At 41.7% G+C, this 72,089-nt stretch overlaps 1 protein-coding gene across 2 annotated transcripts; it reads right to left on the bottom strand.

Moving 5' to 3' along the window:
• Positions 1-38,546: 38,546 nt before the first annotated feature.
• On the bottom strand, positions 38,547-46,102 carry DMRT2 (doublesex and mab-3 related transcription factor 2). 2 transcript variants are annotated; one of them, XM_009188866.4, is made up of 5 exons: positions 45,203-46,102; positions 43,839-44,407; positions 42,165-42,267; positions 40,270-40,350; positions 38,547-39,871 (listed from the first exon to the last, which is right to left on the bottom strand). In XM_009188866.4, the coding sequence occupies exons 2-4, from the start codon at positions 44,361-44,363 to the stop codon at positions 40,295-40,297; spliced, it is 684 nt and encodes a 227-aa protein (XP_009187130.1). In that variant the 5' UTR covers positions 44,364-44,407; positions 45,203-46,102; the 3' UTR covers positions 38,547-39,871; positions 40,270-40,294. The 2 variants fall into 2 exon arrangements, with proteins under 2 accessions (XP_009187130.1, XP_009187128.1); XM_009188864.4 differs by lacking the exon at positions 40,270-40,350.
• Positions 46,103-72,089: the final 25,987 nt, after the last annotated feature.

The raw sequence follows: 72,089 nt of genomic DNA, 5'->3' as shown, positions 1-72,089 counted from the left end.
ATACAGGAGCACCCAGATTCATAAAGCAAGTCCTTAGAGACTTACAAAGAGACTGAGACTCCAACACAATAATAATGGGAGGCTTTAACACCCTGCTGTCAACATTAGACAGATCAAAGAGACAGAAAATTAACAAGGATATCCAGGAATTGAACTCAGCTCTGCACCAAGCAGACCTAATAGATATCTGCAGAACTCTCCACCCTAAATCAACAGAATATACATTCTTCTCAGCACCACATCACACTTATTCAAAAATTGAACACATAGTTGGAAGTAAAGCACTCCACAGCAAATGTAAAAGAACAGAAATTATAACAAACTGTCTCTCAGACCACAGTGCAATCAAACTAGAACTCAGGATTAAGAAACTCACTGAAAACTGCTCAACTACATGGAAACTGAACAACCTGCTCCTGAATGACTACTGGGTACATAATGAAATGAAGACAGAAATAAAAATATTCTTTGAAACCAATGATAACAAAGACACAACATACCAGGATCTGTGGGACACATTTAAAGCAGTGCATAGAGGGAGATTTATAGTACTAAATGACCACAAGAGAAAGCTGGAAAGATCTAAAATTGACATCCTAACATCACAATTAAAAGAACTAGAGAAGCAAGAGCAAACATGTTCAAAAGCTAGTAGAAGGCAAGAAATAACTAAGATCAGAGCAGAACTGAAGAAGATAGAGACACAAAAAAACCTTAAAAAAAATCAATGAATCCAGGAGGTGGTTTCTTGAAAACATCAACAAAATTGATAGACCACTTGCAAGACTAATAAAGAAGAAAAGAGAGAAGAACCAAATAGATGCAATAAAAAATGATACAGGGGATATCACCACTGATCCCACAGAAATACAAACTACCATCAGAGAATACTATAAACACATCTAGCAAATAAACTAGAAAATCTAGAAGAAATGGATAAATTCCTGGACACATACACCCTCCCAAGACTAAACGAGGAAGAAGTTGAATCCCTGAATAGACCAATAACAGGCTCGGAAATTGAGGCAATAATTAATAGCCTACTAACCAAAAAAAGTCCAGGACCAGATTCACAACTGAATTCCTACCAGAGGTACAAGGAGAGCTTGCTCGCTCCTTCTGAAACTATTCCAATCAATAGAAAAAAGAGGGAATCCTCCTCAATCTCATTTATGAGCCAGTATCACTCTGATACCAAAGCCTGGCAGAGACACACAGCAGAATTTTAGACCAATATCCCTGATGAACATTGGATGCAAAAATCCTCAATAAAATACTGGCAAACCAAATCCAGCAGCACATCAAAAAGCTTATCCACCATGATCAAGTGGGCTTCATCCCTGGAACGCAAGGCTGGTTCAACATACACAAATCAATAAATGTAATCCAGCATATAAACAGAACCAAAGACAAAAACCACATGATCATCTCAATAGATGCAGAAAAGGCCTTTAACAAAATTCAACAGCCCTTCATGCTAAGAACTCTCAATAAATCCAGTAATGATGGGACGTATCTCAAAATAGTAAGAGCTATTTATGACAAACCCACAGCCAATATCATCCTGAATGGGCAAAACCTGGAAGCATTCCCTTTGAAAACTGGCACAAAACAGGGATGTCCTCTCTCACCACTCCTGTTCAACATAGTGTTGGAAGTTCTGGCCACGGCAATCAGGCAGGAGAAAGAAATAAAGTGTATTCAATCAGGAAATGAGGAAGTCAAATTGTCCCTGTTTGCAGATGACATGATTGTATATTTAGAAAACCCCATCATCTCAGCCCAAAATCTCCTTAAGCTGATAAACAACTTCAGCAAAGTCTCAGGATACAAAATCAATTCGCAAAAATCACAAGCATTCCTATACACCAATAACAGACAAACAGAGAGCCAAATCACGAATGAACTCCCATTCACAATTGCTTCAAAGAGAACAAAATACCTAGGAATACAACTTACAAGGGATGTGAAGGACCTGTTCAAGGAGAACTACAAACAACTGCTAAATGAAATAAAAGAGGACACAAACAAATGGAAGAACATTCCATGCTCGTGGATAGGAAGAATCAATATCGTGAAAATGGCCATACTGCCCAAGGTAATTTATAGATTCAATGCCATCCCCATCAAGCTACCAATGACTTTCTTCACAGACTTGGGAAAAACTACTTTAAAGTTCATATAGAACCAAAAAAGAGCCCACATTGCCAAGGCAATCCTAAGCCAAAAGAACAAAACTAGAGGCATCATACTACCTGACTTCAAACTATACAAGGCTACAGTAACCAAAACAGCATGGTACTGGTACCAAAACAGAGATATAGACCAATGGAACAGAACAGAGCACTCAGAAATAATACCACACATCTACAACCATCTGATCTTTGACAAACCTAACAAAAACAAGAAATGGGGAAAGGATTCCCTATTTAATAAATGGTGCTGGGAAAATTGGCTAGCCACATATAGAAAGCTGAAACTGGATCCCTTCCTTACACCTTATACAAAAATTAGTTCAAGATGGATTAAAGACTTAAATGTTAGACCTAAAACCACAAAAACCCTAGAAGAAAACCTAAGCAATACCATTCAGGACATAGGCATGGGCAAGGACTTCATGTCTAAAACACCAAAAGCAATGGCGACAAAAGCCAAAATTGGCAAATGGGATCTAATTAAACTAAAGAGCTTCTGCACAGCAAAAGAAACTACCATCAGAGTGAACAGGCAACCTACAAGATGGGAGAAAATTTTTGCAATCTACTTATCTGACAAAGGGCTAACATCCAGAATCTACAAAGAGCTCAAACACATTTACGAGAAAAACAAACGAAAAGTGGGCAAAGGATGTGAACAGACACTTCTCAAAAGAAGACATTTATGCAGCCAACAGACACAGAAAAAATGCTCATCATCACTGGCCATCAGAAAAATGCAAATCAAAACCACAATGAGATACCATCTCACACCAGTTAGAATGGCGATCATTAAAAAGTCAGGAAACAACAGGTGCTGGAGAGGATGTGGAGAAATAGGAACACTTTTACACTGTTAGTGGAACTGTAAACTAGTTAAACCATTGTGTAAGACAGTGTGGCAATTCCTCAAGGATCTAGAACTAGAAATACCATTTGACCCAGCCATCCCATTACTGGCATACACCATGGAATACTATGCAGCCATAAAAAAGGATGAGTTCATGTCCTTTGTAGGGACATGGATGAAGCTGGAAACCATCATTCTCAGCAAACTATCGCAAGCACAAAAAACCAAACACTGCATGTTCTCACTCATAGGTAGGAACTGAACAATGGGAACACTTGGACACAGGAAAGGGAATATGACACACCAGAGCCTGTTGTCGGGTGGAGGAAGGGTGGAGGGATAGCATTGGGAGATATACCTAATGTAAATGATGAGTTAATGAGTGCAGCACACCAACATGGCACATGTGTACATATGTAACAAACCTGCACGTTGTGCACATATACCCTAGAACTTAAAGTATACTAAAAAAAAAAAAAAAAAAGAAAATCATCAGGAAGAGAAAATACATTTACAGTACTGTACTGTGTTTACCAATACTCTATGTTATCTGTTTACAAGATCTGACACAGCAGGAAACCACAACTGCAGACCTCAATCTATAGTACACATCAAGCAGTTCAGCATTTTCTTATAAAGTCATGACTTTTCTCTGCTTCTTGGGAGCATTTCAGGCATCACCAGTAGCACTTTGCATGGGTCCCATGGCGTTGTTCAAGGTTTACAGTATTGTCATTATAAAATGAAAATAAAGCTCTTAGGCCCTCAGGCAGAATGAAATGGACTACCTGTGGCAAGAGACCCCAGAAAACGTTTTAAGCTATATTCTACAGCTATGGCAAGACAAGAGGTCAGTCATGCCTCAACGTTCACTTATCTCATTAACCACCTCAAGACTTTCCCACAATTAAAGAAAAACTGGTTCCTAAAAAACTATATCTGGAAGATATAAAAAACTATATCTGGAAGACTTCTCCTGCAACCTCGACAGACTATCTGACATTGTGGTCCACCTCCCTCCTGCCTGTATCAAAGTTTCACCCTTACACCTGGCCAGCCTTGCAAAGTGTTCCATCCTAATAACTGTCCACCAACCACAGACAGATTCTGACCAGTTTACAGAAACTGCACACTAAGTGCCTTTATGCCCTGTGTTTCACCTTTTGGTGTATAGAGCCTAATTTTACTGTATTTGAATGTTAAGTCTCCACCTTAAAGTGAACATGGGCTGTATGCAATATATGTGTTTCACTATGCATATGTTAGACTCCCTCATAAATATTAACAAGATGCTCCTATAACCTACTGAATATATGTATAGCTAATCTTATTAGGCATAAATCTCAGCATCTCTCCCTTTTGTCTCTGAAGTGCCTGCTTTTGGTTTTGGCCAGAGACTCCTCTTTCCCATCTGCAGGTTGTAACCCTTTATAAGAAATAAAGTTGGCTGGGTGCGGTGGCTCACGCCTGTAATCCCAGCACTTTGGGAGGCCGAGGTGGGAGGAGCATGAGGTCAGGAGTTCAAGACCATCCTGGCCAATACAGTGAAACCTTGTCTCTACTAAAAATACAAACATTAGCTGAGCTTGATAGTGTGTGCCTGTAGTCCCAGTTACTCAGGAGGCTGAGGCAGGAGAATCGCTTAAACCCAGGAGGTGGAGGTTGCAGTGAGCCAAGATCGTGCCACTATACTCCAGCCTGGCAACAGAGCGAGACTCCGTCTAATAATAAATAAATAAATAAATAAGTTCTCCTTTCTCTAAATTTATAGATCTTATGGTTTTAAGTTGGCACAATGAAAGTTACACAAGAACCAAGAAAGATCACTTTTTACTGCTATATGAAATTTACTGGAGAGGCAAAATGCTCACACGGAGATGATTAGCATCACATGGTACTTTAAGCAGATACTTGCAATATTTGAGCAACAGGAGGTGGCTACGAAATTGTTATAATAGTACAGTATGTACTACAGTTAATTTTATGCAGCTATGATTTAATACTGCATCTTTATGTTTGTTTACATTTCTCTAGACTATAAATGGTACCATATATGGTCTGTGTTTGTATGTGTGAGTTTTGATAAATTTTAACTTTTTATAATAGATTTGTATATATTTTATGGTAGTGCATGATAAAACAGACCGATATCTACGTATATTTTATGCATTCATGGTATACTTTTTTCTTAATTTTTTCAATATTTCTAGTCTATAGGGATTCATTTGCAAGTTTTTTCAAATTGTCACAAATCTCCAAAAAATTGTCTAATGTATTTACTGGAAAACAAATCCACATGTAAGTGGATCTGTGTAGTTCAAACCTGTGTTGTTCAAGGGTAAACTGGATAATTTGAAAAAGTTAAACTGGTAAATTTTATTTTATATATATTTTACCACAATTTTTCAAATGTATTTTAAACAACAAAGAAAAGAAACCCAACCCAACTTGTAACATTCCTACTCACTTCTGATAGGCAAGATATTAGAGATAATACAATCAGGGTGACTTCCTTGCTACCACTCAAACATATCCCAAAAGTAATCCTGAACTCCATACAGAATTTTGGAACACAGTTGGAAATTAAACTAAAGAGTAAATGTTTTTCAATCTCCACCAGTTCAGGGTATTATAGAGGGGTGATTTCTTGAGGAATATTATTATAAACATATCATGTTGGGGAATTGAGATGTTAAAGTTTTAGCAAAATTGAAATTGTTAGGTTTGGCATATTCTATTTTGAGTAAGGAAACAAACGAAACCCTGTATTCCCCAATGAATGGCTCCTCTTTTTATAATTCTGTTACTAAACCTACAAGCAAAAGGCAGTTAAGTCAACAAGTAGGAAGTCTTTGCTCCTGATGAGTCAGTCTTAGGAACCAATATGCCCTTCGGGAATGCTATTAATTCATTCTCCTAGGGAAATACAGATGTTGTGGGTCAAATGTTGGTTGCCAAAACTCATCAGAAGTTTTTGTTGTTTTTTCTTTTTCTTTTTTTTTTTTTTTTTTTTTTTTTTTTTTTGATACAGGGTCTCACTCTGTCACCCAGGCTCCAGTGCAGTGGCACGATCATAGCTTACTGCAGCCTCGACCTCCTGAGCTCAAGCAATCCTCCTGCCTCAGCCTCCCAAGTAGCTGAGACCACAGGTGTGTGTCTCCACACCTGGCTCATTTTTGTATTTTTTGTAGATATGAGGTCCCACTATGTTGCCCAGGCTCATCAGTATTTTTGACAAATGACCACATGTACTAAATTTTTCTCCAATATTTTTCAATTCGGAAATAATTACATTCTTACTAAGAATATGTAAAAATCACACAGAGAACTTTCATATACCTTTAGTCAGTTGCACTAATTTTTGTCATATTGCCATATTTTCTTTTTATTCTGCCAATATTCACTTTATCATCGGTTTCTTTTATTAACCATCTGTGAACACTCCTTTTCTCAATACTTTAGTATGTGTTTCTTAAGAGCAAGGGTATTCTTTTACAATGCTACACTAGTTATACAATTCAGGAAATCCAAAATAGATAATAATAGTTTTATCTAATCTACCACCCATAATCCAGTTTTGTCAATCATACCAATAAAGTCTTTTAGAACATTTTTCTCTCCTGTACAGGATACTATCAAGAATCACATATCGGATTTTATATGTTACATCTTTTCAATCTCTTTAAATCTGGAACAGTTAGTTCCTCAGGCTTTCAGCAGGGGTCAACTATTCTATAGAATGTTCCTCAGTTTGAGGTTGGCTGATGTTTCCTTGTGATTAAATTCAAATTGCATATAGTACACATATTACTACAATATACTACAGAACACCACATGAGGTGGTGTTGTGTCCTCAAAATATCACATCTGGAGGCACACAAGTCCGTCACTGGTGATATTAATTTTTACTACTAGGTAAAAGTGTTGTCTACTTTCTCCACTATACATTTACTACATTCCTCCCTTGCATCTAATAGGTAATCTATGAGTAGACATTTTAAGATCACGAAAATATCATGATCTGCATCAAAATTTACACCCTAGATATAGTATCCACTGATGATTCAAGCCTAAATTAATCTTTGCTATGATTATTGCAAAACAGTGATTTTTTCCAACCATACCACTCCCTCCATATTTATAGGTTACTATTCTACCTCAAGTAAAAGCTTCCTTTCTCCCCTATTTTTATTTATTTATCTATTATTTATTATCAGTATAAACTTGTGAATTATTTTTTTCAATGGATTTCCGTTAATTACTGTTCTTATTTCTTTTGATGCTCAAATATTTCTAAATTTGGCCAGCTAGAACCCCTTCAAGCTGATTCCTATAACCTTTTGACAGGTCCTCATTACTTTTTATGAGGACTTTTCTACTTTCTGGCATAATAACATGTTCCAAGCTTATCTTTTACTTTCTCTGTTCTAGTTGGAATCACTCATTTCTCAAAGGAGCTCTGGTTCATTTTCTTTTTTCACAAATTTGTATATATTGAGATAGAACTATTTCAGTGTTTTTGATGACTGACTAGTTTCATTTTCATACCTCTTTTGTATCATCATTAGAAATCTTTTAAGGAACATACTACAGCATGTGGAAAAGATCTGAGCTTTGGAACGAGACCTGAGTTTGAACACTGGCATTAGCACTTGCTAGCTGCAAGAACCTGGGCAAGTTACCCAACTTCATTAAGCCTTCGTTTCTTCCTCTTTAAAGCAGGCAAAATAATGACCACCTCACAGTGTTGTTATGAGATTTAAGCTTTAAATGGCCTCAGAGCCTGACACATAGAAAGTACTCAGTAAATTTAAGTTACTTTTTCCTCTTTTAGTTACAGCACTTTAAAATCTTAATGTGATTACTTCTCTCCCTACCCCTTCCATTGCTTCCTATGAAACCCTGGAATTGTTCACTGAAATTTGCCCATAATGTCTAATTCTCACTTCAGCCCATCAGGATTTCTTGGCGTAGGACACATGCTTAATAATCCCCCTTCCTTGCCTCTTCCGTTTGTTATTTAGAATGAGAAGCAATATGGTGTGGAAGACAAAAATCACTTGATTATATAAAAATATGCAGACAAAGCATTTGATGAAGTTCAAAGACCCCAGAGAGTTATGAATCTTAGGTTATTTCCTTGGCTTTAAATAGGCTACATATCATAAACCTACACTAAGCATCACATGTAACAGAGAAATGTATTCCCAATAATATTGGATACAAGACAAGAATTCCTGTTATCATTTCTCCACTTAACATAGTACAAAAAGAACTAACCAATGCTGTAGGCAACAAAAAGACATTAGATGTGTAAGGATTAGATGGGGAAAGTAAACTTATTATTTTCAGACAAAAGTATTATCCACACAGAAGATTCAACAGAATTAACAAACTATTAGAATTAATAAGAGTTTGGCAAGGTTGTTATATTATAGGATAAAATTTACAAAACACAATAATATTCCTCTGTACTAGCAATGATGACCTCAACAATAAGACACCATTTGCAATAGTGACAGATTATAAACAGTCTAGAAATCAACAAAAAAATCTTTGATTTTTATAGAATAAAACTAAAGAAAATTCTGAATAAATGGGAAGACATCAACTCTTTGAAATGTAAAAGATGACATGTCAAAGTAAAGGTGTCAGTGCTCCCCAAATTAATCTGTACATTCAAAGCAATTCCATCAAATTTGCAAAAGGATTTTTTGAGGAACTCCACAAATTCACTCTAAAATTTGTGTGGAAAAGTAAAATTTCAAAAATAGCTAAAATAGATAAGCAAGGAGAGGAATACTCACTTCATCGGACATTGAGACATGATGGAGCCATAACAATAGCATGGTGCTGAATCTGAACCATTGGAGAAGAACAGAGGTCTTAGAAGTAGTACTACATGTACATGGGAACTTCATAAAGATAAAGGTGGAACCACAAAACCTGCAGAAAGGATGGATCGTTTGTAAATTGCGACCAGAAAGTAAATTACTATGATAAGGCAAAATAATGTTAGACCTTATAACTTACATGAAACAATGAAAAAGTGTGCTTTGAATGGATTAAAGACATAAGTGTAAGAGGTAAAATTATTTTTAAAAAAATAAAATAGAGAAGAGGCCAGGCGCAGGGATCACACCTGTAATCTCAACACTTTGAGAGGCTGAGGCAGAACCGCCTGAGCCCAGGAGATGGAGACCAGCCTGGGCAACACAGGGAGACCCAGTCTCGACAAATAATTCAAAAGTTAGCCGGGCATAGTGGCGCTTGCCTATAGTTCCAGTTACTTGGGAGGCTGAAGTGGGAGGATCACTTGAGCCCAGGAATTCAAGGCTGCAGCAAGCCTTAATTGCACCACTGCGCTTCAGTCTGGGTGACAGAACAAGACCTTGTCTCAAAAAAGAAAAAAAGAAAAGGAAAAGAAAGAAGGAATATAAAGAAAATATAAAAGAAATTTTAAAGAAAATGTAGAACAGTATGTTTTTTATATAAGAGTGAGGTAAAGACTTCTGGAACAAGAGCCTAAAATCTCAAACTCAAAAGATTTTTTTTTAATTGATGTATTTGATTCTATCAAAATAAAGAACACCATAAACAAAGGAACAAGTGAATGAGTCTGGGGGAAAATATTTATGACATACAAAACCACCAAGACCTTAACACCTATAATATACAAACAACTCCAGAAAATCAACAGGAAACAGGATGTGAAACCCAATTTTTAAAGGAGCAAAGTATTAAATAGTCAATTCTCAGAAAGGGGAGTGCAAGTAACTAAAATATATTCAGAAATGCTCTAACTCTTTATTAAACAAAGAAATTTAAATGAAAATAAGATTATTAAAATTAAAAAAAAATTAAAAATTAGATAATTCCAGAGATGGCAAGATGTAACAAGACAGGAAATCTACTGTACTGTTAAGAAAACTGTAAACTGATATAGTCATTCTAGAAAGCAATGTATCCTGTTTGGCCCCCAAATCCCCTCCTGGGTCTATATGTTAGAGAAATTATTGCACAACTTCATAAGGAGGACTGTATGAGGTTGTGATGTGGTTTGTGGTAGTGGATCTAAAGACAAACTTGGTGACCCACAGTAGGAGAATAGTAAAATACAGTGGATGCAATAGTGACTGCTAAGGACTGGGCTTAAGGAGGAATGAGGAGTTAGTGTTAGATAGTCAGAGGTACAGCTTGGGAAGATGAAAAAGTTCTGGAGATGTATAGTGGTGATGAGTGTAGAACAATGGGAATGGATCTAATGCCACAGAACTGTACACATAAAAATGAAGTAAATTTTTAAATTTTTATCATGTAGATTTTACAATTTTAAAAGGTTTTTAAAAGAGAGTGAATGCATATTATGTAATACCTTAACGGAGTTAAAAACGAGGGAACTATAGTTATAGCAACATCAATCTCAAAAACAGGATTGAATGATAAATTAAAAACAGAAACATGTTCCAAACAGCACTCAATATTTTCCTATGATCTTAAAGATCATAGTAAAGATCAGCTTTAAAGATTCATTATCAACACATTAGTTTGGAAACATTGCAGGGAGGAGACTAGGAATGGAGATTAGGGGGAAAATACTAGAATAAGAAGGGTGTTACATAGGCCAGTGATAAATGACAATAAGGTATTATGAACTGAGAAGTTTATACCTTCAGTTAAAAAGAAATGATATCATATACATGAAAACCTTTGAAAGGATATAAAGTTTTACAGTTTATAGTTCGTTATTTCCTTTATTTGAGGAAGCATGAAATGAACCAAAATAGATTTCATTTCTAAATTTTTGGATCTTCAGTGCATTCTAAGAAATAGTGATTTATACATTGGCTACGCATCACACATTGGAAGTTCATCTGTATTTTATGAGCTTTTATATATCTCCAGTGATCCCTCATTACTACAATTTTTTTCTTTCCTCCTTTTTATACCTGTTCCAGGCACAGCCAGATTAAGGGTGAGTCAGACAGGAGTCGCCTGGGGTGCTAGTATTTAAGAGGTGCTAAAAATATCACTGGAATTATAGCAAGATGGAAAAAATTATTTTCCTAGCACTCTTGTGACAGAGAGTACTTTGCGAGGTTAACAAGAATCCAGTTATAAATTGTGTGGGGTGGGGCTGCGTGTGGCCCCTCTTCCAGGAAAATACATGAATAATAATAAGGGTTGTTTAAACTCAGGGTCACAAGGCCACAATGTAGAGTAGTGCACAACTCCAGATGTCATTTACATATGACCTGCAAACTGTTCATGGTGACCCTGTTTAAAGTGCCTCCTTAGGAGGGTGATTAAACCATTTGAGTGAACAAATATCCTACTCAATCAGAGTGCAGGGCTTTTGCTTTCCACCCTGGATAATCATGTTTGGTATTGGAGTTGCATTGATTGGGAAAAGTGAGGAGATGCTGAGCGCCACTGCCAGTGGTCTTTCTTCCCCATCCTTCTTCTACACAGCCTGGATAAACATGGGATGCATATTTTAAAACTATCAAGGCACTAAGTTATTAGGTTACCCGGGGAGCCACCTATTTATGTCTGGCTCTGCTTCAAAAAGAAAAAGGACAGAATCACAGAAGTTGCTCTATTTGAGAACGCTGAAGCCCAACTCTCACTCCCATCCTGGGGCAGGCCTTTGGAGTCTAACTGTGCCCTTCTGCTGGCCATCCTACTTTAAGTGGCAGAAAGAGGTGGAAGCGGTGCGTGGCAGTCAAGGGGTACTCTATGGATTCCACTTGCAAAGGAACAAAGCTAGCATGGCTGTGGGTAAAACCCAGGTTGTTCCTATTTTTGATAAGAGGGACAAGTGTCTTTATTTGATCCTAAGTCTTAGGAAAAGGAGATAAGCCACTACTAATTTCCAGAGGCATTTTGGGATATCAAGAGAAGTGTTTGTTTATTTGTTTGTTTGTTTGTTTGTTTTTCTGAGCATATCTCTGTGGGATGTTAGGCAACTCATAATTCTTTAACCTTTGTTAACTCATTTAACACCGCTTCATCTGAGGAGTAAAATAAGCATTTTAAAAGCTTTTTCAGATTACCAGATAATGATTAGGCTTCCAACAGTATTCTCATACATCAGTTAGCAATTTTCCTTAAAGTATTCCAAAACTTTTTGGCTCAGTTCACATATTAAATTGTTCAATAACTTGTGTCGTGCATCAAGCACTTCACAATGTCATGCTCATCGACTCCTCAGAAAGACTTGGAAGCTGAAACAGTTCTTAGTGAAAAACTATCTCTTCTGGTGACATCCTAGCATCCCTGAGTTTCATTTGCCAATGAAACAAATCTTCATTGAGAGCCAGGCACTGTAGCAGGTGATGACGATGCCCTCGTGGGCCCCATTCCGGTGACACTGGGTTCTGGTAGTGTGGTTTTGAAGAAGGAACGCTGGATTAAGACTGGACATCCAGGCCGGATGCAGTGACTCACGCCTGTAATCCCAGCACTTTGGGAGGCTGAGGCAGGCAGATCACGAGGTCAGGAGTTCAAGACCAGCCTGATCAATATGGTGAAACCCCGTCTCTACTAAAAATACAAAAATTAGCCGGGCGTGGTGGCGTGCACCTGTATTCCAGCTACTCAGGAGGCTGAGGCAGGAGAATCGCTTGAACCCGGGAGGTGGAGGTTTTAGTGAGCCGAGATCACACCACTGCACTCCAGACTGGGCGAAAGAGCGAGACTCCATCTCAAAAACAAAAAAAAAAAGACTGGACATCCAGACATTCCAGGCTACTTTGCCCATCATCTCCTGTTCCCCAACCCATGCCTATCTCAAAATGAGGATGTCAGACCAGATGGCCTCAAAGGTCCTTTCCATTGTTTGAATTTGAATTTATTTATTTATTTATTTAGAGACAGGGTCTCACTCTGTCATCCAGGCTGGAGTGCAATGGTGTGATCATAGCTCACTGCAGCCTCGAACTCTTGGGCTCAAGCAATCCTTTTGACTCAGTCTCATGAAGAGCAGGGACTACAGGCACACGCCAACACGCTCAGCAATTTTTTTTTGGTGGGGGAGGGGGTTAGAGACAAGGGTCTTGCTATGTTGCCCAGGCTGGTCTTCAACACCTGGGTTCAAGCAATCCTCCAGCCTCAGCCTCCCAGACTGGGATTACAGGCGTCAGCCACCATGCCCAGCCTGAATATGAAATTTTGAATGACACTTTAATAAATACTTTGCCACCTTTCTTGTATGTAATGAGTTCTGTTTTTTAAAGTAGACACCTACATCGAAGCATTGAGCTAAGCATTTTACACACATTTTTCTTATTCATGCTCCTCATAGTCCTCTAAAGTCGGCACTTAAGAGTCCCAGTTTTTAGAGCAGAAACTTCTCAAGTACCTTCCCTAAGGCCACATAACTAGCAAGAGGCGGAATGGAACACAACTCAGGTCTTCTGGGACACAACTCCAGACCTTACACTGTCTTTGCCTTTTTTAACAGTCTCAGGTTTGTCCCTGTGGCAGGTCTCAGTGGTACAGCTTTGCGCAGTTCAGCCACTTACTTTCCTCTGTGAAATGAACAGCCTCCTCAGGACGATGCCTTTGTACCATTCTCCATGCAACTGAGCCCGCCAGCCTGGAGGCAGCTCTTTCCCAAGGTGGGCGGAATGCAGGATGACTGACAGCAGCCCCGCGCATGCTCCTGGAGTCTCTCCCCACCGAGCGCCCAGAGGCGTTCCCACAATTTACATGCTCCATTTAAAATATAGATGCTGAAGCACCAGAATTATACATCTGCTCCCTTGACTTTTTAACCGAAGAGTGCTAGTTTATTGCCGAGCTTAAGGATAAAAGAACAAGAAATGAAAGTTGGGTTGCATTTTTTTTTTAAGTTTCCTTCCCCGCTAAGTACAATCAGATGTTGGATTCTCAGCCCGATGCTGAGTGGATGCTCATTTCGCTTTGACTCTCAGTTTATCAGCTCTTTTTTGAGATAACACTTTTCATCACACACACAAACAAAAAAAAAAAAAAAAGAAGGGCCCTTCCCTATACGAATATTTTTAGTTAAATGCATCAAACAGCCCCAATTTTGTGGTGCCAAGAAAAAAAGAAAAAGAAAAAAAACAAAACAAAAAAAAAAACAGGAATGATACTGAAACTGATATGAGGCTTTGTAGGGAAACAACTGTCCTTTCATCTCTGGATACATAGTTTATCTTTGACCCTGGAATACTTGCTGGAATTCTTGGCGAAGGGCACCTATTTAGAAATCGTCTAAGACCTGAAGAGCTCCATCATGAACCAGAGATCAAACGCCTTTTATGTTCTTTTCTGGTCTAGGATTAAAACTTCAGATCTATTATATTTTAATGCACAAATAAAGAATCAATCAGGGGAATCTGCAGCTTCAGCAAACACTTCCATCCAAAAGAACAAGTTATTTGTGATATAAAACTCAGCGAGTGTCTCTGTTGAGTATCGCAAAGATGGTGAGATGGAATGAGTTTCTTTGAAGAGCAGTAAGGGAAATGAGTGAGTCAGTGGCTTAACATGCCACTTCATTGGAAGCAGAAAATGCCAAAGTGCTCATATTCATCCCTGGCTCTAAGAAATGTGTGTTCCTTTTGGGATACATGGCACCAGAAATTTCTCTGCATCTTTCCCACAACTTTCTTTTCCGGCCAAGAGAATTTTTTTTTCCTGGGTCTGAGGTTTATATACAGTCTCCAGGTGTATCACAGAGTTCCTCCAGGTTTCTGCACCTAGAAGATCAGCACAGAAGCATATCAGATCAGGTGTGCAGGGTTTTTAAGAAATGCAAAAAATGCCTGGGCACCCAGAGATAATTAGAACCAGCACACTGTGGTAGGCACCAAATAAGAGTCTAACTGGCTTTTTTTTTTTCCCCTTGGTCTCCAGTAACCTTATCTACGCCTTGTGCCTGCATCTTACTGACCAAGGTTAACTGGTCCAAGGATGACCCTCTACCCAAGCCTGACCAGTCAGAGTTTTTTCCCAAGATGTTTAACCACACATTTCTTACTTTTGGGTAGGGGATGCGGGGAGCAGAGGGCAGCAGCAGTGACCTGTTACTCCTGAAAAATATGACTTTAATTTGGCCCAATGGGAAGGTAACAACCCTCCTTTCAATTAAAAAAAAATCAGGTAGTTTTGAGGTATAATTTATATACAATAAAACTCACTAATTTTAAGTGTACAATTCAACATATAATTTTAATATGATCTTTAGAAAACCATTTTAGTGGGATATTATTGACCTACAAAAGGCTGTACGTATTTAATATGTACAAATTGTTAAGTTTGTGGATAAGTGTATATCCATGAAACTATCTATGCCATGAATTTATCCATCACCTCCAAGATTTTCCTCCTGCTTTCTTATTAATTATTATATTTTTGTGATAAAAACACAAGAAAATATTATCCTCTCAGCAAGTTTTTATTGTATATTTTAAATATACAATACAATATTATTAACTATAGGCATTATGCTGTACCATAGATCTCTAGGACTTATTCATCTTATATAAATGAAACTTTGTACCCCTTGACTAATACCTCTCCATTTCCCCCTCCCTGCAGCCCCCGGCAAATGTATACAGTTTTATAGCCCCTATCACAATCATAATATACAATTTCATCACCCCCAAAATTTCTTTGTGTTCCTTTGTAGCCAATCAGCTCCCCTACCCCACCTTGGCCCCTAGCAACCACTGCTATGTTTTCTGTCATTATAGTTTTACCCACAGGCTGGGTAAGTGTCAGGTAGCATCTAATAGCCTGCCTTATTATTTCAGAAAGACACTATTTTTTTTCAGTTTAGCTAATCAAGAAACTCATTCCATCTCACCATCTTTGCGATACTCAATAGAGACACTCGCTAATCAAGAACCTCTGTTGAACCTGTCTACATCTCTAATCCTAAAGAAGCCAATGATCAAATAAACATGTAATATTGATTCCCAGTATGAAACATGAGGACACCAGCAATTAGGGATAGATCCATTTATTGGGGAATGTATTGATTATCCAGCAAAATAATGCCAACACTCTACACTTCCATCAATAGTAGACAATTTAAATAAACCATAGAACTTGCAAATACAAGAAAAAGAATGTACTCTACATAATAATATGAATCTTCTCAAACATATATTGTTAAATGAAAAAACAGTATGTAGGCAGGAGAATCATTTGCTACAATGTTTATGAAAAAGGACGAAGAAGAATATCTATATGTATTTTATGTATATACTTAAAATTCCTCTGGAAGAATACACTGATAATCCTGGGGAGGTGAACTGGGTGGCCAAGGGAGATGCGTAGGAAGGCGAATTTTCATTATGTACAATTTCATAGGCTTTGCAGTGTGAACCATGGAAATATATTACACGTTCCAAAAAAATTAAATAAACAAAACAACATACTGATTACCTACACTGTACCAAGTCTTACCCTAGAACTTAGGTGGAGGATGTCTGTTTAAATAGTCTATTATTCTATCATCTCTGTTCTCTCAATTTCTCTACTACTTATTGTCTGCAGCATTTATTTGGCTGTTAATCATATTTTGCCTCACATCTTATCTCTAGTTGTACAGAAGTGTTTAAGAAATTTTATGGTTAATATTCTATATTTTATGTCTTATCTATAACTTATTGGTTCCTAGAAATAGATATTATTATTTAAATTTTATCTTTTGATTTGGTTCAAAATTGCATCTATATTTTTAAAAGAAATGTTAGTTTTAAATTTCAGAAATAATATGCTAATATTTTATAATAAAATGATATATTACAGTCAATGTTAAAATTCCCATTTACTGCTTTGCTCATTTTCCTCCTGACTGAGATGAGGTAACTACTATCAGGTTAGGGAGACCTATTTATGTGCTTTTACATCCATATCTATATGTACCCTAGCAAATACATAGCATTATGTGGGTGTAGTTTTTTTCTTTTTATCTATATATCCTAATGTATGTCTTGGTCTACATTATTTTTACTCAATGATATCTTTTCATATTTGCACATATAATGTCAAAGTTGATTTTTTAAAAGTTCACACAGTATCTCATAGTTCAGGTAAACTATATTTTATTTATCTATTTATTATTTATGGATATGTGAATTCTTTCTCAATTATTTTGCTTTTGTGAATAATGCCGCAAAAGGCATCTTATGCATGCCTCCTGTGTCCATGTATACATTTCTCTCTATATTCCATACTGTCTAAGCTAATGTCATCTACATGGTAGATCTCAATATATATTTATTGATTTCCTAACATATCTCTGATATATTAATCGAATCTTAAGTACAAAACAAGGAATCAATAATTGTGTTGCATAATGATATATTTTCATTTCAGTATCATTTGTATTTTATGAGGTGTGTGGCATAATAATCTGTTACATACCAATTTTTCTGTTACGTACATACAATCTTTCTTCCATGAAAACAAGTGGAATTTAGGATGAAGGTAGACTGCATGTTGAATACAAACCTTAATATTAACTGGTGGAACAAGTTCTATTTGAATTTATTCTCAATAAATTCTATCACTGCTTTGAAAAACTCCTCGTGGAGTTTCATCAGAACACTTTCAACCAGACTCCTAATTAGGTCTCCTCATTTTCTCAGAGTGTGGTCTGCATGCATCTATGTCAGAATCATCAAAGTTACTTGTTCAAAATGCAGATACCTGAGCCCTGTCCAGACCTACTGAATCAGAATCTCAGGGAGCAATAGCCTAAACATTATTATAAACACAAACACCAGGTGATTTTTATATACCTAAAAGTCTAAACATTTCTAATCTAAGGAGTCCAGGGGGACTAACAGGTGGAATGGGGATTACATTTTCCAACTTCACCTGCTTTTCTACTGATTTTTGGCTGTGAATTGTGGTTCTTGACTTATTTAAATCCATATGAACACAGGATGGAAAACCACCCCTCTTTTCTATTCCAGCCCAAGCACTACTTATACAGGCTGATGTATGTCTCTTTTAAAGACCTGGGAATAATTATGGGGTGGAGCATTAAGCATAGTATATAGAACAAGAAGCAACTTAACTTTAAGCATTCAACATCTTACATTGATTTGCTGTATCCAACGGTTGTAGATTAGATCACTCTTTACTAGATATTCACTTCCTCCTCCTTCCCCATTCTCACCTCCATTGGAGGACTGTCCCCAACCCACAACTTTGGACTTGGCTGTGAATTGCTTTGGTACGATGTTGTTATAATATGCAAGTATCTCCTAATATCATGAAGTGAAAAAGAAATCAGTTTGGAAAACAGGAAACTTAGGTTTAACTCTAACTCTATTCTTAATCAGTTCTGTGACCTTGAGAGTGTGGTTTGAACCATGTGACATATCTAAGGTTCATTCCAGTTCTGACATTGCATTAGCCCATATGTAATGCGTATTCTTCCATAGAGAAGAATTTTTCGTTGGAGTAGGAATGGCATCATCATTGCAACATGAGGACTAACCTGGATATAGTATGCAGTACAACACAGGGAGTCTTTGTGTTGCTACCAGGTTATCCGGGCTCTTGAATTCTTTCATAAAGAGTCCAAGTCTCCTCTTCATCTTGAGAAGAGTTTGCTTCCTGAGCTGCAATGCTGATGTAAGTCTTTCCTCAGCTCAGGGGAAGACTCAAGGTCAATATTTGGGACCTCTTTTCTCATGTTGATGGCATCGTCTCCACATCCCAGGGTGTTCTGGCTCTCAGCCTCCTTTCCTCACCTTCCCTCAGTGTTCTGTCTCAGTACCTTCCTTCACTGCAATCTATGGTATAAGTGACTGAGAGGCCTACCAGAATCATCTGGGGGTCTTTTTAGAAACATGGTATCCCAGGCCTCTGTTCCACTGCATCAGAATCTTCAGGGTGAATCCCAGGGATATAAGTTTTCAAGAGTTTCTTAAGCAATTGTGAGGATTGGCAAGGTTTAAGGACTGACTTCACTCCCAGAGCAAGAATCCCAGCCCAGCATGCACCCATGCCAATTCACTTTGGCCTGTCCATTCTCCTTTTGTATAGAGTCAAAGTCAGAAAGATCTTCGTAAGACTGAGGTTCCTTGGAACTTCTGCCCATCCCTGTAAATTCTATTCTGTGACACTATAGAGAGAAAGGGTAATTCTGCTTCCAGAGAAAGTCTTCAGATAATGAGAAGACTGTTGTTACGTTCTTGCTCTCTTGCAACAAGACTTCCAGGTCCTTGCCATAGATGTACTTTTTCTCTGCATATGCTCGTTTGGCCAGTGTTCCCCTTTAATGTATTGTGTCCAGTACAAAACGCTGTCTTGAAAAATACAGAATGTGGTACAGAGTCTATAGGGATACTTACTTTGTACCAAAACTGGAAGTAGAAGTTCAGAAATTAGTTAGGGAAAAAGGAAAAGTTGAGGATGAGTTTGACCTTCCCAATGCTTTTCCAAATTATACAGGCCTGGCTGGGTGACTCCGCCTGTGCCAAGATACGCCCTAAGATAACTATTCCCCTTCTTGGGGATGTGCACAGCTCTTGTCTGTGCTCATTACAACAAATGAAAAGAAGCATTGAGCCAACTTTATAGAGGTTCTTCACGCTGCCTTCAGACTACCTAGAGGGAAGCACAGGTGAATGTGTTTCCCTGACTTGTGAATGTTCTCTGTAATTCACAAGTCAAAAGAGACAGGGACCCTGCCAAAATATACCCTTTTCTAAACAGATGCAGGAGGAAAACAGCAAGATCCTTGGACTGTGAAAGGCAAAGGGGAAGAGACTCCTTCAACCTCAACCACAGAAAGGCTCTCCTTCTGCCCTGGTCTGGGCCATGATGGCACCTGATGGCCTAAGGCCGCTTCATGCTTGTTCTCATTCCCAAATACTCTCCTGGAGAAAGGCCATCAATCACTGTCACACTTATAAAGTTGTCTGACAATGTCTCCAGTTCAAGAGGTAAGATATGAGTGCCTCCATCACAACCAGCCCTCCTTATAAATATAGATGAGAAACACAGTGATATTTTCCCCAGATCAGAACTGTCACACAGTGAAGACAGTTCAAGTGACTTTGTCCTCCAAGGCCAGATAAGGGAATGCTTTCCTGGAGAAAGTAGGAAGGTTTCACAACAAGCTGAGAATTCGCAATGAAACTGGGTGGCATGTTCCATAGTTTAAAAGGAGGAAGTGGGATGCCGTCTAAATTGGCTGGCAAATTTGGTCCTTACAGAAATAAAGCCAGTTAGCAATGTTACACTGGAAACACCTTCATGACTGGGCCTGCATCACAAAGCTGTATGTTCTCACCACACTTGCAGGCAGCTTTGACCCACAACCCCTAATGACCAATCTTCCAGCTACCCGTACCCCTCCCAACACAACACAATATGCCTTTCCATCAAGACAGACAACAGTGTCATTTGTTTTATTGGAAATATTTTACTTGACACCTGCCTATTTTTCAGCACTCCTCATCCTTTTTCCCCACTTTCCCAATCCTGTTCCCTCCTAGAGGAAGACAAGAAGTAAAATACAGTATATAAAGGCATGGGATTTGGAGTCAGGGAGAACAAGAAACCCTGGGCAAATTACTTAACTACTCAAGCCTCATTCTCCTCATTTGTATCTAACCCTTGTTATGACTCCTAAATGAAATACAGCACATTATAAGCACTAAATAAATATTAGCTAACTCACTGGCCCAATATGTTTACACATTTGTGCATGTGCACACACCTATACTCATACACAGCATAGTAACATGGAAAGCTCATTGAAATGCAAGTGACATGAAACTTTGAGTAACGCATATGCCCTCTATGGGCCACACTGTTCCCATGTTCACAATAAAAGCTTGAACTAGGTCATTTCTAAGAACCCGTCCAAGAGGAAGAGTCCAACAATCTGAGTTAGCATTAAAGCCGCTCTATACGAACTGGTATGGAATGCTTTCTAAAATAAGGCATTAAATGAAAAAAAGCAAGATACAGAATGGTGCACATAGTATGCTCCCATTCATGCCGAAAGAAAAGACTAAATACGTTTACATGTTTGTAGATTATTTTTGGAGGCATATAGAAGGGATTGGCAACAGTGGTGCCTCTGCAGAAGGAATTCGAAGGACAGGAAGAGGGAGACTTACTTTGTACTCTATACACTTTGTAGTTCTTATACCATGTATATTCTTCAGGTATTTTTTTAAAAAACAATTTAAAATCTAGAAAAAAGGCCCACACTGTTCAGGCGCAGTGGCTCACATCTGTAATCCCAGCACTTTGGGAGGCCAAGGCGGGCGGATCACGAGGTCAGGAGTTCGAGACCAGCCTGACCAACATGGTGAAACCCTGTCTCTACTAAAATTACAAAAATTAGCTGGGCATGGTGGTGCATGCCTGCAATCCCAGCTACTCGGGAGGCTGAGGCAGGAGAATCGCTTGAATCTGGGAGGCGGAGTTTACAGTGAGCCAAGATCGTGCCACTGCACTCCAGCCTGGGTGACAGAGCAAGGCTCTGTCTCAAAAAAAGAAAGAAAAAAAAAAGCCCACACCACATTACAAGTGGATACAAAATAGCTAATTTTTATTATAGTGTATTCCCACCTATATGTAGCTTTTATAATAATTTTATATATATATAAAGGCATTAGGCCGGGTGTGGTGGCTCACACCTGTAATCTCAGCACTTTGGGAGGCCGAGGCAGGCAGATCACTTGAGGCCAGAAGTTCAAGACCAGCCTGGCCAACATGGCGAAACCCCATCTCTACAAAAAATACAAAAATTGGCTGGACGTGGTGGTGCATGCCTGTAGTCTCAGCTACTAGGGAGGCTAAGGCAGAAGAATCACTTGAACCCAGGAGGCGGAGGTTGCAATGAGCCGAGATCACACCACTACACTCTAGCCTGGGCAACCAGCAAGATTCTGTTTCCAAAACAAAAAGAATTAGGAATAGTATTTATTTAAAATTAGGAATAGTGTTTATTTAAGCAAGTAGGGAAAAGAGAAAATGGCAGGTGAAAGGCAGATGAGAGCTGACTTAGTTACTAGGAGCCACGCTTGTTTCCTTTGCAGGCTTTTTCTCATCAGAGTAAGCTTCCTAAAACATACCCTCCAGTTCAACCCTCAGATGTCCCCCTGGACAATTTTTCTTTATTGTATGCAAAGTGACTTTTTTAAAGTCTTTTCCAATAGGATTAATGCTACAGGTGGATCATAAGCTGAATAGATTGGCCAGAGCAACCACAACTCAGTTCTGCTGCGTCTTCCTGCCACGTGAGAAGTATGTGTCCCATTAGGATTCAAAGTCAGGCGTTTCAACAGCCGAGTCTTTAATGCCCATTCACCTACTTCAGTTGTTTTACAAATAGAAAAAAATCTCTAAGCAAAAGGGCAGAGAGAGGAAGCACTGGGTCGGAACTCAGATCTCTCACCTCTCCCATCTTGTGCCCTTCGTCCTACACCAAGATACTGCTGTAAAAATGAACCATTTTTCATCTCTTAGAGACAGTGTAGGACACTGATGAAAAGTATGAACTCTGAAATCCCAATTACCTAGGATTCTTCTCTACTCAATCACTTCCCAGATATACAATACTGGGCAAGTTGCTTCATATCTCTAAGACTGTGTCCTTATATGTAAAACAAGGATAACAGGCATACCTACTTCACAAGTTAAATTGTATGTGGAGTAAATGAAATAAGGCATACAAAGTTCAGACCAAAAAAATAAAGAGCACAATGAATATTAACTATTATTCTTAATCATCTCTGACTTACGATTGAAAATGGATTTCGCAAAAATCTTAAACATATGGATGTTTCTTCTTCAGTAGTCTCTGAACTCTTAGAATGCAAAGACCATGTCTTATTCATCTTTGAAACTAGTTTGGGAGAGGAATTTATTATATTCCGAGAGCCTGATACATCCAGGCTTCCAGTGAGAGGTTGCATATGGGAGCTTGCCATGGCTTCTAACACATGACTCGCCACAAAGACCAACTGTAGGCACCTTACCTGTAAGGCAAAACAAAAGCAGCAGCAGGAATTAACTGAACTCCTCAGATCCCACTCTTAGATTTGCATGAAGGACTTACAGGACAAGGGGACAGTAGGTGGTAGAGACAGAAGCCAAAAGATACACAGAAAATAGGAAAGAGAAGCTATAAGGGGAAGGAAAATAGGGAGGAGTCATCAGGAACCATAGGAAAAGCAAACACAGTCAGCAGATTCCCCGTCAGTGTGGAGGAGTCCTTCTTTATCAGAAGGAATTACATTCAGCTGTTTGTAACTGAGACCTAGTGATGATGGTGTGAAAGGAAAATATATCTCGGGAACCCAAAATCACTAAACCAAAGGGAAAAGTCAAGCTGGGAATTGTGTCATGCAAACCTGCTTCCCATTTTGTTCCTAAATAAGATAGCTACAATTTAAATAATAATAATGATAATAAATCTACGTACTTCCCTCACAATTTTCCCACTGGGAAATTCCTTGTGGACCCCAAGATGTTTATCCTAAAACAGTTCTGTAGAATTTCACCCCCACAACGTAAATTGATAGCTATCTTCACAGGTACGGGACTGCATATCTGATTGCTTCTTCTGCCCTATGTTTATTTTATCTTATGTAAAAATGTAGATTCATTCAGCTAGATGACTGCATAAGTAACGATTCCTCTGCCCCTACTCACAGGTGAATGGCTGATTAAAGACTCAAAAGAAGGCAGACTCATGCCTCTTATCTACCCACACCTTTTTAAACTTTCTTCCTCTTTCCCCTTTAAATATTGAAGACCTCAAAATCATCTTTGGAGAAAGCCACAGACCTGTCTCCTGGGCACGTCTTTAACCTTGGAAAAACAAACTTTTGAACTGACTAAGACCTGTGTCAGATACTTTCTGGTTTACAATGGCTCATGCACATAAAGGGTTCTTCTCTCCTATAAAACACGAACGAGCAGAGGATAAGCGATCCAGGGCTGGTATGGCAGATCCTCAAAGAGAACTAGCATCCAGCTCCTTTGATTTCTCTGCCCTAACCTTCTTTGAACATGGCTGCCAACCTCAAGGTTATAGCAGGCTAAAAGAAGTCCAAATTCCGAGAAGAAAGAAGGTGAAAGAAGAAAAAAGAAGAAGAAACTCTTCCCTGTAGTTTCAGTTCCCTTTAGAGAGATTTTCTGAAGGCTCACCCATGGTTGGCCACCTGCATCTCCACGGCCACACCTAGATGCAAACTAGGCTGGGAAATGTAGCCTTTTACCTGGGCACATCGCCAGTCCAAATAAAACCAGGGCTCTGTTACTAAAGAAGGGAAGAATGGATATTGAAGAGGCAACTAGCAGTTTCTGGTATTCTCCCTTGGTCAAACTGCCAAGGGAACAACAAAGAAATGAGACTGCCAGATCTGGATGAAGCTACCTTTTAGTGCTTAGACCATGTTGTAGTATTTGAAAGACCTGCTAAGAGCTGAGATTCTCATATTCCTGATTTCCTTCTCTCTCTTTGAATTAACCCTTATTTTTTTAAAAAATAACTAAAGTGGGCCTCTGGTTTGGTTTTGTGTTTTGAGACAGGGTGTCACTGTGTTGCCCAGGCTGGAGTGCAGTGGCCTAATCATGGCTCACTGCAGTCTCAACCTCCTGGGCTCAAGCAGTCCTCCCACCTCAGCCTCCCAAGTAGCTGGGACCAGAGATGCATGACACCACATCTGGCTAATTTTTTTTTTTTATTTTTTGTAGAGACAGAGTATTGCTTATGTTGTCAGGACTAGTGGATTTTTTTTTTTTTTTTTTTTACTTCAAAAAAAGCCCTAAATAACAGATAGACCTAGTTACAGGCATGCATCTGGCACATAGGAAGGTTTTCAATCAATGTTCATTTAAGTGAACTGAATTTCATGAACAGTCACACAGCCCTATAACTTACTCACCTACCCTCTGCCTGCCTTGAGTCTTTAGATTCATTATCTCAGAAGAAGGTGCTGGGTTTTTGGTGGTTTGGTTTTCACTGGGACTTTGCAGCTGTTTTCTGCAATATCATCATTAAGAGCAAGCATTTAAGTGCTTTCTGGCTAGTGGGTCACACTGGGTTCCTAATTGCTTTAATGTGTGTGCTAAGGAATAAAACTCTCCTTTGTTGATTTCATAGGCACTGTTACCAACCTTGAGTTTTATAGCAAACTGGGAAACTGGGGCTAAACCCACTACTTTCCTACAGGAAACTCTTGAATCTACAAATTTTATTTCAAATCTCTGATCACAGCAAAACATGGAGAGAGGAAGAGTAAAAGAGAAGAGAGTCGCATCCAAACAATCCATCCCCAGAGTGACAGGAAATAACTGTGGACTGTCTCCAAGCCGGAGACTAAGGAAGCTGGGAAGCAGAAGGGCTGCCTGCGAATTCACAAAGTACATGGAGAGAAAAATGATTAATGTAATCTATAGTAGCCTTCCAGATGATAAATTTTTGGAGATCGTATCTTAGTTGACACTGCCTCTCAGAGGTCACCATTGCTCAGCTCGCAGTAAGTGACTATACATGCTTGTTGAATTAAATAAAAACAGTAATTCAAATCTAAAGAATCAGATTTACAGATTTACCTAACAACTTCAAATAGAATTGCAGTTCAACTTCACTACTTTTGAATAGAATCAGACTTTATCTAAATTAATAATCTCAATTAAATCTATTTTGGGTTTTTTAGCCATATGAAATATTATTTTAAATCAAAATTGACTAGCTATTAAGATGGCTAAACCGGAGAAGCCATTTTCCAGATTTACTATTTATCATCATCTAGACCAGGGTCCCCATCCCCCAGGCTATGGACCAGTACCAGTCTGCGGGCCGCATAGCTGGAGGTGAGCAGCAGGCGAGCAAACATTACTGCCTGAGCTCCACCTCCGGTCAGATCAGGAGTGGCACGAGATTCTTATAGGAGCCTGAACCCTATTGTGAACTGCACATGCAAGGGATCTAGGTTGCATGCTCCTAACCAGAATCTAATGCCTGATGATCTGAGGTGGGACAGTTTCATCCTGAATTCCTCTCCACTCCCCACCTGTCCATCAAAATATTATCTTCCATGAAACCGGTTCCTGGTGCCAGAAAGGGTTGGGACTGCTGATATAGACAATAAATCCCAAGAATTAATATACAAGTTTAATTTTAGAGTTGACCCTTGAACAACATGGGTTTAAACTGCTAAGGTTAGAGGATTTTCTTTCATCGCTGCCACCCTCAAGCAGCCAGACCAGTCCCTCCTCTTCCTCCTCCTCCTAAGCCTACTCAATGTGAAGGTAACTAGGATGAAGACCCTTATGATAATCCACTTCCACCTAATGAATAGTAATCTCTTCCTTATGATTTGCTTAATAACATTTTCTTTTCTCTGGCATACTTGATTGTAAAAATACAGTATATAATACATACGAGATACAGATTATGTGTTAATTGACGGTTTATGTTATTGGTAAAGTTTCCAGTCATTAATAGGCTATCAGTAGTTCAATTTTGGGTGAGTCAAAAGCTGTAAGAGGACCAGGTGACATAGCTTGCAGCGCCTGTAATCCCAGCACTTTAGGACGCCAAGGCAGGAGGATAACTTGAGGGCAGGAGTTTAAAGTCAGCTTGGGCAACATAGTAAAATCCTGTCTCTACAAAAAATTTTAAGAATAGCTGGGCATTCAAAAGTTAGCAGAAGACAAGAAATAACTAAGATCAGAGCAGAACTGAAGGAGATAGAGACACAAAAAACTCTTCAAAAAAATCAGTGAACTCAGGAGCTGTTTTTTTTTAAAGATTAACAAAATAGACCATGAGCCAGACTAATAAAAAGAAAAGAGATAGCAGGTATGGTGGCTCATGTCTGTAATCCCAGCACTTTGGGAAACCGAGGCAGGTGAATCACGAGGTCAAGAGATTAAGACCATCCTGGCCAACATGCCAAAACCCTGCCTCTACTACAAATACAAAAAGTAGCTGGGCATGATGGCATACACCTCTAGTCCCAGTTACTCGGGAGGCTGAGGCAAGAGAATCACCCGAACCCATGTGGCAGAGGTTGCAGTGAGCCGAGATCATGCCACTGCACTCCAGCCTGGCAACAGACAGACGATCTGTTGAAGAAGAAGAAGAAGAAGAAGAAGAAGAAGAAGAAGAAGAAGAAGAAGAAGAAGAAGAAGAAGAAGAAGAAGAAGAAGAAGAAGAAGAAGAAGAAGAAGAAGAAGGAGGAGGAGGAGGAGGAGGAGGAGGAGGAGGAGGAGGAGGAGGAGGAGAAGCAGGAGGAGGAGGAGGAGGAGGATCAAATGCACAATAAAAAATGATAAAGGGGATATCACCACTGATCCCACAGAAATACAAACTACCATCAGAGAATACTATAAACACCTCTATGCAAATAAACCAGAAAATCTAGAAGAAATTGATAAATTCCTGGACACATACACTCTCCCAAGACTAAACCAAGAAAAAGTCGAATCCCTTAATAGACTAATAACAAGTTCTGAAATTGAGGCAGTAATTAATAGCCTACCAACCAAAAAAATGTCCAGGACCAGACGGATTCATAGCCGAATTCTACCAGAGGTACAAAGAGGAGCTGGTACCATTCCTTCTGAAACTATTCCAAACAACAAAAAAAGAGGGACTCCTCCTTAACTCATTTTATGAGACCAGCATCATCCTGATACCAAAATCTGGCAGAGACACAATAAAAAAAGAAAATTTCAGGCCAATATCCCTGATGAACATCGATGTAAAAATCCTCAATAAAATACTGGCAAACCAAATCCAGCGGCACATCAAAAAGCTTATCCACCACAGTCAACTCGGCTTCATCCCTGGGATGCAAGGCTGGTTCAACATATGCAAACCAATAAATGTAATCCATCACATAAACAGAACAAATGACAAAAACCACATGATTATCTCAATAGATGTAGAAAAAGCCTTCAGTAAAATCCAATAACTCTTCATGCTAAAAACTCTCAATAAACTGGGTATCGTTGAAATGTATCTCAAAATAATAAGAGCCATTTATGACAAACCCACAGCCAATATCATACCGCATGGGCAAAAGCTGGACGCATTCCCTTTGAAAACCAGCACAAGACAAGGATGCCCTCTCTCACCACTCCTATTCAATACTACGGTATTGGAAGTTCTGGTAAGGGCAATTAGGTGAGAGAAAGAAATGAAAGATATTCAAATAGGAAGAGAGAAAGTCAAATTGTCTCTGTTTGCAGATGGCATGATTGTATATTTAGAAAATCCCATCGTCTCAACTCAAAATCTCCTTAAGCTGATAAGCAACTTCAGCAAAGTCTCAGGATACAAAATCTGTGTGCAAAAATCAAAAGCCTTCCTATACACCAATAATAGACAAACAGAGAGCCAAATCATGAGTGAACTCCCATTCCCAATAGCTACAAAGAGAATAAAATACCTAGGAATACAACTTACAAGGGATGTGAAGGACCTCTTCAAGGAGAACTAGAAACCACTGCTCAAGGAAATCAGAGAGGACACAAACAAATGGAAAAACATTCCATCCTCATGGATAGGAAGAATCAATATTGTGAAAATGGCCATACTGCCCAAAGTAATTTATAGATTCAAGGCTATTCCCATCAAGCTACCATTGACTTTCTTCACAGAATTAGAAAAAACTATAAATTTCATATGGAACCAAAAAAGAGCCCATATAGCCAAGATAATCCTAAGCAAGAAGAACAAAGCTGGAGGCATCATGCTACCTGACTTCAAACTATACTACAAGGCTACAGTAACCAAAACAGCATGGTACTGGTACCAAAACAGATATATAGACCAATGGAACAGAATAGAGGCCTCAGAAATAATACCACACATCTACAACCATCTGATCTTTGACAAACCTGACAAAAACAAACAATGGGGAAAAAATTCCCTATTTAATAAATGGTGCTGGCAAAACTGGCTAGCCATATAAAGAAAACTGAAACTGGACCCCTTCCTTACACCATATACAAAAATTTACTCAAGATGGATTAAAGACTTAAATGTTAGACCTAAAACCATAAAAAAAAACCTAGAAGAAAACCTAGGCAATACCATTCAGGACACAGGCATGGGCAAAGAGTTCATGACTAAAACACCAAAAGCAATGGCAACAAAAGCCAAAATTGACAAATGCGATCTCATTAAACTAAAGAGCTTCTGCACAGCCAAAGAATCTATCATCAGAGTGAACAGGCAACCTACAGAATGGGACAAAATGTTTACAATCTATCCATCTGACAAATGGATAATATCCAGAATCTACAAGGAACTTAACAAATTTACAAGAAAAAAACAACCCCATCAAAAAGTGGGCAAAGGATAGGAACAAACACTTCTCAAAAGAAGACATTTATGCAGCCAACAAACATATGAAAAAAAAGCTTATCATCACTGGTCATTAGATAAATGCAAATCAAAACTACAATGAAATATCATCTCATGCCAGTTAGAATGGCGATCATTAAAAAGTCAGGAAGCAACAGATGTTGGAGAGGATGTGGAGACATACGAACGCTTTTACACTGTTGGTGGGAGTGTAAATCAGTTCAACTATTGTGGAAGACATTGTGGTGATTCCTCAAGGATCTAGAACTAGAAATACCATTTGACCCAGCAATAAATCCCATTACTGGGTATATACCCAAAGGATTATAAATCATTCTACTATAAAGGCAATGCACACATATGTTTATTGCAGCACTATTCACAATAGCAAAGACTTAGAACTCACGCAAATGCCCATCAATGATAGACTGGATAAAGAAAATATGGCACATATACACCATGGAATACTATGCAGCCAGAAAAAAGGATGAATTCATGTTTTTTGCAGTGACATGGATGAAGCTGGAAACCATCATTCTCAGCAAACTAACACAGGAACAGAAAAGCAAACAATTCATGTTCTCACTCATAAGTGGGAGTTAAACAATGCAAACACATGGACACAAGGAGGGGAACATCATATGCCAGGACCTACTGGGGATGGGGGGTAAGGGAGGGATAGCATTAGGAGAAATACCTAATGTAGACAATGGGTTGATGGGTGCAGCAAACCACCATGGTACATATATACCTACGTAACGAACCTGTGCATTCTGCACATGTATCCCAGAACTTAAAGTATAATTTAAAAATAAAATACAAATACAAATAAAGAAATAGCTGGATGTGGTGGTGCGCACCTGTAGTCGTAGCTACTCTTGAGCCCAGGAGTCAGAGGTTACAGTGAGCTTTCATCACACCACTGTACTCCAGCCTGGGCAACTGAATGAGACCCTGTCTATTAAAAAAAAATCATGCTGGCAAGGCATGGTGGCTCACACTTATAATTTCAGCACTCTGGGAGGCCGAGGCGGGCGGATCACCTGCAGTCAGGAGTTCGAGACCTGCCTGACCAACATGGAGAAACCCCATCTCTACTAAAAATAAAAAATTAGCCAGGCATGGTGGCACATGCCTATAATCCCAGCTACTAGGGAGGCTGAGGCAGGAGAACTGCTTCAACCTGGGAGGCAGATGTTCTGGTGAGCTGAGATCACGCATTGCACTCCAGCCTGGGTAACAAGAGTGAAACTCCATCAAAAAAAAAAAAAAAAAAAATTCATGCTGTAAGTCTTAAATAGATAAAAGTGTTTAAGTAAAAGTTAAAATTCCAAAGAACTAATTGGTGATATGATTTTCTAGATAATTTGGCTAGGAGGAAAAAAAACTTCATCTGATCCTTCTCACAGGTAATTTTTCATAAAATCAAGAATTATCAGAGTTGAGGAAGATTCTCCTCATTCAGCAAACATCTCTTGACACCAAATGTATGCTAGGACCTAGCGGATGAAGATAAATGAAGCAGTCTCTGCTTGCTAATTCATTCTCATGCCCCTTGCAAGGTTTCTTTCTTTGTTTCACATGAAGATCTCCAAATGCATTCTCTCACAAGGCCGACCAGTCCACGTATGAACAAGCCAAACTGAAAGATGATCTTCCTTTTATTGTGCTATATTTGATCCCCTCTAGCATCCTCTTAGCACTGACTGTTTCTTCTAGAGACTACCAAGGGACCTTAATTCCCTCTCCAAAATGACAATATTTCAAATATATAAAAACACAAATCAAGTCCTTTCCCTTAAGATACCTGTTTTCCAGGTCACATCCCCAAGGCCCTCAACTGTCTATAGGTAGGCAAAATTGTCAGTCCTTTCACCATCCTCGTGGCCAAGTCTCTCAGTGTCTCCACTAAAAATGCAGTGCTCAGAGCTGGGCACAAGTTACTAGATTTGATCTGTCAGGAGAAAGGGGAGGAAATGCACTGTAGTTAGCATTTCTCTTCATCTGGGGGCTCTGTTAATGGAATCCAGGTTAGTATCAGCAACTTCTTACAGCCATGGTTCCTTATGGTTCCTTTTAAGCTCTGTGGCCTTCTATGACTGCCAGATCATTTTCACATAAACTAACATCAAGTTAACTCTCCCTCAACATAAAGTTTCATAATTGGATGACAGTTGCTTTTAAAATCCAAATATTAGATTTGACCTTTGAGCTATAGTCCTAGTCTCACCCAACTCTACCACCAACAATAGTGGCCAGACCTCCCAACTTAATGTCATGTATAGATTGGATAAGTACACTTTTTACGCCTTCATTTGCCAGCCAGGCTATCACCCAAAACAAGAGGTCTCATTGGCCATGAGACTAAAGACTTTCCTTGAAATCGACATTGATTTATTACTCTGTCTGGTGAAGATAGTTCAAGCAGCTACAAATTTCCCTGACTTCACTGTTATCCATCCTAAAATTCCCTGTCATGAAAGGCTTTCTTGAATTCCTTGACAAATTGAGACATAACTTGTACGTGGCCTTCCCCTAATACCTCTATAGTAACGTTATTGAAAGAGGAAACAATATCAGTTTGGCCTCACAGTTTCACATCTCAGATACCTTCTTTTGATAACTTTTTATGATGACATTCCATGAAAATAATTTGGTGGTGATGGATAGAAGCAGAACACTCCCCTTAGGCCATGCTACTTAATGACATCAAATGATGTACTCATCAGAAAACCAATTCTTCACTGCTTGCCAGCATGCTGTACCAAATGTCTCAGTTCCATCTCGGGTAAATGAAGCTATTTCTCCAGTTTTATTTTTTATTCTAAAACAAAAATGTACATAGTCTTTAGTCTAGTAAGCACATATGAAGTAATAACACCATTTCCTGCCTTCCAGCTTATATCTTTATCAAGGACTTAAATTTGATTGCAGTCATCAAATCCAAGTGTATATGGTCTTTGGATTGATCTCAATTCAAAACAAAAAAAAATAATAACAAAATTATGTTAATGAAAAGATGCAGGGAGAATAACTTACCTGATTGATGAGTTTGGGACAGGAAAAGGAGCATGGGTTGCTCCTCCCGTTCTTCTTGCCTTCCTTTCAAGAGTTAACTTGCATGCAGAGAATACAGACACTCAATCGCTACCCAAATGCAGGGGAGGTGTGCTGGGCCACTGCTGACTGTTTCTAGGTAGGTAGTCTGTATCATCCTGGAGTTTAGTATTATGAAGTCCCTAGATCCTGGATATAAATCATATTCTCCAGTGTAATCATAATCAGTTATAAAGGTAGGTAAGAAGATTCTAACCTCCAAGTGCCAACTCCTTTCTCTTATTTCTTGATTGGCTCAGAACTCCAGGCATGGAGCAGAGGTGCTGGTTTGGGAACTCATCAAACATCTATAACAATACACTTGAATGAAGAGTTCCCCCACTAAAGATGCCTGATAGAGGAATCCCATGACAGGGCAAAAATGGTTCCTCTCCAGCAACCCTGCTCCACTCAGTCATGTGCAGGAAACAACCCAGAGAAAATGTGACCTTAGTGTTTCTCTTTCACACTCCTTATCTCAATGGTCTCACAACCCCTTGAGACTGGTGTGTGCATGTGTACAGCTTACTGAAGGTAGAATGAATACGCAAATGTAATAGAGATAGATGTAATCATACAAGTAAAATTATACTTATGTAATGTATAACATATATTACATATCAGCATTACATGCACTTAACATTTATATACAAAAGTTTAATGCTGTATTATGCCTATCAAGTCATGTTATATATTGGAAAGAATCCCCAAATTTGTAAACATATCCACAGTGATATAGATTCAACTCTTCATATGGCCGTTTATCAAATTTCTATAGAATTTATGTGAGGAATATAAAAAATAATAAATGTCAATGTGCTCTGAAAATTGCCAGGCTGTAAACATATGTTGTTATTTCACATTTACCATTACAACAAATGCCAGCCTATTTCTAGGTGTGCAGTTGTCCAGTGTGCCCTAAATGTATTTAGACATCACAAGTTACAAACTAAAAGAACTAAAGGGGTGGAATGTGATAAAGCTTTGTATAATTATTAAAATAAATCTAAGAGGATGCCACAGGACCAAGTTTATATAATGCAAGGTCCAGCCATTTCATGAACTATCAGCCGTACAAACTGGACCCTACCCATGGAAATAAGCCCAAGTTTATAGACCTAGAATAGGAATATTAAAATTAATCCAAAATTAATGAAATCAGGTGAGCCAGTAAGAATTCTAGTCCCAGTTGAAAACTCAGCCTCGACACCAAGTCTTATCTATTATTCTACAAGGAAGCGTGGATTCTCCTTATTTCTTCATCCTGACCTTCAGCCATTTTCTCACAGTTTAGCACTTGCAAGGCTTTGCAGAAGGAATTCCAGAAAGTTTCTTAATACACCTTACGGTCTTTAATTACACAATTGGAATTAAGCTTTTAAGTGAAGATCTCATTTAAACTTATATTTAAATGTACACAACTGATACCGGAGCCTTTCTGGGCAATAGCAGTGTTGAGTGGAAATGGTCCACACACTTCAGGAGAGGGGATAGTGTGGGAGCAATGTATACCTAAGATAACTTAGTTCCTAAGGACATGAAGCAGATGAAACTAGGAAGTGAGAACAGGGTGAAGAGAAGGGAGCATATATACCAAAAAGAGCTGAAAGCAGGGTTTCAAAGAAACATTTGGACATCCTTGTTCATGGCAGTATTATTTAAAATATCTGAAAGCTGGATTCAACCCAAGTGTCTATCGACAGATGACTAGATAAACAAAAATGTATGTGTGGGTGTATGCACTGTATGTGTATGTATGTATATGTGTATATACACATATAAACACATGTGTATGTGTGTATATATGTCTACATATACACCATTTACACTCATATATACAGTATTCCACTGTGTTTGTACGTATGTGTGTCTGTGTATAAATATATATATAATATATACAGTGTGTGTATATATATATAACATATATATACAGTGTGTGTATATAACCTACCTAATTGATGAGTTTGGGATAGGAAAAGTACCTTACATAAGGAAAATACCTAATATAAGTGAAATAAGCCAACTGGATTCACTTAATGGGATTAAAATGATAGAGAGAGGACAGAAAAGAAATCCCCATATGTTCATTGAATACAAAAGAGAAACATCTTAACAACTATTAGTATTCAAAATACAAAAATGGAGCAAGTAAGAGATAAAATTCATGTTTAGATTAAGAAGGCCTCTCACTGAGATTTTTTTATGTCATTTTATTCTAATAGGTTTCCCCTCATTACCTTTGAAGCAGCTTAAACACACACACACACATACACATACACACAAAAGCACAGTGGAATACTATTCAGTCTTAAGCAGGAAAAAAATTCTGATACATGCTAGAACATGATGAACCTTGAGCACATTATGCTAAGTGAAACAAGCCAGTCACAAAAAGACATATACTGTCTGATTTTACTTGTATGAGGTACTGAAAAAAGACAATACTGTATGATTGCCCTTTATGAGGCACTTAGAGTAGTCAAATTCACAGAAGCAGAAAGTAGAATGGTGGTTGCCAAGAGCTGGGAGGGGAGAGAGTTATTGAGGATATAGAGTTTCAGTTTTGCATGTTGAAAAGGGTTATGTGGATGGATGGTGGTAATGATTGCACAACAATGTGAATGTACTTAATGCCACTGAATTGTACGCATAAAAATAGTTAAGATGGCAAATTTTATGTTTTCCCACAATTAAAAATAAAAGATGCATATTATATTTTTAACCAAATTAAAACAACTTCTAGGTTTGTGAGAAAAAAAAGAGACGGTGGGGAGCACGTACTGTCTGCTGTATAACTTGCCTAGGTCTTGGCCTAGGCTTAGTAAAAAGGAAAATGGCGGCCGGGCGTGGTGGCTCACGCCAGTAATCCCAGCACTTTGGGAGGCTGAGGCAGGTGGATTACTTGAGGTCAGGAGTTTGAGACCAGCCTGACCAAAATGGTGAAACCCCGTCAGTACTAAAAATACAAAAATTAGCCCGGCGTGGTGGTGGGCACCTGTAATCCCAGCTACTCCGGAGGCTGAGTCAGGAGAATCGCTTGAATCCAGGAGGCGGAGGTCGCAGTGAGCTGAGATCACCTCACTGCACTCCAGCCTGGGCAACAGAGCAATACTCCGTCAAAAAAAAAGAAAAAAGAAAAAGAAAGAAAGAAAAGAAAGAGAGAAAGAGAGAAAGAAAAGAAAGAAAAAAAATTTAACTATTTCTGTATATTAACTTATTCATGCTAGTAATATTATGATTATTGCATTACAACTCAAAATCCACAGCAGATAATATTAAATGTGCATTGAAATACCAGAAATGCTGTAAGCATTTGTTACTCAAAGTGTGGCCTGAAGCCCAGCAGCATCAGGATTCTCAGGTGGTTCAGTTGTCCATTAGTTTGAGAAGCACTGTTGTAAACTTTCAAGAACTGCAAATTCAGCTAACAATCACGCTTGATCGGTTGAGATGGAAGGACAACATGTCATTACAGCTGTATTATTGTATTGTGAGTTAAATTGAAAAAAATGTCCATGTTTTACTATTCTTTACATTCTCAAAAAGTATTAAAACTGTATCCATTTATTGCCTTCAATATAGAAAATGCTTAAATTGAACCACAATTTTTATTTAATGTCAATGACAGTATTTTCTGAAGATTCTATATGACACTTTCATGGAAGTGAAATGATTTTCAAAAGCAAAGAGCCAAGCACAGAGCTCTTAATAAGTGACTGATGGTAGATTTGGTAGCTTTAAAATTCAAAGAACTCATTATTACAGCAGAACTAAGCATAGTATAATAATAAGTTTGCCAGGGGAAGTACTGACCCTCATAAATGTTCAAGAACAATAAAATTCTGGTCACTGGTAATGTGAGAAAAACCACTAATACCCACAGCCAACTGGATTCACTTAATGGGATTAAAATGACACAGAGTGAGAGGACTGAAAAGAAGTCCCCATGTGTTCACTGAACACAAAAGAGAAACAACTTAACAAATATATGTATTCAAAACACAAAAGTGTTAGCAAGTAAGAGATAAAATTCATGTTTAGATTAAGAAGGCCTCTCACTGAGATTTTTTATGTGCTTTTATTCTAATACATTCCCCCTCATTACCTTTGAAGCAGTTTAATTCAATGCTAAGGATACATTTAACACTTGAAACAAAAAAAATAAATTTCCAATAGAAAGACAAAAATTAGTGATTATAGACAAAGTAGAGATGACTGAGAGGGAAAACTGGAGTTAGATTCTGTCTCTGACATCAGGGCATACTTGGCTGGAAAACATTTTTTCCACTTAAGGATAATCTTTAAAAGTTATTGGAATCTCTGCCTGCTTTCATATCCTTTGCCTCTGGCAAACGTCCATTCACTCTGACTTTTGCAATAGTAAAAATAACTAAATTTGACTCAGTAAAAACAAGTATTATTTTACAAGTACAAACCGAAAGTCAATCCAAGGTTTGGCTTGTTGTTTTTTGAAATTGATGCTAATTTTAAGCAACGATTCAGAGAATCCCTGGAGGTTTATATGAGCTCATTAGTAGCAAAAGCATTTTTAAGTAATGCAAAGTGTTTTCAAGAGCCAGAAAGAAGCTCTTTACACTGCTGAATCACTTGGCACCTTCACATACCCACCTCATGTTCTTGTTACCCAGAAGACAGCAGCAGAGTTTGAAGTAAAACCTCCCTCTGTGGCGGTATTAAAAGCAAGATACGTGACTCTTGATTTTTTGTATTGGAATGACTATGACATCTTAAAACTTAACTTGGGGTCTATGGGTGAGGTCTTCAGAGATGAACTTAGTACTCTCATAAAGGTCTTACTTTTATTTTATCAATTATATGGAACAACAGCTAACATTTTACTGAGCAGAACAAGAGATTAACAAGAACTTAAAATGGGAGAAAGGACAGGTGAGGTGGCTCATGCTTGTAATCCCAGCACTTTGGAAGGCCAAGGCATGAGGATCATTTGAGCCCAGGTGTTCAAGACAAGCCTGAGAAGCATAGGGAGACCCTGTTTCTACCAAAAATTTTAAAAACTTACCCCTCCACATATTCCAAAAATAGTAATAAATTTAAAAATTGGCCAGGCATGGTGGTGCATGCCTCTAGTCCAAGCTACTCAAGAGGCTGAGGTGGAGCCTGGGAGGTGGGGCCCCTTGAGTAGCTAGGACTACACGCATGCACTTGAGCCTGGGAGGTAGAGTGAGCCATGATCACACCACTGCACTCCAGCCTGGCCAACAGAGTGAGGCCTTGTTTCAAAAAAAAAGGGGGGGTGTGGGGGAAGAAAAGGTATAAGAATTAAGAAGCCACCCTCATGCTGTGATAAATATCTGCAAGCTTTAGCAACTGTCAGCTGAAGCAATTTGAATAGTAAATGTTTTGTGTCAGAAGAGAGCTACACTGAAGGCTTCTGACAGTGGTGCAAATGTGGGAGGCATAAAGCTGATACTTGGGGACATAATGAGAGTTGTGACTGGGCCTGCATCCAAATGCCTGCTGTCACCAGTGGTTCAGAAACAGTGGACTCACCACTCAAGAGCTGCGAGGAGGTTTGGGCCCCATCATGGGAAGTACTGACCACATCATACAAGGAAACCTGATTTGTGGCTCCTAGCAACCTAAAATCATAGACTGTTCAAAGAAACTAGAAATGTTTCTAGAAAGGAAGCTTGGGGCCCCACATAAACATCCTCACCAGGGAAAGAAACTGGGACCCAGGGAGTCAGAAGAAATCTATTCCAAGAACCCAAATCATCATGTAAAAGAGACATTACGCTTGATTTCCCTTCAAATTAATTCAGCTTTGTCCAATCACATGAAATGAAGATACTGTAAACATGCAAATGGCCCTATGTGCTCCTTAAAGTTATTTTTGTCTCAAACAGTCTTGAATAATTAAATTTATGTGCCCTCCAAAATGTAAAACTAAAGTATTATAAAGGTTTTCCTGTGGCCCCCAGTGACCATTAAGAGTACTTCAAAATATACAGAATCATAGAAAAATAGCTGCTTCATCTAGACAGAGACAACTATTTGCTTCAGCAAATACTGGGTCTTTTAGAAGACGGTGTCAATTTTATTGCTTTTTGAAATGCTGTGTAAAGCATGGTACTTAACAATTTGCACATTGGGCAATTTCCATCTGTAAGTTTAAATATATGTGATAAGAAAAAGTACATGCATATTATGGATATATAAAACTTTTCAAAATCATCATCTTTACATTAGAAATTTCTTCACACAAACAACCTGAAAAAAAAGTAGCAAGTGGCAAGAACACCCTAAGACTGCAGAAAATCCAGCTTTCTGTTTAAGCAGCCTTTCACTGAGAGACACGAGTGATGGCAGATGAAGGCCTCTTCAGAATAGACTCAACAGAAAATGACAGTGGTTCATTCACCGAGAGTTTTGTTCCAACTTGTTTGGCTACAAAAAGGTCTTTTGCGCACCTATCTATTGTAAATGTGTACTTCTGGTTCTCCTTAACTAAACACTCTCTGTGTTTCTTAGGGGTCTCTTCAAAGGCCTCTTTGACAAATGGTGTTTTCAACTCAGGACCCGATTTGTCATTAAGCGTTTGCTGGAATAATGAGTGGAATGGATTATGTCTAAGTGGCAGAGGGTGCCTGGTGTTTTCTTTGCTGATCTTCGTTAAGACATGCCCTTGAGCTGCCAGGGAGTCCATGTCAACAACAGGAGAGAAATTCCGTCGGGGTGGGGAGAATGCGGACCTCTCTGGGACAGCCTGATGACCCTGAAGGTCACTTCTCGTGGTCTGGATCTCAGGAGTGTGAGGCAGCACCAGGGAGCCTTCCAATTTCGATGGCATCATGTCATGCTCTGCACTGAGCCCATCCTGGACTCGTGCTCCCTTCAAGTCCCAGCTGGCCCCAGGCTTCAGGGCTTGAACTGAGGTGGTGGCATTTAACAGGCATTGCTGGTAGAGGAGGGTGTCGCTAATGGGGCCACACTTGGGCCAAACTAAAAATCTTGAGGACACGGGATACTGTCTATAAGTCGTGGCCACGCTGACATTAGAAGAAATTAGTTCCATATTCCCAGACCCTGAATACTGCATGGTTAAATCAAGGCAGGTGGGCAAAAAATTACAGAAGTCCTTGCTCTGTGGTTCCACTGGGCTGGGGCTGTAGGCACTTTTGTAGGAGTTATAGTCAGGTCCAGGCACTATGCGGTTGGGCAGAAACAGAGCAGCAGCTTGAGAAGTTTCCAACATCTCCCTTTCTTTATATTCTCTCTCCAGCATAATGTTCTCCAACTCTTTATCAGCAAAGGCTCTTCTTTTCCTCATCCTGTCACTAACTGGGGGAGGTAGAGGGAAGGTCCCTCCTACATAAGTCTCCGCTGGAATGGGGCGATAGCCTAAAAGAAGCAAAGATTGCACATGAAAGAGATTAACATCTACGGAAGAAAAATCTGGACACCCAGAAGGTAACAGCAACACTGCAAATCAGCAGAACAGTTATTTTCAGTTCTATCTCACTACTATTTTTATACAGATGCAAAAGTACGGGTTAGGTTTAAAATAGTTTCCTGGGAGGGTGAAAGATATCCATATTGCAACTTGTTGTTGTTGCTGTTGTTGTTGTTATGGATTTGTTTGCTTGCTTGCTTCAACAGGCATACTTTATTGATTAAAAATTTTAATATTCTTCCCAGGCCCCCTATGCATTAAGAGACAAGGCTATTCATCTTGTATCAATCAATGTTTTATTATTATCCATGTCATCTTTTTTCATTATTAAAAAATATATCTATACCTAGAGCTGATGTCACTTTTATTTTCTAAAGATGGTTCATTATGTACACACTGTAATAGCTGTAGAATAATCCAAGGAGAACTAGGAAAAAAGAGAAAGAAAGAAAGAAAGTTAAAGGAGATTCGTGAGTAGAAAAAGGAAAAAAAAGGCTTAAGAAAATAGAGAAGCATAGAAAATTGAAAAGAGCTGTTAACTAGTCAAACACACTCTACAGTGAACAATTTAACCAGGCCCCTTCCCCTGACTACCAGTACAAAAAAAAAACAAAGCAAAATAAAACAAAACCCAAAAACGGTGGGGAGTATTCCCTGCTCTATTGAAAATAACTGTTCTAAAACATTTTTCCCAAGCTCTAATCATTTTGTCCGGATACCAAAACGGTTGAACAAGCAATCATTAGAACACAGGCTAAGTCATCACAGGAATAGGAACAAACTCAAAAACAAAGATTAGTGTAACATAAATAGAATTCCTGGGGGCATAAAATACTTGAAGTATTTCATCACCCTCAAGCACTCACCTCTACCAAATTTGTTTGAAGGATCCATTGTTATATTTGTGTTTACATAGTGACAAACCCACCAGACTCATTTACAAATAGAATAAAATTTGAAAATTAATGTTTCCATTTCTACGGTAAGTTTTTGCCAGGAAGTTATTCAGTTGAATTTACTATTCCATTTAGTCCTCAGACTTCGCAAGTTGCTTCGGCACAATCTCAGTTTATCAATGTGGCCCTATTATTATAAATCTGTTTATCCAGTTTGTAACCAAATTCATTTTTAATTCATAAGAAACCACTCTATGGTCAGAAGTATGCAACACATGATAGGACACACACAAACTTCAAAACCTGTCCAGAACCAACAAAATTCAGAAGCTACACAAGAAAAAAGCAGAATCTAAATGTCTACTTAAAAAATTTTGTTTACTTTCAGCCTGAATTTCATGAAGTGGCAGTGATTAAAGCAAATGTTAACTTTCCCTTATTTAAATTTTTTAAAATTTAAAGAAAAGCGGTTAAAAATAATCAATATATTATTGAAAAGGTCAATAAATAAATTCCATACCCAAATAGAGATGCTTTTAAAAATCGGTAATATTTTAAGAAAAAATAACGTATCCCCAGGCTTTCATGAAAGTGAGAACATGGAGAGAGAAAGTTAGAGATTTTGCACTGTTCGCATTCAACCTCCACTTCACTTTCTGGATTCAAAACCTTTTTCAGATTCTATAACCTTGATTGTCAAAAATGGTAAAATGAAGTTTGGAATAACAGGAATTACCCAAGTAATTAAAAAAAAAAAAAAAAAGTACAATGAAAAAGAGTTGAATCTGAGGTTGAACACCCAGACTAAAGGTCTTTATTGGTTGGGCAGATGTTAAACTCCTCATTTGACTTCATCTATTCAGCTCCCATAACTAAGAAAAGTGGAGGTGGTTGTGTTGTTTTGTTTTGCTTTGTTTAGGTTATTTATTTCCTTCCAAGACATCTGCTTCAGGGTCACTTGGCAGTATATCTTTGTACATCCCTCACACGGAGTAAATTTCACATGCACTCCACATTAACCCATTAACCACTAAGCAGACAACCAAATAATAGGAATTCTTAAACTGGTGGTGACAAAAACCTCAGCAGGTATGTGAGATTCATTTTCCCAGGTGGCGGTTTCCTTCCTAGAAGAAAACTTTCTGGCTCTGGGACCATGCTAATCTTCTCCCTATTGGTTCAGTTTTAGTGTATGGGCTCAGAGAACGCCTAAACAAAACCTTTCTAATAAAAAGTATTTCCCTTTAGATAGCACTTTAACTGATTAATAAATACACTTTGTGCCTGATTGATGAGAGTCATTCAACTCGGTTTAAAAGGCTGAAGGATAGTTTTGTTGCTTTACCTTCTAAAATGCTTTTGGCCAGCAAACTGGGGGCTCTGACTTGCCTCTGGTATACAGTTTTGCGCTCGAAATTATTCTGTTTCCCAGAAAGCCCCTTCTTGTCCTGTAAACACAAGAAACATCATCAATAATGCCCTGAAAGAAAACGGGGGCGAGAAGGGGAAGGACGGGATGTTAGTAAGTCTTCTAGAAACTCTCCCCCTTCTAAATGTATTGAATTTTCCCATTCCGTGTGAAAAATAATTACAAACGAATTACTATCAGCACCCAATATTCCTAGGGCAAAGAGCTGGAATCTCCACTGGTGAGCTGGGCCCCCTGCTTTCTCCAGCACAGTCACTCTAAACTTCAGACCTATGACCAGAAGTGAGGGGACATCCCGGAGGGAAGTGAAAAAGTGAAATCCCTTTCAGGGGGGCGCCCGACCTCAAGAGATGGTTGCAGCCAGGCTGGGTCCTGGGAGCCCACCTGTCGGGTAGAAGGTGCCCAAGGTCTGCTGTTAAGCAGTGAGGCCAGGCGGATTTCTCCCTGCGGCAGGGCGGGCACGATGGAGTGACAGGGTAATGAAGAGATAAGGGTCTCCTGGGTCCAGCTGCGAACTCCGAATTTGCGCTTTACAGACGCCCGCCCTCGCCTCCGCAGTCACCGCCAGCTGGTGGGATTCTGAGGCCTCCCACGCCCGCGCCCTATCCAGCATATGCTACAGAGAACGCGTGGGAACGCAGGGCCGGCGATGACCCATGCGGGACGCGGGAGGAGGCCAAACCCAGGACCGGGTGCCCTTGGCGTCCAGCGCGCTCTCCCGGGCCCTGGAGAGGCGTTCCAGTGGGGTTGCGACCTTCAGTATGCCTGGCAATCCATTCCCCAGCTCCTCTCCGCCAAAAAGTAAAATTGAAAATCTTCCCTGGTCCTGAGTCTGGGAGGAGGCCCTGTGAAGCCTCGTTTGCTGAGCTCTCCCTGTCCAGGCGCATATGGAAACAAATACAACCACCAAGGTTCAAGAGCCTCTCTCAGAAAGAAAACCCTGGCTCTCCTCGCAGCTGGAGTCCTCCGATGGGAAGCAGCAGAGACCCTCCACCTGCTCTTAGGTAGTCTGCAGGGACGGTAGCTTCGGATTGATGACCTTGGGTTGCAGGCATCTAATTTCTCATACACTTTGTGTCTCATCTGTAAAATGAGTGTTCTGGATATCTCAAACGTCCAGGTGACCGCGGAAGCACCGAGTGCATGCGTGCTGCGTGGTTCTTTTTCTCCATCATCACTAGTACAGCAGTGACGAGTCTGGAGCTGCACGCCGCGCTGTGGATCAACCACTCTCCCCCCAACCCCTCCCTCAACACCACGAAAATACACTTTTAAATGTAAAAAAATAAAAACAAATTGATTTTCTCACGATGTTCCAAATGGGCCTAATCACTTTCAAGGCCTCTCTACCTGCTTTTTAAGAAAAAACATTTCCCAAGTTCCCCAGAGATGCCTACTTTCTCCCTCCCGACCCTGCTTGCCAGTGTAGGCAGAAAAGCGTTCTTACCACCCTTCCTAGTGAGAGACAGGCGCCGCAAGGCCCTGGGCGCCGGGGTGTGGATAGCTGCCCCGTTCCCCTCCAACTCTCCCACCTCCACTGTGGCCTGGGATGCCCCAGGGGGGCGCGTCCCGGGCCGGGCGGGTACGCACCTCGGTGGCCTGCTGCCTCCGGAGCGCCACCTGGGCGGCCATGACGCGCTGTCGCTCCACCACCAGCAGGCAGTTGGCGCACTGGCAGTCGCGCCAGCGACAGAAGCGCTTGTGGCCCTTCAGGCAGGACACCACGCCGTGGTTGCGGCAGCGCGCGCACTTGGGCGTGCGGCTCAGCTTGCGCGGCTCCGCGCCGCCGCCCGCAGGAGTGCAGCGCTCTGGGGGACCGGTGCCGGCGGGTGAGGCCTGAGGCGCGAGCGGCGGCCTCGGCTGCAGTCCCCCCTGCTGCTCCGGCTGGCCGGGCATCCCGGGGGACGCGCCTGCCTCTTCGCCGTCGCCCTCTTCTTCCGCGTCTTCGTCCACCTCGTCGTCATCCTCGTCGTCCTCACCGTCCCCGTCGGCCGGCGGCGGGCTGGGCTCTGGGGGCGTTGACCGCTGCGCCCCGCAGCCGTCCTCTTCTAGCTCCAGGCTCTCGACATCGATCTCCCAGTCCCCGGCCGCCAAGCCAGCCTGCGGGTCGGCCATGGCGCTCGGAGCTTCGCTGGGGCCTGAGCTCGGCGGCCCTCACTCTGGGGAAACACAAAGAAATCCAAAGACCCACCGGCCCCGTCAGGGACCATCCCTGAGCCTCCGGCCCAAAGCTCCTGGTCTGCCCGCCACCGGCCCCTTGAGTTATCCTGTTCTCATTACATGTCCCTCACTTCCAGGCCACACGTGCCTTTCTTGTATCTCTAGGGCCCCCAGGGATCTACAACCCAAGAAAGGTTTTATTTTATTAATTCTAAGTGCTCTGTAAGTACCTGACCTTTAACCGTAGCCCTCTCTGGCTTTACACAGGCTTTCCGGACAAGTCCCTGGGTAACTCACTTATCACACACACAAAATATTGTGTCCAACTAGGCTGGCCCAGGCCACTTGTCAGATTTCCCCATACTCAAGTAGTAAGGCCATGATGCATAGGAAACTATCCATGGAAGAACTGTTTTCCTTTCATTACAAGTGGCCCTTCAGACCCACTGAAGTACCACTCCATGCTTCCCAAATGCCTCTCATCAGCCTACATCACCACAAGGACCCCTCCTTGGGCTTGAAGAGGTCCTCTCACCCCCCTCCCCAAAATAATCAACTGAAAACCAAAATTTTGTTGTCATTAGACTCCCATAGGGGCAAAGAGCACAAAGCTACAGATGCCCGTCCAGCCTTAATAGTACTTGGGGCGCCACAGGGCTGAGCTGTGTGGGCTCTCTGTACTTAGGGCTTGGTTTACATCTTTAAGGCAAGGCATTCAAGTCAAACAGAAAAGGTGAAGGATGATTCACGCCCTTTGCCCTCCCTGACACCCCGAGCGGCATCACAGCACTCACCAAAACTTTGAGGCCCGGGCTGGTAGCCCAGTCAAAAGATATCCAGCTTTAGGATCTGGCGCTAGGGCTGCTGGCTGTGCATGCAAACAGAAATCGGGGTCGCTACCCTCAACCACGAAATCGGGAGCTGATAGCTGGAGGCCCGGAAAGAACCCACTGGATGGTGGAGAGGAGGGAGAAGGTGGAGGGAAGGAGAGAGGAAGCCAGTCAAGTCCTCAGCGACCTAGCCCAGCACATCCCGAACTCTGCAAAGTTCTGCTCGGTCTTCTGCAGCCTCGGGCGCCTCACCTTGCTGAGGCCGCTTTCGGCTTCCTCTGACCCAAGCTGGGCGGGAAAGGTCGGGCCGCCCCCGCCTGGCTCAGATCGCGAGCTCAACGAGCGGGCGAGCGCAGCTGCACTCAGCGCAGCGCCACTGGCTTCTGTCGCCAAACTGCGCTCCCCTTCCTAGTATTATCCGCTCGGGCCCCAGAGCTTTACGTCCTCTGATTGGCCGGTTGTCAGGCGGTGTGTACACTGATTGGCCGAGGCACGGCGGCTGGGCGCCCTCCGCCTCTCGCGGTCTACACTCTCCTCCCTGAAGCGCTCCGCCAGAGTCCGCCCGCCGGGCCTTCGGTGCAGCCGGGTCGCCTGTCCAGAATTTAAACCCGAGGTATGACGGTGCCTGCAAGAGAGAAGTCGCCATTTATCTCGCGGACTGGGAAACAAGCAGAGATACACTCTGAGGAATGTGAGAGAAGGTAATAAACGACAAGAAAGAGATCAGAAGGACCAGTATTGGTCTCTATCAGCATCACAAGTATTTCGGCGACTCAATCAATAATTAATCCAAACTGGGCCTAAAAATGATGCCTCTCTATCTATCGGGGCGTACAGCGACATCCTTCTTTCTCCTGCAAGAGTGCATCAGTGGTTACCTGGCACCGAAGCTCCTAGTTAGCATACAAATGGCCTGTTGATATTTCTGTGTCTAGTGCCAAGTATTCTCGAAGTGCCAAATAGTTCCTCATTAACCTTCACCGAGCCCGTGTGGCAGGTGGCCAAGTCAACTACAAGTCACTTACATTTTTCTGCTGTATCAGTTGCTATTACGGTTAATTTGAGGAAGATCAGAAATGCATGCTATTAAGAGATTTAGGTAAATCCACTCACCCTAAGCATGCATTACACAAACCTCTTTAAAAAAAAAAAAAACTGCTTTTTAGTGTGCATAGTTGTATTTATAGACTTTCTAACGACTCCCTCGAAAAATCCTTTACAAAATGTTTAACAATAAAAAAAAATCCAACATATTAAAAGAAGGAATTAGTCTTCTAATTAAACTCTGCTTTACATTTCTTGAACTCCATTTAAAGTAATATGGACGCTTTTCTAACTGCATCTGTAAATAATCAAGACCTCTCAAGTATGATCTGTTTAGGAGACTTTACAAAATTGAGTGTCATCGCACTGAGCACATAGTAGGCCTGCAACAAATACTTGTTGAAGGGTGGAAATTCCTGACGTAATTCAAACCTTACTTTTCTCCGAGTCTGTCAGAATGTTAAAAGTTAACCTGGCTCCGAGAGGTGGGAACAAAGGCAGCTTAGGAACTACCGTGGAACTAACGCGACCAGCCAGAAGCACTATTCTCAAGCCTTTAGCGATGTTGGAAAGTTCCTCCCCGGTGACCAGGCACTGGGATTCCCATTTGTACGAGTGCTTCTTCCCAGAGCCTCTTGCGAAGCCCAATGAAGGAAGTAGAGAAACAGTCCTGCTTATTCTCTTCGGCTTTTCCGTAGCTCTGGAGACTCAGAGGGTGACTTGGGAGCGGTGCGCGCTCCGACAAGGGACAGGGGGTCACACAGACTGTTACTTCCTCTCCCTTGACACCACCTTGTAACACCAGGTTCTTTTTGCACATTTTTAATACCCACTCATCAAAGCACATTTCCTTCACCTGCACTGGAGCGTTTAAATTCTTGACAGCAGCAGAAATATGTTCCTATCCCAATTTTTTCCATCGACGAAACTGAGGTTCAGAGAGGAGCCCTGGATCACCCAGTAGTCTCCGGAAGAGCAATGGACCTGTTGATGTCTGTTCTGAAGTCCCAGAAACTTTGCAGAGTCCCTCACTCCCAGCAAGAAAGACTCGCTGTGGGTTTGCTTTTTTAAATTGTATTCTCCTGCACCCCTTCTGATTTTAGTACCTGGGATTACTACCAGCAGCCCTCCTGTAACAGGACCGAGCACGTTTTTATCAAATCATTCTGTTTTTTCACCGTGTTCCCCTGCTAGCTACATTTCTGCCTTCGCAAACAGGCATTTCAGTGCTTCTGCCCCAGGACGTGTATGCAAACTACAAACCCCCACCACCGCTGGCTGTGTGTGCATGCGGTTGGCAGGCTGGGCTTTTATTTTATTTATTGCTTTTAAGGTTAGGGGTGGTGGTAAGGAGATGAAATCATTAGCCCTTCACCAGTTCTTCTAAATGTTAAGAAACAAAATCAAGAAAGTAGGTTTGCTAACTTTGGAAAACTAGATTGAGGGGAAGGGGGACCGGAGAAGAAACAGGAGGAGAAAGGGGTGTAAGCCTCTGTTTCCAAAACTGAAAGTAAACGAGCAGCCAGCAGCTCTTGCACTAGTTCGAAATTTTAAAACTGCTGCATAAGGAGGAAACAAGCGGGATTTGTGTACAATAAACCACGCTGGCTGAGGTCAAATGGGAGATGGGACTGCAGGTCCCAGCGTATGCAGAGAACAAGGTCCTCAGAATGTTCCGGCAGAGCCACCAGCCTTCCTCTTGCCTGTGCTCCATCCGTACTGACATAGGGAAAGCTGAGCCCCAGTGCTTCCTGGAGAGGGTGGGTCCCAGCGCGGTGGGCTTAAGATTGTTCCCTCCCCTAGCTCTTAGCTCACCTCTAGCGAAAACGCGCCACTGCTCTCTCCAGACATTTTGCCCATCTCCACGTGCCCCGCCAGTCCCACCCTCCCTACACACCAGTCTGCGGCACAGGGGAACAAGCAGCTGTAATCATAACTCACTTGAATTACACTCAATCCCTCCGCCTGGAATGCCTCCAGAGAATCAGGATCCCAGCAATTACTGGGAAACGAGGTCGTGGGGCGGGGCGAGGAGGAGGAGAAAGGAGGGTCTTCATCCTGGGACGAACTTCAGGAAGTCTGAGAAGCTCCGATATTGAATGGGAAAATAAGTACATTTGGGGGAAGGGGAGGAGTAATTGTCATAGTTTTTACCGGATTGTGAAAGGAATCTACTGCTGCTCGAACTGTTTAGTAAATTAAGTATTCAGAGGGAATAGGAGCCAGAGAGCCTGGGCTGGAGCTGTTTGTTCCACTAGCTAGGTGATCTTGGTCACTTATTTTTCTGCGGCTCAGTTGCCTCATCTGCAAAGGGGAAAGAGTAGCCTGCCTTGGCCCGACTCCGCAATTATGAGGATAGCACGTCTTCACAGGTTAGGAGTTCGGTACAGACGTTGATTCCCGAGGTGGCAGCACAGGCAGTCCGGGAAGGCCTGGCCAAAGCGTGCCTTGAAAACTTGATTGAAAGGCGAGGGCTCAAGGAATTCAGCTCCCCTCTCGAGGTCCCTCTCTTAAAAGGGGTCAGGCCGTGACTGAGGACCTGGTGAGGTGAGGAAACAGAAGTCCTTTGCCTTGTAAACCGACACCAAATTACAAAGTACAATTCGGAGTCCCTCCTGTAAATTACAAAGCAACTGGGCGGCTGTTGACTCAGCCCAGGGAGCTAGGCTGGCGGGGTTTGCCTCTTGGAACTGACCGGCGTGGGGCCCCCTTCCCCCTCTGCCTCCCTCTCCCTTTACCCCAAATCTCTCTCGCCCTGTATCCCTTCCCTTTCTGGCGCAGCTTGGACCCACCGAATTTCTCTTTGGGCGAGTCACGCAATGAAACCTGAACAAAAATAGAAGGAGGCCCAGCACTTTGGGAGGCCAAGGCGGGTGGATTGCTTGAGTCCAGGAGTTCGAGACCAACCTCGGCAACAGGACGAAGCCCCGTCTCTACTTAAAATACAAAAAATTAGCCGGGCGTGGCGGCATGCGCCTGTAGTCCCAGCTATTCAGGAGGCTGAGGTGGGAGGATCGCTTGAGTCTGAGAAGTCGAGGCTGCAAGAGAGCCGACATCGCACCACTGCACTGTAGCCTTAGGCGACAGGAGTGAGACTCTGTCGAGAGAGAGAGAGAGAGAGAGAGAGAGAGAGAGAGAGACAGAGAGAGAGAGAAACTCTTCGTTGTTGTTTTTTCCTGGATGAGGGTGGTTTTCCTTTTTTCTTCAAACACCCTGCCACAAATTTTAAAATAAAATAAACAAAGGAGGAAAGTGAGTTTCAAATTGGTTCCCGCTCACCCATCAAGTTCCTTTTGCGAATCCCATCCCACCCAGTTGGCCCCGGAGCCAAGCAGCTCATGTGGCTTCCCTCTCGCGCAGCCACATAGACTTGGATCCCTTTCGAGGGTCCTGGCTTCTGCAGCCTGGCCCTGCCACCTCCCACTCCGCTCACAGAGCTAATCGCGGGAGTTGGTCCTGCCCTGAGCGTTCCCCCTACACATCCCCCACCTCCGCCCAGACTCTGTCTGCGCGGACAGCCCAGCTTAGAGGCCGAGCACCGGGGTCTCGGAGCCTGACAGAGGCAGGTTAGAATACGGATCTGCCCCTTTCTGGCTAGGGATAGTGAGAAGGTCCCTTAACCTTCCTCTGTGCCTCACTATCCTCAACTGCAAAATGGGGTTCACCTATAAGGAGGCGACTCGTGTAGATGCCCTAGCACGGTGACCCGCCCATACTGAACATTCAGTACTTGGGAGTAATTTGTGCTATTTTTGTGGTTATTTTAACTCCATTAGCTAGGCTGCAGAGAGCCCGAGGCTGGGGGAAATCCGAAGCCCGATTTCCTCCGTATTCCACCCAACTTTCCAGTTTTGGAGTCCTCCAGAGGAGGCTGGGATCGGCGGGAACCCTCTCCCTCCACCTTCAGCCTAAGTCGCCTTGTTAAATCAACCTGCCGCGAGCGCCCAGGGTGGCGACTGACGTTTGAAAACGTTTAAGCATCCCAATAGAAGTGCTTTGCTGTGGCCGGCTGGGCTGTGGTTTCTCCAGAGCTGACCTCGAAGGCACCTCTTTCTGTGGAAAGCTACTCAACGTTGTACCGTCTCACGACTTTGACCGGCTGCGGACGCGGGGAAATAAATAATCCCAGATGGGATTGCGGAAATATGATTTCCCAATTTACTTTGCGTAATCAAATATACGACCTGTCACAAGTCATGGGGGTGGAAGAGGGGAAATTGCGGGAGATAATTGCTCTCCGCCAGGCTGTTAGAATTCTCCCTTTCCCTGCTCCGCTCGTCAAAAAGCTGAACAAAAAGGAGGATGCAATCTAGCCTTTCATCTCTCCTCCGCGGAAAGTAGGACTTAAATTATAGACGCATAAGGCCGAATGAGACGCGCTGAGTCCACTCCCTCGATTTACAAAGGAAAGGAAAACTGAAGCTCAGAGAAGTTCATGGGAGTTTCTAGGGAACATACAGCTAGAACAGCGGCTGTGCGGGGTCAAAGGGTAACTCCAGCTCCATGCCTTCATACAGTCTTTTTAAATGTACTCTTTGCAGCGGGATAGGGAGTCAGACTATGAAGTAATCGTCCCTTCCTAACATATCTATCTAGAGGATCTGCCAGCCTGCCTGTCCCAATCCCCGGCAGCTTCCATTCTCCATGCTGGGAAACGTGGCTCAATTCACTTGGGGGACTAGTAGCAGCCAGGAGATGAGGCAACTGCAGACTTTCTTGACTTCTCAGTATTCATTCCAAATGATCCTCAGGGGAGGCAGATACTGCGGGCTGTACTGGGGCCTGGGTTCCACCCCTGGAGCTGTGGCCTTGCTGTGGAAGGCAGCCCTGAGAGGGCATGTGGCTGGCTGCCACATTAGGAGACACACAGCTCTCCAGCTCCGAGAGCCTCCTTTCGGCCCCGAGCGGGCCTCGCGACTAACTGAAACAGTAAACCCTTAACTCTGAGAACTTTCCACTCCCTACTCCCATTCTATTTTGGGGTTTTACATTTCAAGGGGGCAGACTTTATCCACACTGAAATCACTCTCCATATTTTCCCAACAGTCTAACAACCAGGTAGAGAGGAATCAAGGATTGGGGGGATACCAAGTGTTGGTAGGGCAGGTGCTATGATGAAAAGTTAATTTCTTCCATGTGTATGAACCCCTCAGCAAGTCTTTTCACCCTCCTAGGCCTGGGCTTCCTTGACTGTAAAGTGAAGGAGGGAAGTTCATTGATTTCTAGGTTCTGTCTCAAACGTCAAAGACTATAACAAATCTTAGCTCCCATCTGATGGACTGCTTGCTCAGGCAGCAAGATCAAGGGTATGAAGAAAGCCCAAGCTGGACAGGAGGAGAGGAGAAGGAAAAGAAGGTGGTGTGTGGGGAATTAGAAACAAGCTTTGGCATTGGTTTTGACGTTTTGGTGATATTTTTGCTCCTCTATGCTACTGCTATTAATCTTACCTAGTTAAAAATGTGGGTGGAATCTATCAACTAGCAAAAAAATGGGACATGGAGTAGTTTCACAAAAGATTCAGTTTCCTAGAGCCCAGATCCAAGAGGATTCGTCCAAGTGACAAAGAAGGTTGCCACAATTCACGAAGGTTCCATGATCCTGTGGCTTCTAGGTCAGGTTCATTCTGACCGGACTTTAAGCCAAAAATTATCAGGCTTCTTTAGCCCTGTCCTGTGCGAAGCTGACTCTGAGGTCTGAGTTTCAGCTGTGTGGAGGGCTGAAATATTTCCTTCCCTGTCAGCCTCAGGAGGGCCCTCTGAAAAGTGTTCTTGCTGGAGGAGGGATTCCCCCCAACTCTGCCAGAAGAATCCCTATGCTCAAATTTTACCCAAGCCTGGGAGAAGACTTGCCCAGAACACATGCTCCATAGTGTTTTTCGGGATGGAGTGGGAGTGAGGAAGGAGCATCTCAGAGGAGGGATCAGACTATACTCGGCTCTGTCGTTGGATAGCCAGCGACTCCCCATGATGTCCAGGTGACTGAAGTGTGATCCTATGTTTTGCAGCCAACTGGCAAAAGCACAGACACCTTTAAAGAGTACTTGACCTGCCTAAGAGAAGGATTATTTTTGTCCATGAAATAAGTAGCGGCCGGGCGCGGTGGCTCAAGCCTGTAATCCCAGCACTTTGGGAGGCCCAGGCGGGCGGATCACGAGGTCAGGAGATGGAGACCATCCTGGCTAACACGTTAAACCCCGTCTCTACTAAAAAATAAAAAAAAAAAAAAAAACTAGCCGGGCGAGGTGGCGGGCGCCTGTAGTCCCAGCTATTCGGGAGGCTGAGGCAGGAGAATGGCGTAAACCCGGAAGGCAGAGCTTGTAGTGAGCCGAGATCGCGCCACTGCACTCCAGCCTGGGTGACAGAGCGAGACTCCGTCTCAAAAAAAAAAAAAAGAAAGAAAGAAATAAGTAGCAAAAAATACATAGTAAGACTCTAGGGAGTCTCCTGTTCTACTCCTGGTTTTGCCAACTGAAGTAACCCTCGACCTTGGGCCACTTTTCTCACCATCACCACTTTAGGCTTCTGCAAAATGAAGAAGTTGAAGTGAAACCAAATCACCTTCCCATATATTTTTTGTAGTTCTAAGTGGGGTGAGAAAATGGAAAAGGCCTGCTCGAGGGTTTCTCCACGGGGATGTGGGGGCGGGGTAGGAGAAAGAGGGGACAAGGAGAGACCAAAGCCAGCTTCCAGCGCACTCCTTGTAACAAGGCGCCACATAAATTTTAAGGGCCTGGAAGAAATCTTCTTTTTGATAATGCTGACCTCGGAAAGCAGGCGGTGTTCTAAAGGAGGGAGATGAGCAAGTTCCAAGGGGGCGGACAAAAGTGAAATGTCACTTGCTTCCCACTGACTTAACGCAGCAGGAGCGCAGGTGCAAGAAATCCCCGGTCCCTCCCTCCGGCCAACCCCCGCGCCCCACCAACCCCCGCCCCAACCCTCCACTCCTGCTCCCTACTTTCGCCGAAAATTTATTGACGAGGTGAGGCCAGGCTAACAAAACTGCAACCCCAGGCGCTTTGGGCCCCATAAGAATGCTTTGATCCTCCCCCAGCGTCTAGTGGTCCCCAGCCGATTGCGTGGCTAAACGCCAGGGCTACCCGCGGCGGGTCGCCGTCCGGGGCGCAGCGGGAGGAGGCCGCGCGGGGGCTCTGTGGGGAGGACGCGCCGACCCGCGCTCAGCAGCCGGTCATGAGACCCAGCATCCCCGGGTTCCGCGGCCTCCGCGCTCCCTCCGCGTTAAATCATCGCCCAGTCGCGCCCTCTTCTCCAGCGGGGTCGGCGGTCGGGGGAGGACAGTGATCGAGCTCGAATTTGGAGAGTCTCCGCTTCTCTGGGGTTTCGATCACTGCTCCTTCTAGCCCTCAAGCGGCTACTCCGAAGAATGACGAAGGGCCCTACTTGCGTAGATTCATGGGATGATTTCACCAAGAAGGAAAAGGGGGAGAAGAAATCACAATTATTGAGGGTCCATCCTTTGTCAGATTCTGTGTCAGACCCTTCCAACTTGGCATTATTGACTCTTCACAACTCTTCATTTTATAGTCAAGGAAGCAGGCTCCGAGAGACTGCCTAGAAAAAACAGAACCCAGATCTGAATTCGAAGCCGTCCCACACCCATTCCGGTACGGTTCCCAGCAGCACTGAGCTAGAGTGGCCCTGATGAAAATGAACTTAGATCCCAGCTGCTTGCGAAGAAAGCCAATCCCAGCCTTCCCAAGCTTACAGGTTTTTTTCCAGAAGAAACCAACTTGATCTCCCTGAACACAAATTCAGCAGGCTCTCATCTCAGAGCTGCCTCCAATCCATCCCATACCCCTTCATCCTTCAATCCTTGGTATTTTCTCCGATCACACCTTCCACTCCTTCAAATTTGCAATTCTCTCCCTGCAGAATCTGCCCTGAAGAGCAAAGGATATTTTTCCATGGGGAACAGAATTTTAGAATTTCTCTTTGTATCCAGTGCGAAAGGCTAAAGTTTGGTATAGGAAATCACCCAAAGACAAATCTATACACTGCATAGAACACAGGAAACCTGGGCTCTGAAAACATAAAAGACCCCAAATCATTCCTGGAGCCCTTGTGAAGTTTTGGAAAATTCATTTAACCTCTCTAAACCTCAGTCTCCTCATTTGCAAAATGCACATAATAAATATATATATTTTTGTCAATGACTTCCTAATTTCCAATGAAAAAAAAAAAGCAATTAGAATTCTTTGAAAATTAGAAAGCATTTAAAGCAGGAGGTATGAATGAGACTTCTTGTCTTACTTAGTTTGCTTTCTAATCAGGAACCTCACTCCCTGAGTAACAAGTTGGTAAGATCAAATAGGACAAGTCTGGGAAAGGCCACAGAGGGAAGTATGGGTGCTGGTTTATTAATTACTGTTCAAGCAATGCCCTTCTCTAAAATGACGCTGCCATTATGTTCCTTCATCAGCCATATAAGAAATCCAGTGCCTAACCTCCCTTGTGGCCAGTGAGGGACAAAGCTCTGGAATGTTTACATAGATTTCCATGTCCCTGTGGAAGCACTGGAAAGGAAATGTCATTCTCACTTTGAAGAGGAGGAGGGATGCAGCAAGGTAATAAACCCTTTCTAAATAAGCAGGTTGATTAAATGTTTTTCATTTCTCTTCAAAGGAAACTCTTATTGTGCAAGAAAGGATGAGTCCAGCTTCAACTCTTACCTCACTCAGCTAAGGCTGGTTTCCAGCTGGCACTGTAAGCTGGGTTGTTTTCTTTTATATTACTTATACTTTTAAATATGGAAATTTTAACAATATACAAAAGTAGGCCAATAATATAAGATCCATTACTATAACCCAGTAGAGTAACACCCATACCTGTATATCCATATGGATATGTAATGTCTATGTATCTATTAACCAGATTCAACAGTTATAATGGACCCATCTTTCTGCCCATCCCTGCTCAGAAAAATGCTTCAGAAAGTCCACTACATTTCTGTCTATTAAAACCTGCAGCTGGCCGGGCGCGGTGGCTCAAGCCTGTAATCCCAGCACTTTGGGAGGCCGAGACGGGTGGATCACGAGGTCAGAAGATCGAGACCATCCTGGCGAACACGGTGAAACCCCGTCTCTACTAAAAAATACAAAAAACTAGCCGGGCGAGATGGCGGGCGCCTGTAGTCCCAGTTACTTGGGAGGCTGAGGCAGGAGAATGGCGTAAACCCGGGAGGCGGAGCTTGCAGTGAGCTGAGATCCGGCCACTGCACTCCAGCCCGGGCGACAGAGCGAGACTCCGTCTCAAAAAAAAAAAAAAAAAAAAAAAAAAACCTGCAGCTGGCCAGAAGCAGGGGCTCATGCCTGTAATCCCAGCACTTTGGGAGGCTGAGGTGGGCAGACAGTTTAAGCCCAGCAGTCTGAGACCAGCCTGGGCAACATGGCAAAACCTCATCTCTACGAAAAATGCAAAAGTTAGCTAGGCATGGTGGTGCATACCTGTAATCCCATCTACTTGGGAGACTGAGGTGAGAGGATCACTTGAGCCCAAGAGGTTGAGGCTGCAGTGAGCCATGATCATGCCACTGCTAAACTCCAGCCTGAGTGACAGAGCAAGACTCCAGTGTCAAAAAAAAAAAAAGCAAAAACCCTGCAGTCCCATTGATTGAGCTGGTAAGATTTAATTAAACCAATTGAATGGAATTTCTGGAACCTCAGATCTGATATTTTCTAGAATTCACAGTCTTGTGATAAATCATTTGGGCAAGATTCTCATTGAGAACCCAGCTTGATGCCAGTAGACTAGGGACAAAGATATAAGTAGCAGAGGTGAGTCATGACCCCAGATTCTAGAGTCTAGAAACTGAATTCTGTGCAACTTTTCTAACCAATTTGGGTAATTTCCTCCATAGCACACAATAATTACTCCCTCAAAGGGTTCAGGATTCTTACGCTGTTAAGGGTCTAGAATTCATTCCTTTAGCAGAGACTTTATCTCAGCCCTGGCTTTAAAACTACAAATCTGTTGTATTCCTCTCCACTTAGAGACTTTTACTCTTTGCCCAGGAGTAGAAACACCTCTTGAGCCCAGCCTAAGACCTTTTCAACTCCATCAAATTCATGTTAACAGACAACTAACAGAATCTCAAAGAACAGTTTTGATGGTTGTTTAGTTTTGTTTTCTACAGTTTTTCTTCACCCTGGTTTGCACAATTCATGCAGACATCTGCACACTTAACTTTCATCCACTTAAGAGTCACAAAGTCAATAGATTTGGCTTATCTTTTCGAAAAGAACTAGATCTGACCTCAGTATACAGTTCAATATACGAAAGCACACAATCAAGTCTCCAATCATGGCATTCTCTTGTAATGTTCCCAGACGCTCTGTGCTGTTTGGCAAATCTATAGGGTAATGAATATTAATGGCTCCCATACATGTGGTGTTAAGATTTGCTCAGCCAAAAGTTTTTTTGTGCACTCTCTTTTAAAAATATGTCACTAGAGTTGTCTTAAAAGTAGTTTATACTCTGGCAGCTTTATTTAAATGTCAACCAGATGCAGCGTTTCATTATAATATTTTTTCTTTTTTTTTTTATTTGTCCCTGCAGATTGTTGGTGTTTTAAAACATTTTTTTAAAAATCTTTCTATCTTTTCCTGGCTGAAGATAAAATATTTAAAAGTCGATAAACTTCCTCACTTAACACATGTTTTAATTTTCTTTTCTGGCTACAAGATCCCGGTTCCTGAATTCCAAATGTTTTTCAAGACCCAACTACTTGGGTAGTTATAACTGCATAATTGGGTAGCTTAACGTTCCTGTAATGGTGATGTTTGCACCACAGAAGGGACCTGTCAGTTACAACCTTTTGCCCTCCATTTACAGTTACACACACACTTCCATTCAAAGCTTCTGTTTTCACTTCTTTCCAAAAATACTATCTTTCTGGGCAAAATTTTTCACACAGAAACTCAGCTCTCCAGCAATTTCATTTTCTTTAAGGAAATCTTGAGTAAATTAATTCTTAAGTTATTTGAGGAAGCTAACATACACTGGTTTTAAAACCTAGATTCCTGTGTGTTAATAATTAAAAATTGAAAGAGGAAACTAAGCCTGCAATGAGAAAGACTTTTGAAGCTTTGAAAGTTACAAATAGTAAAAAGTGAAAGTCATTTTAAATCACTTTATAGATTCTACAACATTTATGAAATATTTAGGATGACAGGAGTATTTCCATTTCCCTGAGATTCAACAATTATAATAAGCATTCATTGCGACAGGGGCATATGTATTTGGGAGGCTCAGATAAATGCAATGTTTTTATCACAGTCACAGGAAAAGTTTTTGCTGCTTATGTTGCTGGTGTTGTTTTTTAAACAACTCGTCTATTTAAAAAAAAAAGAAAAGAAAAGAAAAGAAAGCACAGAGAAATAAAAGAAACTCTGATTATCCTGTATTGTGTGCAGAAATACAAAATAAGAATCTAGAAATTTTAGAATATTCAGCTAAAAATCCACATTGTGTGTAAATGACATTTACCGGGAAGATAGTGATTCTTAACTGTGGAATTTTGTCTAGAAATATTGATAAATTTACATCCTAATGAGATTGATCTCACATTTGGTTTTGCTTACATGTTTATGAAGCATTAAAGTTTGGTTAGCCAAATTTCTCGTACTTGATATATATCAGAAATTGTATTTAAAAGCTTTACTTCTGTTGTAAAATTAGTTTCCTGAAATGAATAAAACCAATTAAATTGATATGAAAAAGACTAAGGCTGTGGTGCCTTGTTTGGGGAAGGAGATAGCTCAGTAGTACTAACCATTTGATTTCTATTTCTTATTAATTGTTTGCAAAATTTTTAATGAAGACAACCAAACTAGACTATTTTTTAATTAGTCAGTAATTATAACATCCTAACAAAGGATTTCGAGAGTGTAATTTATCACATGCACTGGATTATTCAGGAGTAACAAGCAAGGGCTATTCCACGTGATGCTGCTTGCTTTATGCTACTGTGTTATTTAATATTCATTCTCACAGACCCTGATCCCAGTCCCACCTTTGTTGGGCATCTCATCCAACCAAGAAGTAATTAATCTCGATTCAACTCAGGCCTACTAAGTCTCAGTAGTCATGTTGAAATTTTGGGCAGCTGCTTACAGAAAAACCAGAATGGAGGGGAAAGCTACACATAATATTGTACCATTCATTTTCTCTCTGAAAACAGATCCTAAGGCGCTTTCAGAGGTATTTCTATGAATGCATTTGTTTTCACTTTTGTGTTCTTATCACCTCAATCTACTTAATAGTGAAAAATATTGAAGGAGCTTTTTTTCTTTGTATGAAATGAGGTGAGGTTTTTTTTTTTTTCTAATTCAACTGTGGACTAAATTACTTAAATTTTTAAAGGCCATATTTGATGGCATTCCAATATTCCAAGTCATAACTAAATCATTCTAATGTGTTTGAGAAATTAAATTCACACCCATCAAATATAGGCTGTTACCAGAAGAACACCCAGAAGGCAACTGAGGCAATAAGCTAAGTAATTCAAAGACTCAAACTGCTTTATCACTTGGGCTTGGGGAACTGGGCAGCAGGCCATGTCTCCAAATAGACATGAAGAGAAAATTCTTACAAACATAAGCAGTAGTCCATTGACCTGACTGGGCCTCAGAGACCAGCAAAACATTTGTTTAACTTCATTGTTATGCCTTGCCAGTGGAGCAATTTCTAAGCAAAACATACTTATGAGCACCGCAGTAAGACAGCCAAAGCAATTTACTGCACAGATATACATTTTATATCTTGCACAGATATAAAATATACAATTTTATACAATATGAAAGTTAATATCTATAATTTTTTAAATGTTTATAAAAGCTCTGGACCCAACTCTTCGCCCTGTGCAAGCCCATTTTAAAAGGAGGGTGTGGCCTCACGGATAAGAGACCTAAAGGAGATGTTGATATCTGATGTAAGAATATTCCAGCCAGAGAAAACAGCAAATGCAGTGGCCCTGAGGTAGGAATGTGCCTGGTGTGTTTAAGGAACGAGAAGGGGCAAGTGCAGCTGGGTCAGAGTGTACAAGGGAGGCAGCGCTGATCCATGGGTGCTTGGGGTGGAGAGGGACAAATCGTATAGAGCCTAGAGGACTTGGGCAGACACTCTCAGGGAAATGGGGACCCTTTAGGGGATTAGAGGAGGTGACATACGAATAAGTAAACCAAAGTGTAAAGCATTAAAGCAGTTTGTATCATTCATATCAGTCAGTGTCTAAGCTCCAACCAGCACTCAAGCTATTTGTGTAAAATAAAAACACTACTATCGCTTCTCGGCCTTTTGGCTAAGATCGAGTGTAAAAACACTACTATATTTATAGAACACTCACCTAAGCCAGATGCATGAGTAAATTATCTAATTCATTCCTCAAAACCATGCTCTCAGTCAAGCATCTTGTCTCTTTTGTAGTTGAATGAATAGACTTACAGAGGTTAAGAAATGCACCAAAGGTCACCCAGCTGATCATTTAGTGGTGGGCCTAGAACCCAAAACCAAGTAGATCTAACTCCAGAGCCCATTCTTTTAATCACTGTTCATGGAAATGGCAGAAATCTCCAACATACATTATATTTGAATATATACAATTGCATACAGATGATTTGTATATGAAACAGTCAATATCATCTGTATAAGTGCACCCTTTAATATTGCTAACATTTGAAAATCTAGGTATAGATTGTTGGCAAGTGGCACTACATAGATAAGTGGTAAGTTAGCTGCCATTAACTTATTTCTAGCAATACTCTAGTGGAACTACATTGTATGGAGGCCTGAGAGTATACAACCTCTGAGCATCCAGGATACAGCGTCTTGTTATACAGCCTCTCCATTAGCCTCAACAGCACCCAAGGGTTGAGTGTGGTGGCTCACTCCTGTAATCCCAGCACTTTGGGAGGCCAGATGGCTTGAGGTCAGGAGTTTGAAACCAGTCTGGGCAACATGGTGAAACCCCATCTTTACAAAAAATACAAAAACTAGCCAGGTATGGTGGCTCGCATCTGTAGTCCCAGCAACTCAGGAGGCTGAGGTGGGAGGATCACCTGAGCTGGGGGAGATCGAGGCCTCAGTAAGTTGTGATCATGCCACTCCACTCCAGCGTGTGTGACAGAGTGAGACTCTGTCAAAAAACAAACAAGCAACAACAACAACAACAACAACAAACTAAAAAGAACTCAGTACCCAAAGGATCAAATACTGCACCTATCCCTCCAGGACAGAGTTTCTCAACTTCTGGAAAACATGGAAGCCACATATGAAATTTTGGTCCCCTTTGCCCCTGCAAAACATGTGCCTAGCCTAGCACCCATACAGGTGCTAAATCAGCAGGTCTGGGGTTTGTTTTTCGTTTATTTGAGACAGGGTCTCGCTCTGTCGTGCAGACTTGAATCAGCAGATCTGAAGTGGGAACCAAGCACTTTGATGCCCATCGAAGTTTAAAAATCATGGACCTAGTGGGTCAAGTCTGTTAGTGCCATTCTATCCAGGGGATTTGTCAAGCTCTGACATAACTGAAAGGCTCACTAGGTAAATATATATCCAACAAATTCTTTTTTCTTTTTTCTTTTTAGAATCATAAAACATTGCATCAATTGGGTAAGCATCTAAACTCAGTATTTGAGTCTAGATATATTAAAAAAGGAGAGACATTGATAGGTACTCTCATAAGCAAAAAGGCAGGAAGTATTGTCTTTGCAAAGACAGGGACCCCCTGGTCAACTGGACCATTGAATCAGGAAGCAGTGATGGCCACAGGCAGGATGGCAAATGGCTTCAGTTCCAGTCCCAACTTAGCTTGACAGTTTGTGGGTGCCGGCACTGTGCCTTGAAAAGGATTCTGAGGCTGGGCAGGAAAGACAGAGTGATTGATTAGCAGTGTCTGCCATGGATATGCAAATGAAACACACTTTACGTGAGCATTAAGTGGGAAAACGTCACGTTAGAGAAAGGCATCCTACCTTATTGAAAAAAGAAATTAGGCCTGGCGCAGTGGCCCACGCCTGTAATCTCAGCACTCTGGGCGGCCGAGGCAGGCAGATTGCTTGAGCTCAGGAGTTCAGACCAGCCTGGGCAGCATGGTGAAATCCTGTCTCTATAAAGAATGCAAAAATTATGCAGGAGTGGTGGCACACACCTGTAGTCCCAGTCACTCAGGAGGCTGAGGTAGGAGGATCACCTGAGCCTGGGGAAGTTGAGGCTGCAGTGAGCGGTGACCATGCCACTGCACTCCAGCCTGGGTGACAGAGAAAGACGCTGTCTCAAAAAAAAAAAAAAAAAGGAAAAAGAAATTAAATTGCAAGACAAAATTTATACTTAGTAGGTGAAAAATCGTATATTATCTATTCAACCATTAGGAGCATTCAGATTGAGATTTCAATAGAAAGCCCAGTCTTTACAATATTACTTGTTAACTTACCTAATAATGCTAATATTGAAGAGGAAGGGTAAATTTAATTATCCTATGGTTTATCAAGCATATTGTGGTGAATGAAACTATGTTTTAGGGTAATCCTGAAGCAGCTGGATCAAGGCCAACAACACTTAGCTAATCATCAAATTGTCCATGTGCTGATACTGTTATTTTGTATCTAACGGGTTGTTTGTTTAACTTCTGGCTACCCTATTATGGGCTTTTAGCTTCTTCCTCTGATGTTTTTTTGAGCCTGGCAGTGTGATATTGTTTGTGGGGGGTTTTTTTTGTCTTTGTTCCCAAAGCTTGTTGTTGGTTTGTTTTAATATTCTTTTGATGTGCCTACTTGTGAGACAGCTAAATAAACAAACTCTTAGGCTGAGAATATGTGAAAAGCAAACCATTATCATCTATCCTCCTGATCTTTAAAAATATTTAGGCAGAGGAGGACACAAACAATTTTAGGTCATCCTTCTCTTGCCTCGCAATACAACTGTTGAATCTATTTTTATTTTTTTCTCCGATGTTTATGGAACTATTTGTCACAAATAATTTTTAAAATGTTGTAATATCCTAGATTATGAATAGTTATTATTTCTTATTTCATGTAATTTTTAGCATACTTTTTAAAAATATTGGAATATCATTTTATACATAACTATGATTTTTTTCTACATTACACATTAGGCATACTTCAACATAAAAAGATAGGTGATTCTGGAAAGATAACGAACATCTCACATGATAATGTATACTCATGCAAACATCTCCTAGTGATGTTACAAAATAATAGATGCGTACAATTGACAGCTGGGAGGGACTCCCATTAGAGATCATTCGCTCAAGGGATTTTCAAACGTATCTTAGCTCAAGAACCTTTTCCACAAAGGAAAGCATCACAGAAGGCCCCCATGTGAAACAGGTAAATTCTGAGCCACCCTGATTGAAACAGGAGGAGAGACTCTGAGCTGCTCCACTTCTCTGCTTCCCCCAGGCCAGTCCAGGGCAGTGGTCCCTAAATCATGGAGCTGATTTAGGGAAATGAAGCTTAGTTGGATGCTGTCTTACACAGGATCTGAATCCTGCATAATGTTTTGCTGAGCATTTCGACACCAGACCAGGAGCGTTTGATCATGTTTCCCTCAGATGGCCCCTCTGTGAATGGGCTTTGAACACGCACTTCCTTTTTTAAAAGATAACCTGTATTATAAGTTTACATCCATAGCCATTTACATCAATAAGAATAATGTCATTAGAGAATAAAGACCATACGATTTGGCGTGCAGGGTTATGGGTGTCGTAGTAGCCCCAGCACCATTTCTATATCTTGTTTTGATTATAAAACATCCAAAAACTACTGGTTGCTGCAAAAGGTAACTTTTCAAACTATTTTATTGAGGAAAAATTTATAGACCATGGAAACACAGATATTAAGTGTGCAATTCAATAATTTTTTTTTCTTTCTTTTTTTTTTTTTTTTTTTTTTACAGACAGAATCTGTGTCTCCCAAACTGGAGTGCAGTGACGTGAATCACGGCTCACTGCAGCCTCAACCTCCCCAACTCAAGCGATCCTTCCACCTCGGCCTCCTGAGTAGCTCACGGGTGTGAGCCACCATACCTGGATAATTTTATTTTTGTTTTTGTGGACACAGGGTCTCACCATGTTGCCTAGGCTAGTCTCACACTCTTGGGCTCAAACAATCTTCCTGCCTCAGCTCCCCAAAGGACTGAGATTACATACATGAGCCACCATAGCTGACCACAATTCAGTAATTTTTTATAAATGCATTTTATCCCCCATAACCAACAACCCAGTCAAGATCTAGATGCATATATTTCTGCTTGGCCGACTTTGGGATGAGGGATAAATGCTTTTTGCAGGGTGCAGGTAGGTAAGCCAGTTCTCATTTGAACAGCAAGTCTTCCTGAGAGGTTCACTTAAGAGCTGTGAACCAGGCAGGGCCTGAAATCCCGACGGTAACAGTAGCCCAGGGTGTGACAGAAATGCCCCAACTGCCACTCAGGATGCTGGGGAGCCTCGCTTTCAGGCCACCCCACCCCACCCCACTGTTCTGTGAACTCGGGCACTGTCCCAAAGCAGAAACAACAAGTGGACAGTGGACGCCGCCGATATCCTGATGCTCAGTGGCATTTTTTATTTGGTGGGGCAGGTCGAGCCAGGGAGAAGGGGCTGGAGCTCCCTTTCCCAACGTGTGCTCTCCTCAGGTCAATAGTGAGATTGTTATGAGAGCGAAACCCGAGCCAGGTAATGTGTGTAGGATCTGTGGCTTTATTGTGTCCCTGCTATGTTAATTAGTATTAGGAGCATGATGGATTGGCAACACGTGTGCGCTCTGAGTCTTAAACCAGCCCTGAGAGTTTAGCACTCCATTAGTTACACATCACAGAAACCCAGGGGATGTTTACCCAAAAAGAGGATCACTTACAGGAGGGAAACATGCTAATTCATTCCTGATACCGTCTGGGGAGAGGGACACCCCTCCACCAGTGAGTAGTGTAACCCGTGATCCAAGACGGAGATGGAATTAGAAGCTGGCAGGAAACTACAGAAAACCCAGGCCTCCAGCCTGGGAACCCTGAAATCTCAAATCCTCAGTTGTTCCTATATGAATCCCTCTGAGACAGAAGTTCAGAGAAGGCTCTGTGTTGACATTTCAATTCATTACCCCGTTCCAGAAGCAAGGAACCCTCTCCCACACCCGTGCCAGGCCACAGAGAAGGGAATTCCTACTCTGCCATCCTTCTCACCAAATATTCCAGCAGCTGCTGCCTCTCAGGCCTGGACCAGCTGTATCTACCCCCACCGCATCACAAAGGGTACCAAGAGGACCCATGAAGGGATGTCTGAAATCCCGGAACTCCACAGAGGCAGGCAATTATTACTGATCTATTTTTAATTAAAAATTAGAAATAATTAAAACGATTTAATTTTGTGTTCATTCAGAGGGCTTTAGGGAAGATAAGCTCGCTGCTCCCTTCTGACCCTAAGGTTCTAGAGTTTTAATGTCGTCAAAAGCAATTCTGAAGACATGAGAAAATACAGGTGCAGCTAAAACATTAATGGATCCATGAATGGTGCTTGCTTTATATTCTCTAGGCTAACATGTATGCAATGTCTATCAAGAACACACGATGTCCAGCTTTATATGGTGCATTCATTTAGGCAGTGATGGAGTTTCTGAGGTATAAATGACCATCCCCGCCACAGGGCTAATTTCAAGCTGACATCACTGAACACAAAGTTGAGAAGAGATGTTTACCATTAGCCCTTGCAAGGTGGTAGGAGCAAGTCCAGCACACCACTACAAATTCAATAAATAAATTGGGATTGAAAATTATCCCTGTGAATTGTTGTCCTGTTATCTGCAAAGTCTGTCTTCCTTGTTTCCCTTCTTCTTCTTTTTTTTCTTTTTCTTTTTTTTTTTTTTTTTCTTTTTTGAGACAAGGTGGCTAGAGTGCCGTGGCTCAATCTCGGCTCACTGCAACCTCCTCCTCCTGGGGTCAAGCGATTCTCCTGCCTCAGCCCCCCATGAGTAGCTGGGATTACAGGAGTGCACTACCACGCCTGGCTAATTTTTGTATTTTTGGTAGAGACGGGGTTTTACCATGTTGGCCAGGCTGGTGTTGAACTCCTGACCTCATATGATCTGCCCACCTTGGCCTCCCAAAGTGCTGAGATTACAGGTGTAAGCCACCGTACCTGGCCCTTCCTTCTCTCCCTTCTAATCTCAGGCCTAAATTGGTATATCTGGGTTCAAATCCCAGTTCTACTGGTGTGAAGCCTTGGGTGTATCCCCTTGTCTCTTTCCTCACCAACAAAATTTGATACTTTTAACGATAGGCTGTTTTTACAGAGAGTAGAGGAATAGTTATCAGGGGTTAAGGGGCAGAGGGAGCAAGAGAATGGGGAGATGTTGACCAAAGGGTACAAACTCTGAATTCTAAGATGAAGAAGCTCTGGGAATCTAATGTACAGCCTGGTGTCTATAGTTAACAGTACTGCATTACATACCTGGAATTTTTTTGGAGAGTAGATCCTGGGCATTCTCTCACCCACAAAAGGTAACTATGTGAGGTGACAAGTGTGTCAATTAACTCAATTGTGATAATCATTTCACAATGTCTAGACATATCAAATTATCAGATTGTGTACTTTAAATATATATAATTGTATTTGTCAATTATAACCTAAATAAAGCTGAAAATTTTTAAATAGATTTGACTATACGGGTGTTGAACAGATTACTTACTTAACATACCATAAAACAGTGATACTCAAACTTCAGTGTACATCGAGATCACCTGGTCTGCTTGCCAAAGCACAGCTTGCTGAGCCTCACCCCAGAGTTTCTGATTCAGCAGGTCTGGGTTGGGGCCTGAGACATTGCATTTCTAACACGTTCCCAGGAAATGACATGGCTGTCCAGAGCTCACACTTGGAGAACTATTAACCTAAAGGGTTCCGTAGGGTGCCTAGAATTTATTAAGTCTTGGTTTTATGATCATCAATTCCAAGATGTCAGAGCCGTTGCCTCTAAATAAAGACCATGCCACAAAGACTCCAGGCCTTCCCTAAGTGAAGGTCCTGTCCCAGAAGGCTCCTCTGGATCTGTGAAAACTTCCACTGTCGTCAAACAAGGAATAGCAGAGAGAGCTGCCACTCTTTCCTTGCTGTTCTCTCCATTGGCCAGTCAACAATTCAACGCCAACTGAGTGTCCACCATGTGTGCCAACTCTACAAAAGGTAAAGATCAGGTAGGGTTAAAAGGCACACACCTTAAAGAGACAGATCGAAAAGGGCTGAGTTCAGAGGACACTAGCCCAAAGGAGAGATTCCCTAAGGGCACCTGCTCTCACATCAGGCATTCAAGTTTGCTTGGCTGTTTGTTTTCAGCAGTTGATCATATGTATGCCTGGGCAGCACAGACACTTACTGGTGACAGGAGGAGGTGATAGGGTCTACTCTAAGCCTCAGATACGACTCAATCTTGAGAGAAGCACATGGATTAATTTATATTCGGCATCACATATCCTTTCCATACCCCTCATTTTGTGTTTCACACCACATGTAAATAACTCAAAAGTGTGTAACTTCATATATTCGCTTTTCATTACAATTACTAATTGCCCCCAAGCCTACTGCATTTGCTGCAAAACCAAGAGGGAAGGTAGGAATGGTTAAATCTTAATGGCTTTTTAGGTCAACAATGCTACTAGTAATTATTTTTTGCTAAAATAAGTCACAGAAGCCACACCCTGGGATCAGGCCATATGGTAATGGCAGCTTAAAATAACACAAGGGAAAGCAGGGCTCACCAACTGAGAAACAGAATTTTTATGCCCCACTCATTCCCATGAGAACCGCCTAGACAGTGTTTCCCGGCAGCTGGGGAGTTGGGACCCATGCTCTGCTTGATTGTGAAACAATGAACACCGTCCCTTCCCTGCACACGGCAACCACAGGAAACTACAGGAGACACAGTAGAGTATTGAAAACCCAGATGGGAATCCCTGGGGAGGCCCTTCAGACCCTCCATGGACCTTAGCCCTTGAAAGGCTCACTATTCTGATTTTCAGATATACCCAGAAAAGGACTGGCCTAACGTTTCCATCTCACTTTAATGGCTAAATTTCTTCCCTTTCCTGCAATACAGTTCCATGCTGGTGCCAGCACAAACATTTCCCTTGTACACAGACCCCCCAACTCAACCCTGTTAGACCAGCTGTACCACAGCCAAGATATACTGCTCCATCCTTCCCCCTTTCCATATTTTTCATTTAGAAGGTAACTGGTTCCTCCAAAAACATTTCAAGATGATAATCCTCTTCCTTCCTGCAACACTCAAGCCAGCTGCCTTTCACCTTTCCTGCCATCTTCAAAGTTTCCACAAGGGTTACAAGTAAGTGGGGAGGCAGAGGAAAAGTTAGCCTTCGGCCTGTTTGTTCACGAATCCCACAGAACAAAGACACCATGCCAAAAATGTTGGTGCTCTATCATACCCTTCACACAATGAACATATCATACTACTAGAAAATTCCTAAAGTCAATACAGAGTGAGGTGGAAACTAGCCAGCAAACTAAAACAAGAGAAATTTTCCATTGTGTTTTAAGCGTCCATCTTTCCCTCTGTTACGGTAGTCACATTCTTGTGGCTTGTAAATCAAAGTCAGAGGAAAATATTAACAGAGGTGACAATATGAACATTAAAACAATAGAAGGAAAAGGGAAGGAAGGAAGTGAAGGGGGAAGGAAAGGAAAGAGAGAGGGAAGGAAAAGAAAAAGGAAAAGAAAAATAACAGACTAGCAACATTTGCAGGTGAATACCTTAATTAGGTAAGTATTGTTCAGTTGATAATAGAAAACAGCAGTGAAGAAAATTCACAAAATAATAAATATAAGTAGTAATCAAACACAGAAAGATAGCCTCACTAGAAATCAAAAAAATGAAAAATTAAGTTATTGAGATATCAGTATTAACCTAATAAAGTAGCAAAAAAGAATTTTCTGTTCACAGCCAAAGCCAGAAAGCTTACTGTAAAACTGGCACTCAAACACTGCTGGGAGCAGTAAAACTTGGTACAATACTTGGGCAAAGCAGTTTAAAAATACAAATCAAATGCCATAAATCGTTTCTACCCTTTGACACAGAAATTCTACTTCTGGAAAAGGAAATAACCCAAAAGAAGGAAGCTATACACACAAATATGTTGAAGGTAACATTTATAATTTTTTAAAAACTGAAGCAACATAAAAGCTCCACAATAGAGAACAGCTAAAAAAAAAAACTGTTATGCATTCATGCCTTCATTTATTCCACAAACATTTAACCATCACCCTCCATGCGCCAGTCACTCCTCCTAAAGGTAATCAGTAGTAGCAGGCAGGTAAGACAGTACACATTTACAGATTTTCCCTTTAAATGAAGAAGTGTCAGCCTTCAGTGGGACACTGGCATATGTATCACTCCCAAGTCATCAGAGAATAAAACACTCAATGTAAATATTAAGGAAACTGATGGCAATTGGCCTTGAGTCCTACTTAACTATTTAAGGGCTCTGGACAAAAGCGTTGGGAAAATCGTGGCAGATGGCTAATGCTAATGGCTCCAAGTAGCCCTGAATTCACAGCCCACTACTTTAAGACACTTGAAATTAAATGTATTGGGGCCGAGTGTAGTAGCTCATGCCTGTAATCCCAGCACTTTGGGAGGTTAAGGTCGGCGGATCACTTGAGCCCAGGAGTTTGAGACCAGCCTGGCCAACATGGTAAAACCCTATCTCTACTAAAAATACAAAAAAATTAGCTGGGCATGGTGACAGGTGCCTGTAATCCTAGCTGCTCAGGAGGTTGAGGCAGGAGAATCGCTTGAACCTAGGTTGCAGAGAGCCAAGATGGCACCATTGCACTCCAGCTGGGGCAATAGAGTAAGACTCCGCCTCAAAAAAAAAAAAAAAAGTATTGGATCCTCTGAGGCTGAGCAACCAGTTGCCTTTAAAGAGCCCTGTCAATATGTACTTGATGCCTGATTTCTGGAGGGAGTGGAGGTGATAGGCAGAAGCAGGTGACAGAACAGAGCTTTGTTCCCCAACGTGGCTCCACTCCTCAAAACATGTTCCCTGAGCCTTCCTGTGTGCTCAGCACTGTACCTCTGACTCTCAGGAGGCCCCACTGACTGTCCAGGAGCAGAGTCAGGGAGCACTGGGCATGGGAGGAGGGGCAGCCAGCGCACAGTCAAGGAAAATGGCCTCTTAGGACCATCAGCTGCTTGGGTGTGCCTTGCCAAAGGGAGCCCTTGGGGCCGCACCACCTGCCACTGGCCTCTGAGAGCAGCATCTATCTTGCAGGAAGAGTAGGCTGCCCCGGGCACTGACGTTAGGCATGGACACCTGCCTCCAGGCTGCAAATCAGGATATTGGCTAAGATGCCGCCCTCTAAAGGAGCCACTTTTCTGCTTTTCCAAAGACTTTTTTCAATCGGAAATAACTCTTCATTTCATAATTAGAAATGTCTTCAAATCAACCTCCCATGGTGATATAAAAATAATAAATATAACATGTTAAATATTAAGCATAGTACTAGCTTTGTGCAGGTATTATTCTAAGTGCATTATATACAGCAATTCATTTAATTCTCACAACAAACCTATGAAAAAAGTACTATTATTATAATTCCCATTTTATACATGAGAAACTGAAGCATAGAGGTATTGAGCAGCCGGCCCGGGTTACACACTAGCAGAAGGACCTTTTGACCCAGTAATCTCACTTCTGGGAATAAATTAACCAAAAAGAGTGAAAATATACATATACAAGTATATTTGTGGTGACATTATTTAACATAGGAGAAAGTTGGAAGCAACCTATAAAGAACAATAAGTAAAAAATAGCTAAGTAAGTACATTCTTTTGTATGGGATTTGTACTCAGGCTTACCTCTTTAGGAAGAGAGTAACTAGCCAGGCATGGTGGCTCATGTCGTAGTCCCAGCACTTTGGGAGGCTGAGGTAGGAGGATTGCTTGAGCTTAGGAGCTTGAAACCAGCCTGGGCAACACAGTGAGACCCCCAACTCTATGGGAAAAAAAATCTAATTAGCTGGGCATGGTGACACACCTGTAGTCCCAGCTACTTGGGAGGCTGAGGTGGGAGGATCAGTTGAGCCTGGGAGGTTGAGGCTGTAGTGAGCCATATTCATGCCACTGCACTCCAGTCTGGGTGACAGAGAAAGACTCTGTCTCAAAGAGAGAGACAGAGAGAAAGACAGAGAGAGGAAAAGGAGAGGAGATAAAATTTACTATAATTTACACTATGGGTAAATGGTTGATATACAGAACCAACTCTTCTGTGCCAACTACTTCTGTGAATAGTTTTGGGAGAGGGGAGACACTAATGCCTGAAAGATGAGGGACATGGAGGTGGCGGTTAGAGTTAGGGCCCAGGCAACACATTTTGATGACCTCATGGTTTTGCCTCTATGAGGTCTGGATACCCCAGTCTTTCCCAGACACAAACGTCTTACACCTACCTCCTCTTCTTCACAATCAGAAATAAGAGGTAATAATCTAGCTACTCACTTATTTTTTAAGGAAGTAATTGGGCTTTTATTCTCCCCAAAAGCCATAGAACCACTAGCTAATCTAAACCAAACCAAAACTTCTACCCACTGTTTCATTGTGGTCAAGAAACACGTTAACAGTTTTGCTGTGGGCTTGGATCAAAAGCCTCAAGCTGGGTTACCCAGGGGCTTAGCAGATTCCCATGCTTCCAGGCTATGGAGCAGTGCCCCTAAAGAGGATTTTCTCAAGTTAGCATTGTCAGTCATTCCAGGGGCCGGGCTAGAGAACAGAGCACAGCTAGGACTGGCTTGCCATCTGCAGCTGCCCCACTCACACCACCTCCCATGCACCTCACACATGGACAGGCACAAGCACATTCCACCTCCCACCCAACAGACACACTCGTGCATGAGCTTGCCTGCACGCACACACGTACCCTCCTCTCCAGTCTGTTTCCCTGCTGCCTCCTCCACAATGCTCACTGCTGAGAAGCACTCCTTCCTCTGAGGTTCTGCTGGAAGGTGTCTACGGACACAGGTGAGGCTTTCCTGAGCCCCTGCTCCCATATGGATTGAGAATTACCAATGTTACTTTTGAAAAGGCCTTTTTTTTTTTTTTTTTTGAGACGGAGTCTTAACTCCATCACCCAGGCTAGATTACAGTGGCATGATCTCAGCTTACTGCAACCTCCACCTCCTGGGTTCAAGCGATTCTCCTGCCTAAGCCTCCTGAGTAGCTGGGATTACAGGCACACACCACCATGCCTGGCTAATTTTTATATTTTTATTAGAAACAGGGTTTCACGATGTTGGCCAGGCTGGTCTCGAACTCCTGATTTCAGGTGATCCGCCTACCTCGGCTTCCCAAAGTGCTGGGATTACAGGCATGAGCCACCATGCCCAGCCTGAAAAGGACTTTCTTAACTCCCTCTTTAATTTAATATCCCAGGATGTGAAAAAGAGATTTGGCCAAGAAATCAAGGGCTATCATGGATCAGATAGTTGTGGACTCTTGGCGTTCCCAGTTTCAACATTCACGATTCCAGCTTCCCCTGTGTGACCTTGAAGATCCAGGACAAGTGGACATTGGCGATTTTCTGGGACACAAATTTGAATCAGACTCACCGCGTGGCTGGCATGCAAATGAGTCCCTTAATTAGAGTGAGCGAACCTAGTTGAGCACCTAGCATGTGCATCTCAGCCCAGCATTGGGGCTCTCTACTGGAAACATAGAATACATTTACCAAAAGAAGGGAGAGTCATTTAGGCATCTGAGGCTCTCGTGAAGGTCTTG

This window comes from Papio anubis, chromosome 13 (assembly GCF_008728515.1).
Source record: "Papio anubis isolate 15944 chromosome 13, Panubis1.0, whole genome shotgun sequence".
Taxonomy (NCBI): Eukaryota; Metazoa; Chordata; class Mammalia; order Primates; family Cercopithecidae; genus Papio; species Papio anubis.
Note: the sequence above shows the minus strand (reverse complement) of the source record. Positions and strands in the feature narration are given on the sequence as shown.

Bases quoted from the DNA above. Each gene is read 5' to 3' on its own strand.
- DMRT2 (XM_009188864.4), bottom strand. From the start codon at position 44,363: ATGGCCGACCCGCAGGCTGGCTTGGCGGCCGGGGACTGGGAGATCGAT. The intron at 42,268-43,838 runs GTGCGTACCCGC...TTGTGTTTACAG, and splicing joins GGAGGCAGCAGGCCACCGAG to GACAAGAAGGGGCTTTCTGG. The intron at 39,872-42,164 runs GTAAAGCAACAA...TGCTTCTTTTAG, and splicing joins GGCCAAAAGCATTTTAGAAG to GCTATCGCCCCATTCCAGCG.